The 60,526-nt window shown below is 39.2% G+C and overlaps 2 long non-coding RNA genes across 5 annotated transcripts; one reads left to right on the forward strand and one right to left on the reverse strand.

The window, feature by feature from the left end:
* Nucleotides 1-10,226: 10,226 nt before the first annotated feature.
* LOC138760023 (uncharacterized) lies at nt 10,227-27,312 on the reverse strand. 4 transcript variants are annotated; one of them, XR_011355339.1, is made up of 4 exons: nt 27,107-27,312; nt 14,986-15,062; nt 14,741-14,896; nt 10,227-10,951 (listed from the first exon to the last, which is right to left on the reverse strand). It is a non-coding gene; the product is annotated as an uncharacterized lncRNA (long non-coding RNA). The 4 variants fall into 4 exon arrangements; XR_011355337.1 differs by lacking the exon at nt 14,986-15,062 and having other exon boundaries at nt 27,107-27,300; XR_011355338.1 differs by lacking the exons at nt 14,986-15,062; nt 27,107-27,312 and adding an exon at nt 26,788-27,100 and having other exon boundaries at nt 10,227-10,923.
* On the forward strand, nt 27,229-42,195 carry LOC138760024 (uncharacterized). The gene is made up of 3 exons (XR_011355340.1): nt 27,229-27,449; nt 27,539-27,613; nt 42,015-42,195. It is a non-coding gene; the product is annotated as an uncharacterized lncRNA (long non-coding RNA).
* Nucleotides 42,196-60,526: the final 18,331 nt, after the last annotated feature.

A 60,526-nucleotide genomic window follows, 5' to 3' on the forward strand; every position in this document is an offset into this window, starting at 1 on the left:
CCTGGCAAATTGGCAGGAAGCCCAGAAGAAGAGATAACGCAGACAGATTGTGCAGAATACGACAGAAAAGAGAACGAAGACAGCCAGAAATACTCTTAATGGGGCCACAGAAGATATTAATTTGGTTGCAGTTTAAAGTTGAGCACATACCAATGATCATGATGTGATTTCATAAATTAATCAGGCAGCAGATAAAGTATCTAAAGTGTTATCAGGATTGTGACGCAAAAGATTTAGTTCAAAATGAGTCCTCCTCAACGAGCCTTATACCTTCCATCCAGGGGAATAGACTCCACCAGTGGGATGCCTCTGATAGAGAAATTGAGCGATGGAAATGTTTCAGTTGCTATTATGTTAATGAACTTGAGTTTTGGATAACCCCAACAGGCAGGTTGTTACATTTGTCAGAAAGTTGGACATTTCAAACAGGAATGTCCAGAATTAAAGAGGGAAAGGAATGCTATCCCTCTGATGACATTTAGGGAGGATTAAAGGTATCAGGGGTTTCTTCCAGGTGGGATCCAACAAAGATGATGCCGTTGTTCTGGTGGACACAGTGGCCACTATATCATCATTAAACATTATACCGGAGGGTGCTATATTCACTAGTCCACAATTAAATGTATCAGAAGTAGGGGAGAGTCATGAAGACCCCTCAAATCAAGGGGGTCTGTGTGAAGTATCAAGACAGGGAGGCAATTGAAGACCTTATTCTGGTTCCTCAAGCTGGGGTAAATCTGATGGGATGAGATCTGCAAAGTAGACTAGGAGTCGGTACCGCTGCATTGGAAGGACGTATAATGGTGAAATTGTACCCGTTGAGGGAAGAGAATATGCAGGTCAATGAGGACTGTGTCTCGGCCGAAGAGGGAAAAAGAGGAGACTGCAAATATCCCCACACAAAATATAATTAAAACCGGGGTTACAGCCCCAGTACGTTCCAGTACGTGTGAAACAGTATCCTATTTCGGATAGGATATTGCTGCGAGATGGAATACTAGAAATTTGCATGTCCCCTGATAACACGTCTACCCTCCCTGTAGCGAAAACGAAAGGGAATTTCCGCTTGTTCCAGGATCTACGAGAATTTAATAAGATTGTTCAGACACGGCATCCAGTAGTCCCAAGCCCCTATCACATATTGAATCGAATTCTAGAAAACAGCAGTATCGATGGAAAGACCTCCTCCAATGATTTACATAATCTCCCAATATATTTTGAAAAGTTTTAGAGCAAGTATTAGACGAAGACCCAGGCACGACATGAACACAGTTAATAAAGTATGTAGACAAGCCGTTGATTTCATGAACAAAGGAAAATGATGTTCGTAAGCCCACCACTGAGTCGCGAAACTTCTTGTGAGAGAAAGGGTTAAGTGTTTCCAAGAACAAATTGCAATTCTTGGAACAGGAAGTAAGGCAGGAATTTAATCGCTTGAAAAAGACTTGATTATTGCTCCGGTCCTGGCTTTGTCTGATAGTAATCAGCCTTTACACTTATTTGTAAATGTGGATAAAGGGATAGCTTTGGGAGTGCTTGCTCAGAAAAGAGGGGGCCAAAGGCAACCTGTGGCATTCCTCTCATAAATGTTGGACCCAGTATTACGAGGGTGGCCAGAATGCATTAAAGCAGTAGCAGCCACCCCAGTATTAGTGGAAGAAAGCTGAAAATTTACCTTTGGAGGGTGTCTGGTTGTATTCACTCCCCACACTATCAGAATCATTTTAACTCAGAAGCCTCACAGATGGTTGACAGACTCAAGAATTTTAAAGTATGAGGTAATCTTAATGGAAGAAGATGACTTAACTATTTGTACAGATAAAAGTCTGAACCCTTCACATTTCCTGTACTCGTCAGTACCAGATAAAGAACTAGAGGACTCAGGGCACAACCGCAGCGAGTTGGTCGAGCTGAAAACTAAAAGTCGACATGATTTAGAACAGGAGCCCCTCTCGATGGACAATGGTGGTTCATAGATGGATCATCAAGCTGTATAGATGGAAAGAGATACATTGGATATGCTTATCGTTGATGGAGTTACCGGAACCGAGGTGGAAACTGGCCATTTGCCCGGCAGCTGGTCCGCTCAATCCTCCGATTTGTATGCCCTAAGGAGAGCCCTGGAAGAGCAGAAAGGTACCATATATACAGATTCGAAATATGCATTTGGGAAAAATTGGAAAGAACTGGGGATGATAACAGCAAAGAACTAGTTCCTGAGCAAATAATTGAAAAGACTAATCAAACCAGAAGGAATTGCCATAGTACATGTACCAGGACATCAGAAGGGGAACTCACCAGAAGAACAAGGAAATCGGATGGCTGATGAACTGGCCAGACAAACACCACGATCAGGAACAGTGCACATGATGACTCTGATGCCTCTCAGAGAAGGCTAAAGAAGAACAAATGGAAAAGATGGGAGCAAAGAAGTCAGAAGATGGAACATGGTGGCTCTCCGATGGACAACAATTGTTAAATAAAGAAATCACCCGGCAGACACTAGGGAAACTGCACTCATGTACCCATTGGGGAGCGCAGGCACTCTGTGATGCATTCTTACGAACTTACGCCTGAAGAGGAGTCTATACCCTAGCAAGACAGACAGTGAAACGCCGCGTGATCTGCTTAAAGGTCAATAAGAAAGTTATGAAAGCTATGCCTGGAGGAGGACAACCTTTAGCAATCCGGCCGTTTCAACGGATACAAGTGGATTTCACCGAACTCCCTAAGTTTCAGCGATGGAATTTCTTCTAGTAATAGTGGACACTTCACGAGATGGATCGAAGCGTTCCCCACTGTCAATGCCAACATACAAGCAGTGGCAAATATAATTCTCGTACAAATTGTACCCCGATATGGAATAGCCGACTACATCGATTCAGATCGGGGAACAAACCTCGCTTCGAAAATTCACAGCCTGTGTCTGTGAAGCCTTCGGGATAGAATGGAAGCTGCATGCAGCATGACCTCCACAGAGTTTGGAATGATTGGAGTGAATTAATGTCACTTTTAAAAGGCAAATTACAAAACTAAAAGAAGAGACTAAATTACCCTGGACAAGTTGCATACTGATAGCTCTTCTCAGGATTCGGACAGCCCCATGACAAGACATTAGAATATCCGCTTATGAGATGTAATTGGGACTCCCATATTTGGGGCGAGTAGAAGGAATACCAACAGTTGTATCTAATTATGTGTTTTTACAGGAACTATTTACTGGCAGTCACTCGTTCTCTTGCAGATTTAAAAGCTAAGGGTCTGTTGGCACAGGGACCTCGTCTGGATTTCCTTATCCACTCTGTGAAGGCTGGTGACTGGGTCCTGATCAAATCTTGGAAAGAAGAAAAGCTTCGGCCCCGGTGGAACGGATCATTTCTGGTACTGTTGACCACAGGAACAGCGGTACGAACGAAGGAAAAGTGGTGGACACACGCTTCAAGAATAAAGGGACCAGTGGACACAACACCAGCGGCAGATGTAAAAAAAATGAGTAAAAAAGAACAGAAAAGAAAATTACAATAATGAAACTTTAACGCTTTGTGGTGAATGTCTGCCAAGCTTACTGTCTCTCCTCTGTTGAGCCTTGCTATATTAACTTTGCCTGTGCATCATCTCTACTGTTAAGGACACTTCCCTTGGCTATATCTGTATATGCATCTATTGTCTTTCATTATTGTCCCATGAGCTTCTGCTTATAAAAGCCATGATTATTGTTTGACAACATCGGCTTTGTCAACTTCATCAACTGGCATTTCAATTTTATTCACAGAAATGGATGAGGCAATCAAGCCAGACGGCTGATAATCGATCAGTCTGCCCCGAGGACCAGAGAAATTGTCAACCAATGGATTGCTTGTTTCAATTACTACATGACTCGAAATAACGTGGTCGATGAGGTGATATAGTGGGGCCACCTTAACTCTCTGTTGGGTGAGGTCCCTTCTGCCGTAACGCAAGAGGCTACCACTCTGGCTAAAGCCCGGGAACGTCTGACTGCTTATAATGCAGTGCCATGGAATGTGGTGCTTGCCCGACACCAGTTTCTGATTAGATGCAAGAAACCCGGGGAAAGTGCTGCTGCCTATGCACTGGCCCTCGACCCATTGGCAAATGAATGTGATGTCAGGCCAGTCAATATGAAAAAACACCTCAGAGCATTGAAGATGAGTGCTGTATTCAAAGGGATTGACTCCAGTTACATCCGACAGAGGCTGCTGGAGACGGAATTCTGAACCTACGACCGAGCAGTCACTCTAGACAAAACACTGAGAAGTGCCATGTGGTCCAGTGAAATGCTAGAAACCGAAACAGAAACATCCAGGAGTGCTGGAATCCCGAAGGAAAGAAAAAGGCGAACTCCTGAAAAACAATAATTCTGTGATAAGAGCTGCTTCCCCAGTCAGAAGTGCCTGGCTCGATTTGCTACCTGCAGCTATTGTGGGAAAGACGGTCACTTCACTGAAAAAAAGAAAAAGAGAAGCACGATGATATGCGTCCTGGAGATGGAGGATTGTAAGACAACAGTGAAAAGGGGTATCTTCAGTCGGGCAGGCTAAATCGACTTCAAGTGCCGGTGGGGTGAGATCCCCTGTGATAGCGCAATTGACTCCGATGCTTGGGGGATGTTACGGACTGGAACAGTCGACTATAAATGGGAAGGTGAATGGTAAGACTCTTGATTGTCAAATAGACTGGGTGAGTGCTGACAGATACATCCACGAGAGAGTTGCCACAGCCTTCAATTTGTGGAGATATCCAGCGAACCGAAAGAAACCGATGGCTTGCAGTGAACTTACAAAATCTGTGCGGGACAAGTGTAAAGTTACTTCAAATTTGCAGGGACATTGTCTGGCTGATTTGTGGCTCTTTATTATGCCGGAGCTCTGCGCCCCTATGGGATTAGATATTCAATCTCAGATTAACAGTGTATTGTTAAATTTCGGTGGGACACTTCCCACAATTACCATCCTCTGCACTAGTTTCTGCGGTCTCTCCACATTCATGATCAAAGCTCCCTCCCTTTTCAGTGATTCATCCCTCCATTTTCGGACGATTGCCACTAAGAGCCGTTCTTACAGCAAAGAGGATCGCGAGTTTATCAAAACGGAGACCCATAAATTGATTAAAGAGGGAGCAATTGAACCCATGGATTGTCCGTAGTGAGCCCAGGTAGTAGTTTTAGAAGGTCACACTGAGAAACGACTGGCTATTGACTACTGCCAGACAATCAGCCGTTACACTAACATGGATGCCTACCTCCTGCCACGCATCAATGAAATTATTAATCAGATAGACTAATCCAAAGTGTACTCCACTATCGACCTCATAGACGCTTACCACCAAATTCCCATTTCAAAAAGGGAACGACCCTATGCAGCCTTTGAGGCTGATGGGGGCTTATACCAGTTGAAAAGTGTACCTTTATGAGTCACTAATGGTGTGTCAGTGTTTAAGAGGGAAATGGAGAAGACTGTTAGGACGTATGAGTTACAGGGTACGTTCCCCTATCTGGATAATGTCACTAACTGTGGGAAAACACAGGCTGAGCACAACAATTTAAAGAATTTTTTAGCAACTGCTAAAGAATTCAACCTTAAATTTAACGAAGGCAAATGTGTCTTCAACCGACAGAGCTACGCATTCTGGGCCACATTGTCCGCAAGGGCGAAATCCGCCCCGACCCCGAAAGAATGCACCCCCTTAAGAAGTTACCACCCCAATACTCAGCAAAAGCCCCTAAAATGTGTATGGGTTTTTTTTTACTACTTGTGCAAATGGGTGCGGGACTATACCATGAAGGCACGCCCTCTACTTGACACTAAATCTTTCTCCTCATTCTCCAATGATCTTAAAGGTTTTTGAGAGAATTAAACCTGATATCGCCAAAGCTGCACTCTCGTCCAGAGACGAGGATGCCCCATTCCAAGTGGAAACTGATGCCTCAGATTGTGCCTTGGCAGGAACCATTAATTAAAAGGGCAGACCTGTGGCATTCTTCTCCAACACTGTACGTGGACCTGAACTTAAACATCCTGCCATTGAAATACTACCCCAGGCTATTATTGAAGCTGTTCGCCACTGGATACACTTTCTAGCCGGCAAAAAATTTACTCTTGTCACTGATCAGAAATCTGTAGTCTACATGTTCAGTACTGGCGAATAGAACTCTCAAATTATTATTATGATATCTAGTACAGACCTGCCAGGTTAAATGATCGATCTGACGCATTGTCACGATATGCTGCTGGTGCTCAGCTGGAGGGGATAAAGGAGATTCATAGCAGACTGTGCCACCAATGAGTCATGAGATTCGGCCAGTACAACCTTCCTTACACTCTGTAAGAAGTCAGGAAACTGACTAAAAGCTGTCCTGCTTGCGTGAAATGCTTCAAAGCTCCAGGGGCCTCTCTCATCAAAGCAACCCGACCTTTCCAGAGGATTAGCTCAGATTTCTAAAGAGCTATTACCTTCCAAATACAAAAATGTATATTTCCTTTCTGCATTTGACGAATATTCCAGGTTTCTCTTTGTGATACCCTGCCTTGACGTCTCATCATCATCTGTCATTAAGTCACTTGACAGAATGTTCAGCATTTTTGATTTTCCCAATTACATTCATACCGATAGAGGCTCAGTATTCTTGAGTGCAAGGGCTGCTACGAAAGGGGATTGCCACCAGCAGTACCACGAGCTACAACCCGCAGGGCAATGGACAGGTTGGAATGACTAATGCTAGTCAGGAAGACTGTTAATCTTTCTTTAAAAAACATATAGTTACCCTGCCTGAGGCACTATATTCATTGTGTACTGCAACATATCAAACACCTCATGTACGTATGTTTGCCTTTCCTAGGAAATCATGAACTGTGATGGACTGGCCAGGCTGTTTATCTGAGCCTGGAACCGTGCTGATGAAGACCCACGCTTGGGTGCGTAAAACAGACGCACTAGTCGAACCAGTTCAGCTACTGCATACTAACCCCAACTACGCTCATGTTAAATTCCCAGACTGGAGTACTGACTCTGTACCCCTAAGTGATATGGTCTCGCCTGGTTTGCCACTTCCTCATGGTCCTACTCAGAGTGAGCCTGAGAGGTTGGACGCACCCCCCCCCCTCCCATCCTGTGACACCTAGTAAGCTTTCAGATGGCCATGCTGGGGCTCCACTGCTTCACGCTGGTAATTCTGGAGCGGGTCCAGCTGCTAGTCTTTCCCACACTACAGAGCCAGGACCTGTACTAGTTCCCAAGTTTGCAAAGAAGCCACCTGTTTTGAGAAGAAGCACCTGAATTCGTAAAGAACCTGATAGGCTGACATAGACATGAACATCTAATTATATTTCGATTGCTGGCTAGATATAGGCGTATTCTGGCTGTTAGAGTATCTCAAGGCCAAACATGATATCCATGTATCGCTTGCTTCAGTCTTTCCTAGCAGCTGTCCTTTTGATTTTAACACTTCTTTCATTGGGGGCAGACTGTGGTGAATGTCTGCCAATCTTCCTGTCTCTCCTCTGGCGAGCCTTGAAGTAATAACATTGGCTGTGTATTATCTCTACTATTAAGGACATTCCCCTTGGATATAACTGTATATGCATCTATTATGTTTCATTATTGTATCATGAGTTTCTGCTAATAAAAGCCATGATTATTGTTTGACCACATGAGCTTTGTCAACTACATTGTCTTCCACTTCACGCTTACTATCTCAATTTGTACATACATATCATAGCTTTGCATGTTGAACCTAAAAATTCTTTCTTCTATTTGTTCTAATTATGCTATGAACCAAAATCGAACAGATTGTTGGGTATATGCGAAAATACCACACCATGGCAAATCAAGAGTCCCCTTAGTAGCAGTCCCTCTCTCCCTACACAAATTATTTGATATATATACCTTGCCCAGCAACAGTGATCCAACCACTGAAGATAAATACAAAGTGTGGTCTATATAACCAAAACCAATAAAGTCATAAACTATTCAATCTGGAGTATTGCTTCCTTTTGAGGATGGACTTAAGTATGCAACTTGCCTCTGTAATATAAATCGATCTCTCCCATACCAACTAGGAATTTCCAATTGCATGCAGAATTGGACCGTCACACGACTGTGAATTTGACAACCTGTAAATGGCACATATTGAATATGTGGGCATAAAGTTTATTCATGGTTAATCGGGGAAAGGGAATGTTGGAATCGGAAAAAAGGGTTTAAATTGACCCGTACACATAAAGGTTGGAGTGGTATTGTTACCTGGCTACTTAATTCCCCATGTCCGTGTTCTTAAGGAGCTTTAATTGGCTCTGAATGTTGCACATACATTCCGAAAGAATCAGCTAATATCTCGCATTTGGCGGTCATATTAAAAAGTACAGAGAGAAAATCCAGGAGACTGGAGGTAAATATCAAAAAGGTGGTGTTGGGGTGATTGGACATGAGGAGATTGGAATTTCGAAGGTTGGGGGCAATGGTTAATGCACCTTGCAAAATATGATTATCGTGGGTTTATTTTCTGGATTGGCCATCCTACGATGTGTTATTACCAGATTAATCTACTCAGCTACTGGAACGAAAGAAATAGTATTAAAATACACCATGGAAGATGTACAATGACAAATTCAACTCATGTTACAAAAATTGGAGGATACAAAAAGTGAACAATAATGCAGTTTAATCAAAAATACATGGTAAAGAGAAAAGGGCAGATCTGTGAAATATGGTTGAATTTTATTAAACTCCCAATAAACACGCAGCATTCTGTGAAACAGGATGGAATGCAAAGAATGTAGATGAGAGCTTGAAAACAGACAATACTAGCGAGTAAGCCTCTTCTTATCAGGAGCCCCAACGATGCAAGCATCTGGCTCAGGCTGGTACAGTGAACTAAAGTAGTCTATAGCTCATACTGCATTTGCTTAATAGAGACATGAATATTACCAGACGCCCCTAAGGAGGGAATGAAGTAATTAACATGACATACGCTGTATGAAGAGGGAGGAACAGAGTGATACCTGTATTGATGTAAGGGAAATGGAAAATGTTGTAATGTATTGGGATTCTGATTGGAAGAAGGTAAATGAAGGTGGGGGCGATGTTGAGCGCGGGGCTGTACAAAATAGTGATGATTCTGAACCACTGTTGTGTCTCCAGACCAGGGACACCTAAATCTGCAGACTTGAAAAAAAAGCTGAACCTTTTCTCCAAGATTTTGTCTCCAGATTAGTGATTGTAAACACTTTATATTTCACAATTAGTTGGATTGAGGCAATGTATAAGCAACCTAAGGTGAGAGTAGTGACTGATGGAGTATTATCAGAATCTTTGAGTTTTGAGAGATCTACTAGAAAGAAGTGTCCTCCGTCACCTGTTTTGTATGCACTAGTGATTGAACCTTAAGCATAATTAATAAGACAAGAAGATGACATAAAGAGGATTCCATCAGGTTTAATGGGTATAATGTGAGTGCTGCAGGATTGTGTTTCGATGTAACCAGCAACAAGGTTCACGTTTGCATTCAGTTTGGTCTTGTGAGAAATATTAAGAGGTTTTGGACTAGATTAAACGAGTGTTTGAAATATATATATATATTTTTTGTCAAGATCCAAAGATCTTTTTTAATTGGGGAAGTTCGTGAAATAGCGTTGATTTATAAATTAAATAAATTTCAAATTTCATTGTTGCAATTAGCTTTGGCAGTAGTAAGGAAATATATAACTGTTTCGTGGAAAGATCAAATGGAGCTTAATTTACAAAGATGACATTCAGAAATGAGGTATTGTACACCAATGGAGAAGATAACATATAGTTTACTGGATAAATATTAAGTATTTAAAAAGATTTGAAGCCCATATTTGAATTATTTTAATTTGGAAAGTTGATGTCGGTGTTGAATGCTGCTGGATCTCCTTACCAGATAGTAAATGAATATGTTGTCTGCCCTTCCTTCTATTTAGTGGGGTATATGGGTTAGAATTAAGTTAATAGGAGGGGTAAAGTTTGGGGGAGGGGAGATTAGAATTTTTTTCGGATTTCTTGTAGTTTCTTTCAGGTTTTTTCTATGTAACCACGAATGATTATGATTAATGCTTAATATTTTTATCATGCAATTGTGATTATTACATATTATTTTAATTAATAAAATATTTTTTTAAAGTTATATCAAACGAAAAGTGGCCAACTATCTCACTCGGGTCTCCTAAAATTGAAATCATGTGCACACACGAGAAGAATTGTTCAGCAATCCTCACTGCCCATTCTATTGTTTTTCTGCAGTGATTTTATTGGCGATTGTGATCATGTATCGGACAGTGTGCGAGCTTTCCACTTGCACCGTTCGCTATCTGCTGGCCATGGCCGCGGTGGTCACTGATGTAATTCTAAGTCGGATGAAATATCATTTCTTTCCTAAACGTCACTCCTGTCTGCAGTGCTGTCTTTGTGCTGCGAAGCGCCGCCGCCGACCTTTCTGTCTAGTTCACCGTCACGTTCAACTTTGATCGATTTGTTGTTATTTGTTGTCAGATTCTGAAAACCATATATTGCACTGGGAAAACTGCGGCTGTAGTTTTGGCCACATCTGGCGTTCTGCTCTGTATGAAAAACGTATTGCTGTACTCCATTTATGAGAAGGGAGAAATTATCGACAATGTTTCCTGGTGGTGCGTTGTCAAAACAAGTTATTTCACAGAAACAGGATGGGTGGGGTTTTATTCTTTCCATGTAGCTTTGACTCCTGCTTTCGCTTTCATTGTTATCCTGCTCTATAATGATCGAACAGTCAGACACATTTTAGTCGCTAGTCGAGAACGCCAGGGGCAGACAGGTCAGAGTAAAGGGGCACACCGCCGTGACCTGGAGATGGAGAGTAGGAGGACGTCTGTAATTTTAGTACTCGCTCTTTCTTGCAACCTGATACTCCTGTGGATACCAAATGTCGTGGAATCTTCTAATATCAGTCGACAGGAAACAGGTACGAATTCATTGATTTTTATATTAGACAATAGGAGCTGGAGTAGGCCCTTCGGCCCGTCGAGCCAGCACCGCCATTTTACAGATCATGGCTGATCACTACTATCAGTACCCCTTTCCAGCCTTATCCCCATAACCCTTAACTCCTTTGTCCACTAGAGTCTTATCTAACTCTATTTTGAACATAATCAGCGAATCTGCCTCTACCACCCTCTGTGGCAGAGCATTCCACAGATTCACACTTCTCCGGGTAAAAAAAATGTTTTCTCATCTCCGTCCTAAAGGGCCTATCCTGTATTCTTAAACTATGCCCTCTATTCCTCGTCTCCCCCATCATTGGGAACAAGTAATCCGACTTCACCTTGTCTATCCCCCTGATAATTTTGTATACTTCAATCATGTCCCCCCTCATCCTTCTAAACTCCATCGGATACAAGTCCACTTTTTCTAGCCTTTCAGCATATGTCAACCCTGCCATCCCTGGAACTAACCTTGTAAATCTGCGCTGCACACCCTCTATAGCTAGTATGTCCTTCCTCAAAATTGGAGACCAAAACTGGACGCAATACTCCAGGTGGGGTCTCACCAGGGCCCTGTACAACTGCAGAAGGGTGTCTCTGTTCCTATACTCCAATCCCCTCTTTATGAAAGCCAACATGCCATTTGCCTTCTTCACAGCTTTCTGAACCTGCATGTTAGCCTTCAGTGACCGGTGAACAAGTACACCCAGATCCATTTGCACCTCCCCACTCCCTAGCTTGTCTCCATTTAAATATTACTCAGCTTTCCTATTATTGCCCCCAAAATGGATAACCTCACATTTGCTCACATTGAACGTCATCTTCCATTCAGCAGCCCACTCCCCCAACCTGACCAAGTCCCTCTGCATTTTCCTGACATCCTCCTCACACCCCACACCGCCTCCCAATTTAGTGTCATCTGCACATTTGCTATTGTTATTAATAATCCCCTAATCCAAATCATTTACATAAATTACAAACAACTGAGGACCCAATACCGATCCCTGCGGCACTCCACTCGTCACATCCTGCCATCCTGAAAAAGACCCGCTTATTCCAACCCTTTGTTTCTTATTTCTTAACCAATTTCCTATCCATGTCAGCACCTTACCTCCAATACCATTCTGCCTGATCTTGCCCACTAGTCTCGCGTGCGTTACCTTATCAAAGGCCTTCTGGAAATCCAAATACACCACATCCACTGGCTCTCCCAAAACTACCCTCTTTGTCACATCCTCAAAAAATTCCAGAAGGTTAGTCAAGTATGACTTACCCTTAAGGAATCCATGCTGACTAGCCCTTATACTATTATTTCTGCCTAAGTGTTCTGCTATTACTCCTTTTATGATAGATTCCAATATCTTCCCCACCACTGATGTCAGGCTGACCGGTCTATAATTTCCCTTTTTCTCCCTCCCTCCCTTCTTAATAATCCGGAGCACATCAGCCACTCTCCAATCCTCAGGGACCTCCCCCGAATCTATGGAACTTTGGAAAATGTCGACCAGTGCCTTCACAATTTCCATAGCAACTTCTTTAAGCACCCTGGGATGCAGCCCATCAGGCCCTGGGGATTTATCAGCTCTCAGTCCCAACAATTTACTCACAACCTCTTCCTTCTGGATCCGGATATCCATTAGATCCCCTACTTCGCCAGGAAAGTTCCCCAAGTCTCTTGATACCGCATGACCACTACCCCTTAACTGAACATAACCTATATCCTCCTTGGTGAAGAGAGTTGCAAAGTATTTGTTAAATTCCTCAGCCATCTCCTTGTTTCCGGTAATAATTCCACCCTTTTCAAATCTTACTGGACCAATTTTGGACCGAACCAATTTCTTCCTCTTCACATATTTAAAAAAGCTTTTGCAATACTGCATTATATTATTTGCTCATTTCCTCTCGTACTTCATTTTCCCCTCTCTTATGACTTTCGTAGTTACCCTCTGATGCTCTTTGAAGGTTTCCCAATCCTCTAACTTCCCATTCTGATTCGCTATCTTATACTTACTCCCTTTGGATTTGATATTGAACTTGATTTCATTAGTTAGCCACGGCTGCCATTTGCATCTCCTAGAGCCTTTCCTCCACTTTGGAATAAATTTGTCCTGAATCCTGTGAAAAATGTCCCTGCCATTTTTCCCCAGTTGTCCTCCCAGCTAGTGTATCTTTCCATTTTATTTTGGCTAGCTCCTCCCTCATAGCTGCATAATCCCCTTTATTTAACTGCAGTACAGATGCTTCCGACTTCCTTTCTTTTCCCCTTTCTAATTGCAGCTCAAAAGTAACCATACCATGGTTACTATTCCCTAATGGCTCCCCTACATCGAGGTCACTTATTAACTCTGCATCGCTGCACAGTACCAAGTCCAGAATCGACTTCCCCCAGGTAGGTTCCTCCACTAGCTGCTCCAAGAAAGTATCTCGTAGACATTCAATAAACTCACTCTCTTGTGTTCCTTCCCCCGTCTGATTATCCCAGTCCACCTTCATGTTGAAGTCCCCCATAACTACCATATTGCTACCACTTTGACATGCCACTCTTAATTCCTGATTTATACTTCTACCGATATCTGAGCTACTTTTCGGAGGCCTGTAAATGACCCCCATTATGGTCCTCATGCCCTTGCAATTTCTTAATTCTATCGAAACAGACTCTACCCCACCTGGTTCAATGTCTTTCCTTTCAAACGCCTGAATTTCATTTCTTACCAACAGAGCTACCCCACCTCCTCTTCCTAACTTTCTGTCTTTTCTATAGGACGTGTACCCGGGAACATTTATTTCCCAATCCTGCCCTTCCCGCAGCCATGTCTCTGTTACTCCAACAATGTCATAACCTCCCATTGCCATTTGCACCTCAAGCTCATCCATTTTATTCCTTACACTCCGTGCATTCATACACAATACCTTGATACCATATCTCCTTTCTCCCTCCACCATTGTTCTCGATGCACTTGCCCCTACTCTCCTATCACTTATAGTTCCCTTTTTCCTTATTGTTTCACCGTCTAACGGAACCACCCCTATATTCACTCTCCTATCTGCTTCCCTATCAGTCGTGTTCCCTTCCCCCTGCCAAATTAGTTTAAATCAAATCCAACAATATTGGCCCCCGTTGCGTTCAGGTGTAAATCATCCCTCCTGTAGAGGTCTTGACTTCCCTAGAAGAGATCCCAATGGTCAATGAACCTGAATCCCTGCACTCTGCACCATTCCTTCAGCCACACATTTAACCTCCTGATTTTATTACTTTTTCCCCCACCCACGCTCAGCACAGGTAGCAGCCCCGAGATTACAATCCTGGAGGTCCTGCTTCTTAGCCTCCTTCAGGGCTCACGGTAGTCCCTCTTCAGGATCTCCTCCTTCGTCTTATCCACGTCATTTGTACCCACGTGTATCAGGACTTCTGGCCGTTCACCTTTCCCCCCCCCCCCCCGCCAGGATACTCTGAACCCTATCCAAGATATCTCGTACCCTGGCTCCTGGGAGGCAACACACCATACGGGAACACTTGTCAGGTTCGCAGAATCTTTTGTCTGTTCCCCTGATGATGTAGTCCCCAATGACCACCTTGTTCCCCTTCCTTCCTTTCTGCACCACCGGTTCCCTTGGTGCAACCTCTGGCAGGTTATCTTCCCCAACTACATCCAATGCACTATGTTTGTTGCTAAGAGCAGTAGCCACCGGGGTGCTCACCACAGAGCTAGCAACTTTCCCCCCTCCGCTGACAGTAGTCCACTTACCTGACCCCCCCAATCCAGGGGTAAGCACTTCCCTGAGCGTTGTATCTATAAATTCTTCACTCTCCCTGATAAGCCTCAGATCATCAAGCTGCAACTCCATTTCTTTAATTTTATTCTTTAATACTTGTGTCTCGTTACATCCCCTGCAGGTATGTCCTGTGGGAAGATTTAAGGTTTAAGGTATTTTCAACGACTTTGGATATTTTTTGAGAAATGTCATCTGTTGCACTAAAATCTTTATTTACATGGCGCCTCAGTCCAGGATCAGAGAGCAGATGAAAAGTGTGGAGAAATATCCGGTCTTTTCTTTGCTTCAGTTTATCTATAAAGGTAAATAGAGGTGTCCAAATTATCTGTACACGCTGGCTAACCATCAGAATCATAATTATCCTGGCATTATAAGGAATGCCAATCAGTGAGCCAAGGCGGGAGGTAAGTAGCATTTGGCACTCACACCTATGCGGGATCTGGGACATGCAACCAGTGACAGAATCTGCTTCTGCCGCACAGATACTATCAGCAACCACCCCGCAGAATATGTTCAGCAGCTTTTGGAACTCACTAATTGTCTTAAATATTTTATTTTATATGTTCAATGACACTTTCAGACAACAGTTCTACTTTTCAAAACTTGCATATAATGCAGAGAGGCAGTCTTTCCACTCATTACCCCCAACTCCACCCCCATTACCAAATATAATGTAAATAAAGTTATATAAATTATACCAATACACATCGCACAAAATACGGGTGACAGCAACAACCATTGCGATAAACGGAAGAAACACTGTAAAAACAGGTAAAATTAAAACGGTAAGGAACAGAAAAAGGAGATCGTCATCTGCGCCACTTCCCTTTTATTTTCTCTACTGGGAAACGGATTGTTTCATTTCCTTTGTTCCAAAATTAATTAGAAGTGATAAATAAATTAGGGGATATGAGATCAGGAATAAAGAGCATAAAATCAATTTGTTTGTGGATGATATTATAGTATATTTTAATGTCTAGAAATATCGTTTGATTATTTAAATATGAAATTAACAGAATATGGATTCGATTCGGGTTATAAAGCTAATATTGATAAAAGTGAGGTGAAGCCTATGGTTAATATGGAGTATTCACGATGGATGAGATTGACAGAATTGAAGTGGCAAAAACAAGCAATTAAATATTTCGGAATGAAAATTGATATAAATATAAATAAATTACTGAAGTTAAAGTGTTCATCGCTATTTAAGAGAAACATAGAAGAAGATCTGAGAAGATGGAAAGATTTGCCAATAACGTTAATAGAATGAGTGAATTTTATTAAGAAGAATATTTTTCTAAGAATTCAATATTTAATTCAATCATTACCCATTCATGTGCGAGAAACTATTTTATTCAGAGTTTGAACGAAATTATACGAGAATTTATTTGGAAAGATAAAATGTCAAGAATTGCTCTTGAAAGGTTAACATGGAAATTCGATCAGGGAGGTCAAAAATTACTGAATTAAAAAAATTATTATAAACCAACTCAATTAAGATTTTTTCTTCCTGTTATCAAATGGGTGAGAAAAGAGCTTGGATTCAGATTGAAATTAATAACATTGGAGAAACTATCCGAGAGCAAATTTTATATAAATGGAATTGTGAACTGCTTAAAGGAAATATGGATGTACAATTTTTTAAACATATTTTGAAAATAAAGGATGTGTTTCATATGGAAAATTGGATTGAAATCTATAAAGTTCCAAGAATGTTGTTAATAAATCAATATTTCTTTCACTTTGAATAATTCTTTATATTTTAATTTGTATGGTTAAGAATATAAATGATAAAATATAGTTCTTTTGGGAATTTTTTAACTTTTGATAATGTAAATATAAATATTACATTATACAATTTTTGCATATTATGAAATAAAATCATACTTGATTTTTTGATAGATGCTTCTCTTACTTACTTGAAAAAGGAATTAAGAGCAGATTTTTGACCCCGAGCACAAAGTCAATTTGAAGATATAATAACATTATCAATAAATGTATTGTATATAAAATTCCAAGAAACTAAACTAAAATATATTTATGTAGATCAAAAGTACGTTTGGAGAAAGATTTAAATATACAAATTCAGGAGGCAATATGGTGAAAATTGTCCTAAGAGTGTGTTGCTAACACAGTTAGTGCTAGATATTAAATGGTTCAAAATAAATTACTTCATCAATTATATCATACTCCTGATAAATTAAATGGTCCTAATTCTAACTATCCAGATAGGTGTTTTTGATGTAACAAGGAAATAGGAACCCTTTCATATCAATAATTAATTTCGTTACACTAACTGTACACATAGTCATATATTCCCCAGGAGATAGTAAAATTGATAGATGCTTCTCTCACTTACACTTCATTTTATATACGTCCAGTTTAATCATCTTCTCTTACAATAGACAATAGGTGCTGAAGTATGCCAATTGTCCCTTCGAGCCAGCACCACCATTTTTCGGATCATGGAGTTCTTTCCCTTTCGATAACCAATCCCAGCCTTATCCCCATAACCCTCAACTCCCCTGCCCACAATAGCCTTATCCAAGACTCTCGTAAATCTATCCAACGAATCCGCCCACTACCCTCTGTGGCAATGCATTGCACCGATGCACAACTGTCTGGGCGAAAACATTTCTCCTCATTTCTGTGTTAAATGGCATTCCCTGTATTCTTAAACGATGCCCTATAGTCCTACTCTCAACCATAATTGGGAACATGTACACCGATTTCACCCTGTCAAGTCCTTTGATAATCCTAAATACCTCAATCATGTCTCTGCTCAACCTTCTAAACACCATGGCATATAATCCAAGTCTTTCTAACCTATCAGCGATCCTGCCATCCCGGGAACAAACCTTCTAAACCTGCATTGCACACTTTCCATGTCCTTTCTTAAATATAGGGACCAAAAATGGATGCAATACTCCAGGTGATGTCTCAGCAGGGCCCTGTATAAATGCAGTAGGGCTTCCCTACTCCTATACTCCAATCCCCTCTTTATTAAAGCCAACATACCATTCTACTTCACCGCTTGCTGAACCTGCAAGCTAGGTTTCAATGACTGTTGTACAAGTATGCTCATATTCCTTTGCATTAAACCACTTCCTAGTTTAACAATATTCAAATAATATTCTGCTCTCTTGTTTCTGCCTCCAAAATTTACAACTTCGCATTTACTCACGTTAAATTTCATCTGCCATTTTTCCACCCACTCTGTTAAGCTGTCCAAGTCCCCTTGCAATTCCCTGACATCCTCCTCACTCTTTACACTACCACCCAGTTTAGTGTCATCTGCGAATTTGCATATGTTGTTATTAATCCCCTCATCCAAATCATTCACATACATGATAAACAACAGAGGGAATAACAACAACACCTGCAGGATCCCACTCATCACATTCTGCCATCCAGAAAACGAACCGTTTATCCCAACCCTTTGTTTCCTATTTCTCACCAAACTATCTATCCATGACAGCACCCTTCCTTGATACCATGCTCCTTGATTTTACAAACTAGCCTCCTGTGTGGGACGTTATCAAAGGCTTTCTGAAATTTGAAGTACCCAACATCCACTGGCTCTCCCGAGACCACTCTCCATCTTACATCCTCCAAAAATTCCATGTGATTAGTCAAGCAAATTTTTCATTTAAGACCAGCACCGATATTTTTATTCCTTCAGAAGTGTTCTTCTATTTCTCCTTTAATGATGGATTCAAATATCTTCCCCACAACCGATGTCAGGCAGATTGGTCAATAATTTACCATATTCTTTCTCCCTCCCTTCTTATAAAGTGGTAAAGCATGAGCCACTCTCCATTATGCAGGCATTTCCCCAAAATCTAAAGAACTTTAGAAAATGTCAACCAGTGCTTCCACAATTTCCAGAGCATCGCTCGAAGTACTCTGGGATGCAGCCCCTCAGGCCCAGGGGACTTAACAGGCCTCAGTTCCAACAATTTGATCACAACCACCTGCTTCTAGATCTGAATATCCATCAAGTTCTCTGTTTCTTTTGGTAATTTTACCAAGTACCTAGATGCTGCTTGACACCTACCTCTTATCTCATCATAATTTATATCCTTCTTGGTGAAAACAGATGCAAAGTAATTGTTAAATTCCTTAGCCATTTCCATCTTCCCATTGATTATTTCACCTTTCTTTCTTTTCAAGGGCCCAATTTTGGATATAACCAATTCTTCCTTTCAACATAACTGAAGAATCGTTTGCTATCCCACTTTATGTTACTTACAAATTTACTCTCGTACCTAATATTCCCCCCTCCCCAATGACTTTCTTAGCTTTCCTCTGTTCTTTTATATATGCATCCCAATCCTCTAACCTCCCATCCTGCTTTGCCATCTTATACTTATTCCTTTTCGACCCGATACTTCCCTAAATCTCCTTTGTCAGCCACGACTTCAATTTGCTCTTTGTAAAGCCTTCCCTCCTCTTTGAGATGAATATATTCGGAATCCTGTGAAAGATGTCTTGAAATATCTGCCATTTTTGCCGTGTTGTCCTCCGATCTAGAACGTGTTTCCATTTTATTTTGGCTAGCTCCTCCCCCATAGCTGTATAGTCACCCATATTTAGCTGTAGCAGTAACGTTTCTGACTTCCTTTTATTTTCCCTTTCAATTTTCAGATTTAAAGTAATCATATTATGGTCAATGTTGCCTAACGCCACCCCTACCTCAAGGTCCTTTATTAACTCCACATCAATGCACATTATTAAGTCCAGAATCAACTTCCCCTGGTAGATTCCGTCACAATCTGCTCCAATAATGTATCTCAGAGACGTTCAATTAACCAGTTCTCTAGCTTTCCCACACCTACTTGATTTTCCCTATCCACTTGCAAGTTGCAGTCACCCATAAGTACAGTATCACTACCACTATGACATGCCATTTTAAATTCTTTATTTATGCTGATTCCCACATCAGAGGCACTGTTCGGAGGTCTGTATATAACCCCTATTATGTTTATTTTGCCTTTGAAATTTCTCAACTCTATCCAAACAGACCCTATTCCACCTGATTCGAAGTTTTTCCTTTCCATTGCCTGAATTTTATTCTTCACCAACAGAGTCACTCCACCTCCTCGAGCTAATGTTCTGTCTTTTTGATAGGACATATATTCTGGAAAATTTATTTCCCAATCCTGTCCCTCTTGCAGCCATGTCTTTGTAACTGCACAACATCATAACCTCCAATGTCCATTTTCACCTCAAGCTCATCCATTTTATTCCTTATACTCCGTGCATTCATATACAATACCTTGAAACTGTACCACCCTGTTCTTTCTAATTTACTACCTGACACCCTCTCTGAAATTCTCCCATTCCTCTTTGCTCCCTCCAGCTTTGAGATTTCACAGTCTATTGGAATTACCCCAGGGGCGTGGCAAGATGGCGTAAGGATCAGACGTGCCTTCCAGTCCTCTCCTGACTCTATCTTATTGTTTTGTCTAGAAATGCCCGTTAAAATTCATTAAAAGTTTAGATAATTTCAGTGCTGTTAATTTAACTTATGATGGCACAATTGGTGGAAAAGAGCAAAACAAAAAACGACAACAGATCATCAAAAAACTACATTTTCCAAAAGTTAAAGTTTTGGAGCCTACCTACAGGAAAGACACCGGGACTCAGCGTGAAATGGATCCCAGGAGAGAGGTAAAGTGTTCAGATATAGAGCTCTATGTTACATCGGTAGAGCCCCCCTAAAGAGGGCGCCAAACAGCCTTTAGGACCAAGAGTTACTCAAAGGCATTTGTCAACTGTAGAGCTGGCGCTGCAAATTGCATCTCTTGAGATAAAAGAACCTATACAACTTGATGTCCTGGGAGAACTTAAAACATTATGAATTGGGGAAAACCCCGGCCAGCGTCCTCCAGTCATTGCTGGAGAGGCTGTGGCTGGGGTTTCCACACGCAGTCATACTGCAAGGAAGGCAAACAGAATGAAGGAAGGAACAGAAGATCTTGTGGTTATGCAGAAGAAGCAGGAATCTGTTGAGTCAAAATCTCTTCCAATTGAAAAGATTTTTGTGAATCTTGAATCTAAATTATCTTATACAATGCAGGGATTATCCAAGATTATGACTGAACTTGGTACTAGGTTTAATACTCTGGTGAAAATACATTCTCAACAGATGGCTGAGTTTGGAGCTTTTAAGCTTGAAGTGAGAGATAAATTTAATTCATGTGAAGAAGATATAGACGAAATACGGGATCAAGTTTTTGATGTGACCAAAATGGTCGAAGACTTACAAACTCAAAATAAAAATTTGGTGAAAAAGATTGATTATTTGGAAAACCAATCCAGATGGAACAATATAAAGATTATTGGTTTGCCGGAAGGTATGGAGGGACCAGACCCAAGAAAATTTTTTCCTGAATGGATTCTGCAGGTGCTGGGTCAAGAACATTTCCCGGAAGGCATAATACTGGAACGTGCTCACAGAGCCTTGCATAGAAGACCTATTTCAGGTCAAAGTCCAAGACCTGTTTTGGTTCGTTGCTTGAATTATTACAACAGAGAAATAATTTTACGAGTGGCTATTAGAAATGCACAACAGAGAAAATTACCCTTGATGATTCAAAATAATCGAGTTTCCTTCTATGCGGATTTGAGTCAAGAAGTTATGTTCCAACGACGGGAATTCAATCCTCCTAAAGAGTTGTTGTGAAAGAAAGGTTACAGGCAACCTTTAGATATCCAGCTGTTTTAAAGGTTTTCCGAGATGGTTGCCAACCAAAGTTCTTTGATTCTTCAAAGGAAGCTATAGCATTTGCTCAAGAGCTGCCAATTACTCAGTTTCAACAGAGACATAGTCCGCCACGATCTCTAAGGAGACAAGAGATGGAAGAAAAGAGCCGTGCTCCAAGAAGGAATGGTTGTAATGGTGACTCGGCAGTTGGAGCTGATTAAAAGAAGAGTTGTCCTTTTTTTTCTAATGTTTTTTTTTAAAAAGGGATATTAAATAATGATGATGTTAGTTTAAGATGAAATAAGAGTTGGGGGAGAGAACTGGATAGGCACTATTTCCTGAAAGTCATCTGCTACATGTGAGTTATCTCACACCCATTTTTTTTAGGAGGGGTATTTTTATCCTCCTACTCGTTTTTTTTCCTTTTTTTGTATTATTAGATTAAAGAGTGAAGGGTTTTTTTGTTTAAATATAAAAAAAGCATAAGAAAGTATTTTATTGTTTAAAAAACTAAAAATTTATGTGTTTTTTTTGTAAACTTTATTCTGTTGATAAGGAATATCTGAAATTTAAATGTGAATGGGATGGATGTTTTTTTAATATTTTTTCTTTAACTTTAAGGTGAAAGGAGTGGTAATTCTGGTGTATATAATTTTGCTATTTTAGTTATAGAACGAAGGGAATAATGGTGAAAGTTATAAATTGAATTGTACAATTCTTAATGAGGCTTGAATTTTGTTTGTGGTTTATGCTCCATTTGTTGAAGATATAGATTTCGTTGTAGATGTATTTTTATTATTTGGATATCTGAATTTTAACGTAATGATTGGGGAGATTTAAATGTGGTATTGGAGCTTTTATTGGATAACTATTCAAGAGTAAAAGGGAAAAATGGTGGAAGAGTACTAAAATTGAATTGTACAATGCTTAATGAGGTTTGACCTTTGTTTTAAGATGGTGGTTTATGCGTCTAATATGATGATAGATGTGAAGTTAGTTGATATTTGGTGAAGGTTTATCTCTATAGAGAAAGTTTTTTTTCATCTTTTTTTCCATGCTACAATTTTTTTAAGAATTGATTATTGTTTAAGAATTTTTGATAGATAATGTTACTAACTTTATTTTTTTTTATTCTCTTTGGCTTGGCTTCGCGGACGAAGATTTATGGAGGGGGTAAAAAGTCCACGTCAGCTGCAGGCTCGTTTGTGGCTCACAAGTCCGATGCGGGACAGGCAGACACGGTTGCAGCGGTTGCAGGGGAAAATTGGTTGGTTGGGGTTGGGTGTTGGGTTTTTCCTCCTTTGCCTTTTGTCAGTGAGGTGGGCTCTGCGGTCTTCTTCAAAGGAGGTTGCTGCCCGCCAAACTGTGAGGTGCCAAGATGCACGGTTTGAGGCGTTATCAGCCCACTGGCGGTCGTCAATGTGGAAGGCACCAAGAGATTTCTTTAGGCAGTCCTTGTACCTTTTCTTTGGTGCACCTCTGTCACGGTGGCCAGTGGAGAGCTCGCCATATAACACGATCTTGGGAAGGCGATGGTCATCCATTCTGGAGACGTGACCCATCCAGCGCAGCTGGATCTTCAGCAGCGTGGACTCGATGCTGTCAACCTCTGCCATCTCGAGTACTTCGACGTTAGGGATGAAAGCGCTCCAATGGATGTTGAGGATGGAGTGGAGAAAACGCTGGTACTAACTTTATTTTTTTATATTACGTTTGCGTTAAATATATGTTTCATCTTAACTCCGTTTGTTAAATATATGCATTTAAGTTTGATTTAAATATGTTTTTTAAGTCTGATATCTTAGTATTAATTACTTTTCTTTTTGTTAGTATTTTAATCGGTTATGTTTTTGTTTTTTTTGTAAGTGGGTTTTTTTCTCACATATATTATTAACTTTATTAATTCTTCACTCTTTATTTTGGGGGGAAAGGGGGGGTTGGACTCATTTGAGTTGGGTTATTAATGTGTAATAATTATTGGGGAGGGTATAGTTTATTTAGATTACTGACACTGTATTGTAATTTTATTATTTTATTCTTAATTTTTTAATGTAATCCTATATGTTATTCATGTTATAAAATCTTAAGTAAAGTTTAAAAAAAAAAGGAATTACACCGATGTTCTTCTTCCTAACCATTTTCCTATAGTTCTGGTTCCCCTCCCCATGCCAATTCAGTTTAAAACATATCCAACACCAATATTAAACATTGTTGCAAGTATATTATCCCCCTTTGGATTTAGGTGCCACCCATCCTTCCTGTGGAGGTCAATTCTCTCCAGAAGAGATCCCAATGATTCATGAACCCGAAAACTTGCACGCACCACCAATCCTCCAGCATATTTTTTTTGTTCCTTCCCTCAGGCTATACAGGTAGCAACATTTAGTTTATTACCCCGGATGCCCTGCATTTGAAACTCCGTCCTAGCTCACGATACTTCCAGTTCAGGATCTCCTCTCAATTTGTCAATGTCATTGGTACCTACATAGACTGTAGACTGGTTCCTGGAAGGCAACAACCCATGCAGGAATAGTGGTTTGGTGCGCAGAACCTTATGTCTTTTCCCCTGATGTTGGAGTCCCCAATGATGACCTTGTCCATCCTCCTTTCATTCAGCACCCCTGGCTCTCTTGATCCAACATCGTACTGGCTATCTTCCCCAACATCATCCAAAACAATATATTTGTTGCTAAAAGGAGTGGCCAATGGTGTGCTGTGGTGAATGTCTGCCAAGCTGCCCTTCTCCCCTCTGGCGTCCCTTGCTGTATTAACGTTGGCTGTGCATTATATCTCCTGTTAAGGACACTCCCCTTGGGTATAACTGTAAAAAACATGATTATTGTTTGACCACATCGTCTTTTTCTACTTCATTAACAGGCACTTCAATTTTATTAGCAGAAATGGATGCAGCACTCAAGCCAGAGCAGCTGTTAATCGACCAGTCTGCCCCGAGGTCCAGAGAAATTGTCAACCAATGGATTGCTTGTTTCAATTACTACATGACTTGAAACCACGTGGTCTATGAGGCGATACAGTGGGGCCACCTGAACTCTCTGCTGGGTGAGGTCCCTTTTGCCGTAACGCAAGGAGCTACTACTCTGGATATAGCCCGAGAACATCTGACTGCTTACGAAATGTGGTGCTTTCTCGACACCAGTTGCTGATTAGACGCCAGAAACCCGGGAAAGTGATGGTGCCTATGCACTGGCCCTCAACTCCCTGGCAAACGAATATGATGTCAGTGCAGTCAATGTGCAGCAACGCAATGCCTTGAAGCTGGATGCTTTAGTCAAGGGGATTAACTCAAATTACATCGGAAAGAAGCTGCTGGAGACGGAGTCCTTAACCTATGAACGGGCAGTCACTCTAGCCAAAACACCGAAAAGTGTCATGCGGTCCAGGGAAATGGTAGAAACCAAACAGGAAACATCCAGGAGTTCTGGAACCCCCGAAGGAATGAAAAGAGTGAACTCCTGAAATATGCCACTTCTGAGATAAGAGCTGGCACCCCAGAGAGAGGTGCCTGGCTCTATTTGCTACCTGCAGCTGTTGTAGGAACTTGGCCATTCGATAAACCGTGAGAGGCAAAAAGTACTACCACTGATAAGAAGAAGAGATGCATCAAGAAAATGCGACCCGGAGCTGCAGAAATGGAAGACAACTGTGAAAAGAGGGTATTTTCAGACGAGAAGGCTGAATTGACTTCAAGTGATGACGAGATCAGATCCCTTCTCATAGCTCAATGGACTCTAAAGCTTGGTGGATGCTATAGACTCAAATTGTCGACTAGGAAGAGGGAGGTGAATGGTGAGTCTCTTGATTGTCTAATAGATTTGGAGAGTCCTGACAGCTACATCGACGAGAAAGTTTCCAGAGCCTTATATTTGCAGAGATATCCAGCGAACCGAAAGATATCGATGGTTTGTAGTGAACTTACAAAAACTGAAAAGTGAAAAGTTGCTTTAAATTTGCAGGGACATTGCCTTGCTGATGTTTGGCTTTATGTAATGCCTGATCACTGTATTACTGGGGTGAGATATTCGATCGCAGATGAACAGTGTAGTATTAAATTTTGGTGGGCCACTACCCACAACAGTTACTGCGGTCTGTCCTCATTGAAGATCAAATCTCCTTCCATTTTCAGTGATTTATCACCTGAGTTTCAGCCAATTGCCACTAAGACACATTCTTAGAGCAAAGAGGATCGTTTGTTTATTAAAGCAGAGACCCAGTGACTGCTTAAAGAGGGAGTAATTGAACCCAGTAAGAGTCCGTGGAGAGCCCAGGTGGTTGTTCTAAAAACTCACATTAAGAAACGACTGGCTATTGACTACAGCCAGCCAATCAACCATTTCACTAACCTGGATACCTACCACTTCCCAGGCATCAATGAAATGATTAATCAGATAGCGCAATACATAATGTACTCCACTATCAACCTCAAAGCAGCTAATCACCAAATCAACATTAAGAAAAGGGAACATCCTATATGGCTTTTGAGGCTGCTGGGGGTGATACCAGATTAAAAGGGTACCCTTTTGGGTCTCTAATGGTGGGTTAGTGTTTCAGAGGGAAATGGATATAATTGTTAGGATGTATGAGTTACAGGGTACGTTTCCCTATCTGAATAATGTCACTATCTGTGGGAAAAGACAGGCTGAGGACGTCAACAAGTTAAAGATTTTTTTTATCAACAGCTAAATAACTCACCATACATTTACAGAGGGCAAATGTGTGCTCAACACGATAGAGCTACGCATTCTAGGCTACATTTTCCGCAAGGACAAAATCCGCCCGGACCCGGATGTTATCACCCCAAGACTTAACAAAAGCCCTTAGAATGTGTATGGGATTCTTTTCCTACTTCTCCAAATGGGTTCGGGATTATACCATGAAGGCACACCATCTGCTTGACACTAAATCTTTTTTCTCATGCTCCAATGGTCTTGAAGGCTGTCGAGAGAATTAAAGCTGAAATTGCCAAAGCTGCACTCTCGTCCAGAGTCGAAGATGTCCCATTCCAAGTGGGAACTAATGCCTTAGAAAGTGCCTTGGCAGGAACCATTAATCAAAAGGGCATATCTGTGGCATTTTTCTCCCGCACGTTACACGGACCTGAACTTAAACAACCTGCCATTGAAAATGAAGCCCAAGCTATTATTGAAGCTGTTCGCTACTGGCGACACTTTGTGGCTGGAAGAAAATTTACTCTTTTCACTGATCAGAAATCAGCAGCTGACCTGTTCAGTACTGAACACAAAATTAAACTCAAGAACGATAAGATGGCACGCTAAAGAATAGAACTCTCACCTTATAATTATAAGATTCAGTAGACATCGGGCAGGTTAAATTATCCCGCTGATGCATTGTCCCGATCTGCTGCTGGTGCTCAGCTGGAGGGGCTTAAAGAGATCCATAGCAGACTGTGCCACTCGGGAGTCACGTGGTTCTTCCACTACATATGGGCTAACAAATTTACTAACTCTCTGGAAGAACTCGGGAAACTGACTAAAATCTGCCCCATTTGTGCAGATTGCAAACCAAAATACTTCAAAAGCCCCATCGGACACTCTCATCGAAGGCACCCGACATTTTGAGAAGATTATCTTAGATTTTAAAGGACCATTACCTTTCAAGAACAAAAATGTATATTTCCATACTGTAATTTATGAAGTTTCCATGTTTCCCTTTGTGATACGCTGCTATGACGTCTCGTCAGCGTCTGTCATTAAATCATTTAACAGAATTTTCAACATTTGTGCTTTTTCCAATTAGATTCATACCGATAGGGGCTCAGCATTGATGAGTGCTGAACTGCGGCGAGCCACACTATGGAAGGGGATTGCCACCAGCCATACCACTAGCTACAACCCACAGGGCAATGGGCAGTTCGAAAGGCCAAATCTACAGTCTGGAAAACTGTTAAGCTTGCTTTAAAAACACATTGCTACGCAGTTACCTGGTGGCAGGAGGTGCGGCCGGAGGTGCTACATTCTATTCGGTCATTATTGTGTACTGTAACAAATCAAACACCTCATGAATGTCTGTTTGCCTTTCCTAGGAAATCGGGAACTGTGATGGATTGCCAGCCTGATTATCTAAGCCTGGAACCGTGCTGCTGACGAGCCAAGCTCGGGTGCGTAAAACAGACCCCCTAGTTGAACTAGTTCTGCTACTGCATACCAACCCCAACTACGCTCATGTTAAATTTTGAGAGGGGAGTACTGACACTGTACCTTTAAGAGATCTGGCCTCGCCTGGTTCGCCCCGTAGTCACACCCCTACTCAGTGAGCCTGAGTGATTGGGCATTCCTCGCAGCCTGTGAACCCTAGTAAGCATTCAGATGGCCATGCTGAAACTCCACTGCCACATGCTGGCGATTCTGGAGTGGATCCAGAAGTCAGCACTTCCAACACTAGAGACCCAGGAAATGTACCAGTTCCCAAGGTTGCAAAGGGGTCACCTGTTTTGAGAAGAAGCACCAGAATTCGGAAACAAACTGATAGGCTGACATATTCTTAAAACTTCTCATTATAGTTCGATAGCATACTGGCATATTTTGGCCGTTAGACTATTCTCAATGCCAAATATAGTATCCATGAATCGTTTGCTTCATTCTTTACAAACAGCTGTCCTTTTGATATTAACCCTTCTTCTGCCGATGTGAGACTGTGGTGAATGTCTGCCAAGCTGCCTGTTTCCCCTCTGGCCAGCCTTGCTGTACTAATATTAGCTGTTAAGGACACTCCCTTGGGTATGACTGTTTAGGCACCAATTGTCTTTCAGTATTGTACCATCAGTTTCTGCTAATAAAAAGCCATGATTATTGTTTGCCCACATCATCAACTCCACTTACTGATCATCCTTCCTCCCACCTTTATCAGTGGACAACTTAACTTACTCCCCCAATCTGCGGTAAACCACCTGCTTGAAAGTCATGTCAATAACCTCCTCACTTTCCCTAATAAGGCTCAGATTGTCACGTTGTAACTCCAGATCCTTACTTGTATCCATTAACAGTTGCACCCTGGTACACACCTTGCATGCATAATGGTCCTCACACTTGCCTCCTCAATTTCCCAAATGATCAAATTGTCCTCAAGCTGGAGATCCAGATCACAAACCTGGTTTCTAAGGAACTTCACCTCTTTGCACTTGGCACAGACATGGCCACTTGGGAGGGAGGAACTCCTCCATGGTTCCCACATCTAGCATCATGAACAATGTACTAACCCCGTAGGCATATTTCAGCTATTTAATGGAAAACTGACCTACGAAGGTTAAATAAGAAAGCCCACCTTTCTTCTCACCTGCTTTCGATGAAACCTGATGAGCCAAAGCCTGGAAATACTACTTCTTCGCTTCACCACTCAGTTGGCTGGGCTGCTCTAGCTGGCAGCTCCCTGTGCCTCTACTCTTATTTGTTGGCCCACTAACCAAATTACCTATTAACCAATTAATTAATTAATTAAACCTGGCCCAGTAAATGCCTCTTCCTTCTTCTGCTCCCTTGTGTTTTTGAACAGGCCCCGTTCAGAGCTATTTTATAGGCCTTACCTTCCAGACAGCCTCTCCGTTTCGCTCCACTAAAGGACGCCTTTGACTCCATCCTGACTCAATCAGCAAGTCCCTACATAAGTGCCCTATAAAATACACCTTACCTTGCCTCCTCTTTACACTTTACTCCCTTCCTTCTCCCAACTTTACTTTAGGCTCAGTAAATAACCATATAATAATACATCTTACCTGTTCACATCTTCCTTACTCTTCTCCCGTGACAGTTTGAACAGAGCCCCGTCAGAGCCTCCATGCATCTCAGAAATAAACCCTTTTTCACACTACCAACAATTAAATCCTTAAACTTAGTTTAGTTAGCCCAGTTAATACCACATCCTGTACAATGTTTTCCATTATTAACGCATGTACTTCATAATAGGCAAATAAAGAATTTGGTAATATCCCAATTTTTTCTCATCTAGCAAATTAAAGAAACACACCTGCCTCAAATAAAACCTCTACCAATTTAATGTGTTTCAATTGCCAAGCTTTCATATAAGGATTATTCACTGAGTATTATTTCATTCTGATATAACGGAGTCTTAGCCGAATATTTATCTTTAGATTTTATATTTTGAACTCCTTTATACCATATCTCCATCAAATATCTCAGCACTGCCAACTTATACTTCTGTACATAATCTGGATTCCAATTGATGTACATTAAATTCAGAAATCTGTGCTAATTCAATTTTAGCCTCTATTGGATGAAGATCACTATCAAACACCATTTTAATGAATTTTAATTGTGCTGTTTCATATTAATTCTGACAATTTGGTAAATGAAGTCCTCCTAAATCATTTCTCCATGTCAATGTGTGTAAAGAGACTCTAGATAATTTGCCTATTTCATAAGAATAATCGTAATGCCACATTTAACTCCTTGAAAGGTATATGTGGTATTGAACAAGGAAGAGATTGGTAAAGATATTGTATATTCATTTTAATGTAATTTACTCTTCCTATTTAAGTTAAAGGCAAGATCTTCCATCTATTCAAATCAAACATATTCTTATTCAATAGAGGTACGTAATTTAATTTATATAAATGTTGATTGTCAATATTCACCATTACACTTAAATATATAATTTTATTAGATCCCCTAAAATTCATAAACTGTTTACAATCTGAATAATCCTCATCAGAAATTGGTAATATCTCACTTTTATCCTAGTTAAATTTAAAACCAGACATTCCTCCATATTAATTCAAAAGATTCTGAAGTTGCCGAAGGGAGTTTCTAAGATGTACTAAATATATTAACATTTCATCAGCAAACAAGTTAATTTTATACACTTCCTCACCAATATCATGTCTAATAATGTGCGCCAATGGTTTTAAAACTGATGCAAATTAGGCCGGTGACAATGGACAGCCCTGTCTAGTTGATCTAGCCAAGTAATTGCAGAAGACAACTCTCCATTTGTCACCACACAATGAGAAGAATTTTGGTATAAAGCCTTCACCTAAAAAGTAAATAGTGGTCCAAATGTAAAAGTTTCTAACACTTTAAATAAACAATTCCCCTCAACATGATTAAAAGCCTTTTCAGCATCCAATACTGCTACCATTGTTTGGTTGAGTTGATTTCTTGATGCATTAATTATTGTAATCAATTTAACAATATTATCGGTTTAATGTTTATTCTAATAAAACCAGTTTGATCTACATATAGCAATTGTGGTAAATATTTCACAAGTCTATTAGCTAATACATCAGCTACAATGTGTAGTTAAGAAATTGGTCTATATGAGGACACTTTCAGATGATCTCTGTCTTTCTTTATAATAACTGTAATTAACAGCTAGAGAACGACTGCGGGAACAAAGAGTAGTTTGCTTCAACATATTTGTAAACTCAGGAAGTAATAAATCAAACAATTCTTTATAAAGCTCTATAGTATGTCCATCTTCTCCTGGAGATTTACCACTAGTTTAGTTTGTAATACCTCCTTATGCTCTAGGTCAGTAAAAAAAATCTATAAAATTCATTCACATCTTTATAAGAAGTTAAATCTAAATTAGCCAAAGAATATTCAATTCAATCATTATGCTGAATCTCCACAGAAGTAAATAAACGAAATTCATCATTAATCTACTGGGGTTTATACGTAACCATCTAATTATTCCTTACTGCATTTATTGTCCTGGGGCTTTGTTCAGTATTTAACAGCCTGGCCATTATTTCCTGGGCTCTTTCGCCTAACTCATAATAATGTTGTTGAAATCTCTGTATAATTTCCTCATTTTTATAAGTATGCAAAGTGTTAAAAAGTTATTTTAATCTAGATAAATATATCTTCTTATCTTCTTTCGAATTGCTTTGCAACTTCTCTAAAACCTCTGTTTCCTCTTCCAAATTTTGACTCCCTGCCAAATATTGCTTCTTGACTTTGGAAGAATAACTAATAGTCTGACCCCTTAAATATGTTTTCAGAGCATCCCATAAAATAAACATGCTTTGTACTGAATCCTCATTTGATTGCAAAAATAATTTAATATTATCCCTAACATAATCAATAAACTCAGGCTTGATTTTAGTAGCATCTCATTGAATCTACAACGATGAGCAGTTTCCGCCACCTCTGAACCCGTACAAGAAATAAATAATTATTTATCGGACAAACTCCTGCTCTTATATTCAGCATGCATACTTCTACCTTGTAATTGTTTTGTATTAGAAATAAATCAATTAAAGAAAAGGAACCATGTCCTGCAGAATGAAATGTAAAGTCTTTCACTGTTGGATTCAATTATCGCCAACTTTCAACCAGATTCAAATCTTTCAATAATACAGCCAATCACTTAGCCATTTTTTCTAAGTTTTAAGGAGATTTATCTAATAAAGGATCCAAACAACAATTGAAGGCACCACATACTAAATATTCTCATTCGCATGATTCAAATTCAAAAATGTTTCAGTTACCAATTTTACATCATCTACACTCAGAGCATAAATATTCATCAATGTCCAAGTTTCTGAAAATATTTTACAATTAACCATCAACACTCTACCATCTTTAGCAGAGAATGATTCCAACATAAAAGCTGTCATTTTACGTACTAAAATCGCTACACCTATAGCCTTAGAATTGAAAGACAATCTAATAACCTGTGCTACACAATCTCTTTTCAACTTTGAATGTTCTTTCTCAGTCAAATAGATCTCTTGTAAGAGAACAATGTCAACCTTAATCTTTATATTGTAATACAATACTCATTTCCTTTTAATGGGGTGGTTAAGTCCTTTAACATTATAAGTTGCAAAGTTCATATTAATAATTTTATCCCCCAAGAATTGTATCTCCCACTGTGAACTCTAATACAAATAAAAAGGCTTCTTTAAAAAATTAAAAACTAACAATGAAATGAACAACAAAAAACATTAATTAAAATTATTAAGAAGTCTTAAAGGCTTGTAAAGGAATAGGTTTGAATGTTTGAGGCCTACCTTCCATAATTATAGCTGCTTCTTTTTTTTAAACTTTATTAAAAATTTTATGACATGAATAAAATAAAAATTACATTTAAAGAAATAATAAAAAATAAGATAATAAAAATTAGAATACTACATCATTAAACTACACAAATTAACCCCCCCCCCAATAATTATAACACAGCATTAATCATCTCATTTAAAATTAGTCCAACCCTCCCCCCCAAAATAGTGAAGAATTAATTAACAATATTGTAAATAAAATAGAAAAAACCCCACTTACAAAAAAAGGATAAAATTTAACAACAAAAAAATTACTAACAACAAAAAAATATCAATACTAAAATAATACCCTTAAACATATATTTAAATCAAACATAATACATGTATTTAACAAATGAAATCCACTTTAAAACTAAGTTCAAATATTAAAATCATATATCAACCACATATCTGTTATTCAAAAAAATCATAATTAATAATACATAAATACAGAATTTCCATTAATACCAAGTTTCCTTTATAATTCATCGAGAGAACAAAAACATCCCTTAGAAAAATAATCAGATAAACTTTTTATTCCCTTCCCCTCCCCTTATATAAAAAAGAAAAAAAATAAAAAAGTTCAAACTCTTATAAAATTCTCCATATTCTTCATTTATAACATCTTCAAAATTCTCTATCGAAATTAACTTAATTTTATTAAACTCTTCTCCCTCAATGTATTTGTACTTAATTTTCTTCTTTTTCTTCTTATCACCTTTCCCCTCATCTTCCTCTTTGTCTAATTCAACATCCTCGATTTTTGACTTATTATCTTCTGTGACATCATCCTCTTAAAAAAGAAAGAAAAAAGAGAAAAAAAACCCAAAAGAAGAGAAAAAAAAGGAGAGAAAAAAGAACCTCATAATTCCCTCTCAATTACAATCAGAAAACAAAAAGAGTTTTAAAAAAATTATTTATTTTTAAAAAATAATAATAAAAAAAACCTTCACTTCTTAACCCAAAAATTAAAAAGAAAAAACAGGTCGGAGGTCACAACTACCTCCTCCTGTTTAAACCGCCCAAAGCAGTAACTCCCCCAAAATATTGGGTGTAATTCTAGCTGCTTCCATTAGGATTTCCTCTTCTTCTTTTTCTTCCAACATTCTTCATTCTTCTGCCTCTTCACCTGCAAATATCTCTGCCCGGGCGACTTGGCTGCAAATCTGGATGCCCCCCACATCGGGCCGACCTTGCCGGCTCAGTGGAGGCCAATCCCTCCCGCAGTCCCGACACGGTCGAGAATAGTGCGCATGCTCGAGTCTGTGCACATGCCCAGCTCTCCAGATACATAGAAGGGAGTGTCCTCCAAAACTTCGCTGCTCACAGCTAAGCCACCGATCACGCACAAGTGATCGTGTTACCCTCTGGGCAGAGTGCTATTGCACTATTTGGCCGCTTCAGGCATGCACGGACCTTACACTCATGTCTATCCACTCCACTGAGGGACTGAAATTGCCGGCAAAATCTTGCGTCCTCGAACACAGGGAAGGTGACGGCATCCTACTCAACTTGCTCTGTACAATTCTCTGCTGTCTAGGAACAGCTGCAATTGACTTCTAGAAGTTATGTCAATTCCTGTGCACTTCCTGCGCGTTTAAAAGTGAATTTCTTCACTAGTTGACCTTTTCCTTTCTTCATTAATGCTGTCGTCAAGAATTAATCCACTTCATACAAGGTTCAACAAGTTCTAAACGTCTTTATAATTCGGGCAATAATCATTCAGTTGGGGAGAAGTGATTCCACACGTCTGCTTCCTACGCCATCTTGCCACGCGCCCCATGACAGTGTCAATCTTGATAATTTTATTTACACACCATTTGACACCAGACGTGCATTCTCCTTGTCTCTGAAATGTTATTGCTCTCTCAACCTTGCCTCTCCGCCGAGTTTCAATATTAGATTGACATTTAATCATTGTCAGACTGAGTGCAAACAGACCCATCGATCCACAGTTTCTACCCAGACCAAAATAGTACCTCTGCAAATGATCAAATGCTTAGCCTATATACCTCTAATTACATCAGCAATTTGTTTCGTACACTCACCACCCTCGGCATAAAAGGTAATCAATTCCTCTTGAAACTGTCCTTTTACCTTGAACCGAGATCCACTTTTTTGCGATTCCCCTTGACTTCCAAAGATTTTGTACATTACCCGGTATATTATTCTCCGTATATTATACAATTCTATGAGATCGCGCCTCATTCTCTTGAGTTCCACGAAGTGAGACCCAGTCTGCTGAAACTCTTCTTATTGCACAGGTTGCCACGTCCTTGCTACATCTTTAAAATCTCATGTGCACTCTCGCCGCCTTAACGTTATTTTGTCCTGAGGTATGTTGACCAAACCCGAAAACAGTCCGGCATATAGATCCGAGATAAGGTCTTGAAGATTTGCCAAATTACACTTCAATCTCTGTGTTCAATATTATGTTGACGAGAGGCCATATTCCCAAAAACATATTACCCGCCCTATCGACCTATGATAATGCGTTCTACCTTACACTTAACCCGCGTTATTTGATTTGTCTGGTCCGCGAATTCCCCAGATATCTGCCTTTCACTGTGTAGAACTGCAGATTTTAGACCATCAAAAACTCAATACCTCACATACCTAGCAGTACATTCCACCAAACATTTTTTTCTGTACACTGCCTCAACCGATCAAGATCCTGCTTCACTGAGAGGAGGGTTGTATTTAGAGGAACGTAATGCAAAAGAGGAAATTACATAGTGATTTCCTGCAGATACTGGTAAAGTTCAGTCAACGCCGAGCACCAGCCAACAGGCATTAGAATTCCTGTTCTATGCATGCCTTGGATTGGCAGTTTGCAACTCCTAACATTACCCTTGAAATAGCTGGAAGGCATAAGCACGACAACCTCTCACACCATGTCAGTAAATTCAAAGCTGGTGTTTCACAATCCAGTGATAAATTGGGTTCAGATGTGGAGAGGGAAAGAGAATTTAAATTCACAGGAGTCAATATCTTCCACGATCTCTCCGCGGGTTATCATACCAATGCCACCATGAAGGAAATTTGACACGAACATGACAACCTCAGTAGTTTGCAGAGTTTCGTATGTCTTGTAAAACCTTGGAAAAACTCTAGAGATATGTAATGAACCATTTGCTGATTGGCTTCAAAACTGCCAGGTATAGGAGCACCAATACCTCAGTGGAATCCCTGCAAATGTAGTGGGCACTACTTAGTACAACGCAGGCAAATTTTTCCCAACGGAGCGACTCCCTCAAAGTACATTGCCTTTGGACATCAGCTGCATCAATCATCAGGGATAAACGCCACGGAGGACATTTTGTTCTCTCGCCGCTGCCATTAGGAGTCATAGATGCTATAAAACACATGAGGGTCAGGAACAGCTGATAACTTTCTAACACCTAAACAACAACCACCATCAGAAACTTTAAGGGTTTCTAACTTGCCACATTAGTGTTAGTGAAAATTCGTATATATTTTTCTCTATTTTCACTGTCTGCTTGCATGTTTTTCTAAGTTTATATTTCCCTCTTTTGTATGCACATCTTTCTTATTGAGTGAAATTAACAGTTGCCTTTAAGTAGAACTACTGCCTGGCTCGCACACAATTCAATTGATGTGAGAATGAATGTGGAATGTGAAATTTGAACTTCATCAAAATAGTGACAATAAACCAACAGGAGGGATTAATTCATCCATGGGGAATATTTATCCAGAGTAAAACGTCACATGTGTTCAATATGTTTGTATATCATAAATGCGATATACTGCACACTTTTTAAAGCAAGATATCAATGAGGGGAATCAGATGCCTGGAATAACGGTGAAGGAAGAGACAGGAGAATACTTGAAGAGCCTTTTGGATGGGAATAGGAATATCCCGGGACAGGAGGGAGACGTGCCATGCCATGAAGGAAGATTATACTCGAAATTGGCGCAGTTATGTGGATGAATCGCCTGATCATATGTTACGCTGTTGATGTCACATGTTCTCTGTAAAAAGAACAGTTATTTGGCTTAGAACCCATTGTTAATTAAATGGAGACACGATAAATATGTTCCTTGACAATTAGTACACGGTATGTTAATTGAGTAAGAACGAATGTGGACAGCATGAAACGAAGATGTTGCATTTATCACTCAGGTGATTTTGGTAATGGATCATGCCTTCATGGCGGAGCGTCAAGATACAAGATTGTGTTCTGATGGCAACAACAATTTACATGCTCTCCGTTAGTAATAATATTTCTTTCATGCATTGAGTCTTTTTACTTCAGCACTTCAATCTCCATGCATTCTACATAGAGCAGCAGTGTATCCGGAGAATACTTCCGATATGCGCAGTGGCATTGTGATATTATGGTTGAGGAATATCAAGCAAAAGTTATGAAATGTTAGGCCTTTGTAGAATAGATCCCCACAACTGAGAGAATCCCGCTCCCGAATTTTACCCTTGAGTGCGATAAACCATTCCATCTTCACAACTAAATCGCTGAAGAAAACACAGAAGGGATTGGCTCTGCTGTCGTCAACGATGCGTCAGTAGTATTAAGGGATTGCATTCAAAATATTGAATCGCTAAATTCCATGAGTAGCTCCCAAGCCATATAAAAGCTTAAGGAATACTCTGATTTATATTCTATTTTGGAGATTTAACGACAACACATGGTGGCACTGGCTTCGAAGAGAACATGTGGGAAATCTACCGCAAAGTTGTCTAAATTTTATACGCTTTCATTGCTGCCTTTGGAATTCCTGGTAACGCGAGATTCAAGTTGTGTAAATTCGTGTGAACATTTTACAACTGGTTTTTAGACATGACGGAACATTGAAATATTCACACTTTCCAGTTAATTAAGGCTAGAGCTCAATAGATTTAATGAGCAATGCAGAGGGCATTACAGAATTGACAGGGATGAGTGATCAGATGAGGCAGCCTTTTTGATGGCATACACTCACTGGGCCGAATGGCCTGTCTACATGCTGAACAATTCTTTGATATCTGTATTATATCAAAGGTCTCATGAAATTAATGTGCAAGTACAAATTATGAAAATTTCTTCGAAGGGAGGACCTGAAAATGGAAGATGACAGACGGCTGGGCAGAGAATCAAAACTGAAAATGTATTTCATCATTTCAAAATGATGTGAAACGAGGTGGCTTCGAGAAACAAAACAATGGAATCATGTCAGTTGATATTGATTTTGTGCAGGGGAACGAAAATTCCAAATTTGTGTGTGTGTGTGTGTGTGTGTGTGTGTGTGTGTGTGTGTGTGTGTGTGTGTGTGTGTGTGTGTGTGTGTGTGTGTGTGTGTGTGTGTGTGTGTCTGTCTGTCTGTCTGTCTGTCTGTATGACTGTGCGAGTACCTGACTGTGCTGTCTGTGTGTGGGGGGGGGGGTGGTGTGGGTGGGAGGGTCTGCATGGAAAGGTGCATGCCACAGAATGTAAGTGAAATATTTAATGAATTAAGATGCTTGTTTTGATATTGATGTAGGTTAATGACCTGCTGCGTTTTGTGGTTGATAATATATCCTCCCGAAATTCTCCATCACTGCAGAATTGGATTTTTTGTTACTTTGCCACAAATTTGATTGTTTTGTGATAAAGATATACTTACTTTAAAAATTAATATCACTGGTTTTCACGCCACACTCGGTTGAGGTATTAATTCTAAATCCAAAGTTATACATCTTGTGATAGTATATTTGCTAATTGTTAGCATTAAAATTTGTTTAATGCTTATATCTTATTTCTTAATGTTGTGGATTAATAATAGACGTAAAGAGAACCTTTACACATTGGATTTCATATATCAACGTTTTAAATTTAGGAGTTGGGATGGTTGTACAAAACAATGATGCAGCCAAATTAGGGGCTTTATGTGCCTTCATACCCCGATGAAGGGCTCAAGCCCGAATCGGTTATGTATCTTTATCTTTTCTATTTAAATTACATTGTTGGACCTGATGAGTTTCTTCAGAATTGTGTTTGTACAGTGTGCAGTTTTGGTCAGTGTGCAGAAATAAATCAATAAGATTGAAAGAGCACAGATATTTACTAACTGTTGCCAAGTATTGAGGAACTAAGATATAGGGAATGGTTAAACAGGTTAGGACATCACGCCCAGGAGCAGATAACAATGAGGGGTGATTTGATAGCTCTATTAAATATTATGCTGGTAATAGATACAGTAAATAAAAGGAGGTATTTGCCACTGAGGTAACATCAGGTAAAAACCAGAGGACATGGGTTGAGAATGAAAGGGGAGAGTTTAATTGTGATATTCTGAGGAATTTCTTCACACGGGGATTGGTGGGAGGATAGGATGAGTTGGAAGCTGAAGTGGTGATGACGGGCTCGATCCAATATTTTTGAAAGTTTGGAAAAATACATGGGCGAGAAAGATATGTAGGGATACATAATGTGCCCAGATGAGTGGGACGAGGTAGAATAATGGACGAGAGGTGCTGAATGACCTGTTTACTGTGTTGTAATGGTCTAAATGTGGTTGTAGATGTGCGGTTAGGTATGAATCGATACATACACATAACGATTTATAATAAACATACATAAAGAGACAGTGTGTGTCAGTGTCTGAATGAGAGAGAGCGAGCGAGTGAGACAGAGAGAGAGAGTGAGTGAGAGAGAGAGAGAGAGAGAGAGAGAAAGAAAGAGAGAGAGATGTGGTGGGGCGGGGAATGAAATGCCTTGAATCTAAACCTATTTTTCCATCTTTAGTTATCTCAGATACGCAGTTCACTGCTTATTAGAAGATGTCATGCTGCCCTAACATTCACCAAAATAAATGATAGATTGTTGAATAATATTAGGAGGGAAATGTGACTATCCTAAGTGCACATGGTATTTAAATAAAATTGTGTCAACCGATCATTGTAAAAGTACATTTGTATAACCCAGAAAAGTCTAAGCAATGACACAGTACACTGTGCACAGGAGCTCAAGGATGGAAGTTTTGTTTGAAGTATCTCAGGAAGGGTTTTCCACCCAATAAACCTTTCGGTTCTGAATTACAGTCGAAGGATCATCACATTGCGCAGTTAGTGAAAAAAATTATCACTCTTTGTCTCGCATCTTGTGTTAAATGCAGAGAGGAGAGAGTCAGTTTTAATTTTCTCAGTGTGGATTTGTGAAGAATCATGTTAGTAGATGACATGCCAATCATCATGGGGTACGAGGAGCTTGTGACAGTGGGATTGTACAAACCCTGGATGAAATTTGATGAATAAGATGAACATACCACTTCTGGAGTTACGCAGGAAAAAAATATTAAAGAATGAATTTATTTAACCCTGCTTTTATATTCCACCTGTAATACTCTTCCTTGTAAATGTGCCAATGCTAAAAATATATATATTCTAGAAAATGAATCACGTCGAGATGAATAAAAAGAGAAATTCTTCTCTCTCAGATTGACGCTTCTCCAAATATCCAACAACTTTAAATCGTTCATCGAGGCCCCAATTTGGGTCGTCATTTTTGATTTCATTATACCTTTTGGAGATCTATCCAGCAAAGGACCCAAGACACAATTAATATATCCCCAACTAAGATATTTTCATTAGCTTGATTTAACAACAAGAAAGCACCCAAAAGAAAACGCTCATTATCCATGTTAGGTGCGTAAACATTAAACAATGTCCAAGATTCAGCAACCATTTTACAATTCACCATCAAAACACTTCCAGCATTTCCTTCCATAGTTTGCAATTCAAAAGGCAAATTCTTCTGAATTAAAATTGCTACACCACTTGTCCTAGAATTAAATGAAGAAAAAAACATATGTCCAAACCAATCTCTCTTCAATTTCAAATTTTCTTTTTTCAGTTAAATGCATTTCTTGTAAAAAGGCAATAACAATTTTCATTTTCTTGATATAAGCCAAAATTCGCTTTTGCATAATCGGATTATTTAACCCCTGTGGATTAAAAGTTGCAAATTTCAAATGAGACATCCTTATAAGCTACCAAATAGTCACTTACTACAAAATATCGCTCCCCTTATATTAATTTAAGACCACTATCCTTCCCCTAAATATTTTTAGAAAAGAATGTAACATAATTTTGATTATCCCAAAAATAACTCCCCGAAGGTAGTAACGTCCGAAAAAAAACTGGGTGTGATAACCCCCCACAAGTGGTGGATGACTATCTAAGATTTCAATGCTATCCACCCTCCCCAGCTAGAAATAAATTATTCACATCAACACAATCCAATACTGTAAATATATTGAACCCAATGACTCCATTCCAATTATTGTTCCTGATCTTCAATGTCAATAAGACATTGTGTTAAAATTTCTTTCTTTCCATTCTTTCATTTTTTCCCGTTCTTCCCATTCCCATACGCATTTGCCTTCTTTGTAGGTGACAGTGCCAATCATCTATCAATTTCTCACAAATGCGGTAATGAATTTGCAAAAAATTATGCATTATGGTGATTCTCAAAAAATTGAGATTGAAATTTACCATAAAAGACTTTCAACACAGCAAGGTATAAAAAAACAAATTTGTAACCCTTCCACCACAGTACTTCTTTAGCTGAATTAAATTCCCACTGTGGCGTAATAATATCCTGACTCAGATCTGCACAAATAAATATTCTCATATTGTGAATCATAGTTGGAGTTTAACTTTGTCATGCCTTCTGTACTGCCAACTGTAATATCATTTCCCTGTCCTGGTAGTTCAGACAATGAATTAAAACCGCCCATGGCGGTTGTCCTGGTAACAGTTTCTTTCATAACGCTCCATGGGCCCTCTCCACTACTAAGCCTTCCAAAAAAAACTTATTGCCCAACACCTCGGGAATACAATTCTTAAAAACATTCATTAAATCAGACACTTCAATGTCTTCTGTGAGACCCACAATTTTCACATTATTTCTCCAACATTGATTTTCCAATGAATCATTTTTTTCAGTAATTCTGTCTTCTAGATTCCCCAATCCATAAAAGAATCTTCCACTTCCTCCATTTTTATCTATTACATTCAACTTGATTTTTACATTCAAGAAAACCTGTTCCTTTTTTTTTAATTCTTGCACTCTATCCACTGATTTAATACATTTATTAACATCACTCTTAACTGTAGATATATTTTGAGACATGTTGTATATTTTAGTTGTCACCTCCAAAAATTCTTGAGTAATTTGTTTAAACATATTGTCCAGTTGATAAGCAATCCCTTCCAGGACTGTACAGACTCCATTCAAGATTCTACTTTCACATTTTGAGACCTACCTTCTCTAATCCCCACCTCCAATTGTAGAGTCCTCTTCTTCCAGCATTATCGATCTCCTTCTGGTGTGGCTGCCGGTTTGTACACCCGACGGCTGCAGCCTCCACTGCTCTGCCCCCCCCCCCCCCACTCCACAGTCCACACACGATCCTGTAATGTTCGGACCCTTGGAGCGCCACGCATGCCCAGTATGGTCATGGACAACACAGAGGTGACATCCAATGCCATTTTGCACATCCCCAGCCCACCCAACTGCAGCCCGGGATCAAGAGCTCTTCTTTCAGCCTGGTCACCCATGGAGATGCGCAGTTCCACACAGGCCGTACCATCTTGTGGAGGCAAAATCGGTGCCGGCGCAATACTCAGCCTGGCAGGAGTTCTTTGTGCCTTGGAGATTCCAAACATCGAGTCCGTGGCTTCAGTTGAATAGGTAGGCCTCAATATTTCAGCACGTTTAAAAGGCAAATTCTTCTGTAGTTGTGTTTTCGTTTATTTTTACATTAGCAGCCATTATTACCCACTAATGGTCCCAACAGTAAAAATACAATTATAAATCAATTTTAAAAATTTTAAAGATGGGTGCTTAAAAACCTGGCTTCACAAAGGTGGGATCACATGATCGCCCTCTACGCCATAGTGATAGAGATCCATTGAAAGTGTCTTCATACAGATCTATTTCTTTATTGAAGGTAGATTATAAAATTATAGCAAACATGTTAGTAAACCAACTTGCCAAGTGTTTGCCTAAATTGATACATTGATCAAACAGGTTTTATTAAAAGTAGAAATGCATCAAATAATATTCTTATATTGATTAGTTGGTCAATGCATATCGACAGCAGCCCAACCACCTTGCGCTTGATGTGGAAAAAGCCTTTGATAGTGTCGAATGGGATTTTTTTATTTAAGGAAAAGGAAAAGTTTAAATTTGGCCCTTTTGTATTGGTTTCGTTAAAGCTTTATTTTCAAACCCAATTGCAAGGATGATGACAAATGGTCAATATCGTTTAAATTGATGTGTTCAACCCGATATGGTTGTTCATTGTCACCAGCCCTGTATGCATTTGCTATTGAACCATTAGCTCAAACAAGACAGAATGAACAGATAAGAGAGATGAGAGTTATGAATGAAGAGTAAAATGTTAATTTGTTTGTAGATGATGCTTTGATATATTTAATAAACCCAGATAAATAATTTCTGCATTTGAGGGAATGTTTATTACCATATGGAATATTGTCTGGATTTAAAGTTCATTGGGACAAGTGTGAGATCTTGACAGTTGGAGAAAGAGACTATTGAGAATATAAAAATATTATAAAATTTAAATGATCTAATAAAATTAAACATTTAGGAATAATTGTAAATGCTGAGTATCAATCTTTATACAAGTTAAATTATGTTCTTTTATTTAAAAAGATTAAAGCAGATTTAATTAAGTGGAAAGAACTTCTGTAAACTTTAATTGGTCGAGTTAATTGTATTAAGATGGATATTTTTCCCCGTATTCCATATTTATTTCAATCAATATCGTGCTCTCTTTCAAAGGGATTTTTCAGTATCTAAATAAGGCTGTGAGAGAATTTTTATAGAAAGGAAAATTACCACGGGTAGCTTTATATAACTTTACCTGGAAGTATGTGTTAGATTGGCTTCAATTACTCCATTTTCAAAATTATTATGCCGCCTCCCTTCTGACGTTCATTAGTAGATTGATGGATTTGGACCAAACCCCAAGTTGGGCTAAGGTTGAGATAGCCTGAATTTCTTAAGGCGAAGTGCATCAATTTATATTTTGATGGAACGTAAATTTGTTGCTGGAAAATAATATGCCGATATTAAAACATTTATTAAAGATATGGACAAAGGAAAATAAGATTTTAGGATCAAAAGATAAATTGTCATTCTTAACCCCTTAAATAATAATCAGCTTGTTCCTTTTTCAATGTTTAATTATCATTTAAAGAGTTTGGGATTCTAATGGTATAAAGACGTTACATTATTGTGTTTTCGAAGAACAGATTCTTTCATTTAATCAATTGAAAGAGCGTTTTTATATTGCTAAAAATTATTTGTTTGTTTATTATCAACTTCGAGCTTTGGTGAAAGATATGAAGGGTACAGTGATGATTTTACCTGTATTGACAGAATTCGAATCTTTTATTTCTTCTATACCATAAGAGGGGTTATATTTCAGTTACGTACCAAGTATTACAAGATAATATGGATAGACCAGACTGGGACAAGTCTAAATTTAAATGGGAAAATTATTTTGCTTTTGTTTTTCCAGAAGATTATTGGACGGATATGTGTTATGGTAGTGTGAGTAAACTGACAAATTTGCGGTATAGAATGGTTAACTATAATGTTTTTACATCAGCAGTATTGAAAAATATGGTTTGAGTAATTCGGACCCTTGTTTTAGATGTGTGTGTATTGGTACTTTTTTTTAACATGCTGTTTGGTCTTGTGTTCATGTACAAACATTTTGGAAGAAAGTAGGATAATTTTGGAAAAATTTTATGATATTGAGTTACCATTAGATCCATCTATTTTATTAATGGCTTATATGGTTCCTTTTAAGGGTTTAGGGTTGGATAAATTTCATATTGCATTTGTACACTTAGCATTGTCTGTTGCTCAAAAATGTATTGCACGTACATGCAAAGATAAAATAGCGATCAACATAATGCAATGGCATAATGAACTGAAAGCTTGTATTGTTATGGAAAAAAAAATACATATAATTTGCATGAGCATTATTATTTTTTTTCGTTAATAAGTGTTTACCATATTTGGAATATGTGCATTTAGATGTACTTTGATTTATTATATATTCTTAGTTTCTGTTTATATGTTTTTGGCTTTCCATAAGAGAGCTGCCTGATGGGTGCAAAGGTGGGTGGGGATTTAAATGTATTTTATTTTTCTTTTTTCTCTTACTTCTTTGTTTTTTCTTACTGTTCTTTTAAATATATATTTATATAAAATTTTCTTTATGGAATGTATGCTGTATTGTTACTAATGATTTGTCAAATAAATAAAGTTTAAGGAAAAAGGAGGGAGATTGAAAAACTTGGCTGAATGGTGCACCAACAACAACCTCACACTCAATGTCATCAAAAGCAAGGAACTGATTGTGGACTTTAGGAAGGGAAAACTTTAGATGACCATTGTGGCATCAAAGGTAGAAAGGGTGAGCAACTCTAAATTCATTGGAGTTCCTATCTCCAAGGCCCTTGCCAGGACCCAATGTATGCATTTCAACGTGGAAATAACACGTCAGTGTCTCTACTTCCTCAGAGGTTTGTCAAGTCATCGAAAACCTTGGCACATGGATCCTTTACATCATTGATAGCCAGGCGTTCAACTTTGATTAAATGGAATGCTAATACTCCACCTACACTTACACAATAGTTAAGCGAAATTATGTTGTTTAATTTTAGAAAAAAATAGATATTTCAATAAAGAATCAAATATTGTCTACCAAAAGAATGGGGCCAATTAATAAATGGACTATTGTCATAACCTTAAGAATGGGGATGTTGTGAAATGTTGGTGCTGTGCTGTCCATCTCCAAGTAGTTGTCACTTACTTCCTCTACGTTAACTTTTAACCTTGCTTAATGGTAGGGCATTTGATTAATTTTTTTGTGTCTGGTTAATTATATTCTACAATATGATTTTGCACTGGCTTATTTTTAAAATCACGGAAAACATTTTGTAATGATTTCCCTTTTTTGAATCTTATAGAACAATATATCACTGAACTATATAAGTCTTTATAGCGTATAGTATAAATTCCAATAAAAATGTTTCAAAAAGAAAATTGATAGAAATATAAATAAATTATTGAAGTTTAATTGTTCACCACCATTAAAAACATAGAAAATCTGACAAGAATGAAATATTTACTATTTATTATTAGGACTTGTGAATTTATTTAAGAAGAATATATTTCCATGAATTCAATAATTATTTCAATCTTTACACCTTCATTTGCCTGAATTTTTTTTCAGAGTTTGAATAAAATTATACGACAATTTATTTGGAAAGGTAAAATGTCAAGAATTGTTCTTGAAAGGTTAACATGCAAATTTGATCTTGGAGGGCAAAAATTACCGAATTTTAAAAATTATTATTAAGAAACTCAATTAACATTTTTGTCCTCCTGTTATCAAATGGGTGAGAAAACAGCTTGTGTTCAGATTGAAATAAATAAAATTGTAGAAACTATACTGGAACAAGTTTTGTATAAATGTAATAGTGAACCATTTAATGGAAAAATGAAAGTACCAATTTTAAAACATATATTGAAAATTTAGACTGAGATTCATATGGATAGAAGGATAAAAAAAAACTATTCACTACCAGGAATGTTGTTAAACAAAATCAACATTCCTTTCACTTTGAAAAGTTATTTATATTTTAATAGGTATAGTTAAGGAATATAGAGGATAAAATATTGTGTTTTTTTGCGTTTTTCTTACTTTTGAGAAATTAAAAGATAAATATAATATACAAAATGATACAATTTTTGCATATCTCCAATTAAAATAATATTTAAAAAAGAAATTAGGAACAGATTTGTGACTCGCACAACAAAGTCAATTTGGAGGTATAATAACAGATATATTTATTACCAATAAACGTATTACCAATATGTATATAACATTGCAAGAATCTAAAAGAAAAAAAAAGATGTATATGCATCCAAATTACGATGGGAGAAAGATTTAAATATACAGATTCAGGAGGAAATATGTTCAGAATTTGCCAGGAGAGTAAATTCATTAAATGGGAGATATTAAATGGTTCAATACATTTTTGTTCATCAATCATATTACACTCCACATAAATTGAATGGACCTAATTTTAATTATCCAGATAGGTGTTTTCAATGTAACAAGGAAATAGGCACCATTTTATATCTTAGCTAAATTAATTTCATTACACTATCTGAACACAGTCATCCATTCCTCTTGAGATAGTAAAATTTATAAATCATTCTCTCACTTAGTCTTTGTTTTATATGTTTATTTTAATCATTCCTTAGAAGAATGCATACATCTCAGAAATAAACCATTTTTCTCACTACCAATCATCAAAATCAGAAATTTAGTTTCGATTGCCCGGGTAATATCAAATCCTGTCCAAGGTTTTCTATTAAAAATGGATGTACTTGATAATATACAAATAAAGAACTTGGTAACAACATAATTTTTTTTCTAAGTCCAGCAAAAGAAAAGAAACACACCGGCCTCAAAAGAATCTTCCACCAATTTATTGCCCATAAATTCCCAAGCTTTAAAATAAGGATTATTCACCAAGAAAGGAATTATTTTATTCTGACATAACGGAGTCTTAGCTGAAAATGTACCTGTAGTTCCTATATTATGATCTCTTTTATACCAGATCTCCATAAAATGCCTCAGTACTGCCAACTTATAATTTTGTAAATAATAAGGATTCCAAATGATGTACGTTAAATTCAGAAATCTGTGCTAATTCAGCTTTAGCCCATATTGGATGATGATCAATATCAAACATCCTATTAATGAATTTTAATTGTGCTGCTTCATAAAAGTTCTGAAAATTGGTAATTGAAGACCTCTTAAATCATATCTTCATGTCAATTATTGTAAAGAGTCTCATTATCATTTGCCTATTCTATAAGAGTAATTGTGCAGCTGCATTTAATTCCTTGAACAGAATATGTGGCATTGAACAAGGAATAGATTAGAAAAGATATTGAATATGAGGAAATATATTCATTTTAATGTAATTTACTCTTCCTATTAAAGTTAAAGGCAAGTACCTCCTTCTATTTAAATCAAACCTAATCTTATTTAATAGAGGTATGGAATTAATTTTTTTATAAATAAATATAGATAGATAGATAGATAGATAGATAGATAGATAGATAGATAGATAGATAGATAGATAGATAGATAGATAGATAGTCAGTATTCACCATTACACCTAAATATTTAATTTTATTAGACCACATAAATTTGATAATCTGTTTCAAAACTGAATAATCCTCATCAGAAATTGGTAACATGAGGGGCGTGGCAAGATGGCATAGAAAAAAAAGCTTGTTCCACCTTTACCCTGCTGGATTACTAAATAACCGATTTTAAATGTATAAAAGTAGTTAAAAATAATATTTACTTTTTTAAATAACAGCGATTCATCATGGTTGCCAATGTGAAGAAATCTAAAACTCAACTTCAGAAGAAATTAGTTTATAAAAGTGTAGATGATCTGAGGCCTATGTGTTATGCTAAATCATTGGAGTCGTTGATGGGAGCCTCCAAGCATCAGAGGAGTCCTGCCCATTCAAGATTGACCTCTGCGCTGATCCTGCAATTACAAGATGGCACTGGCATTCTGTTGAGTTCAGTCATAGCCGAACCGCGTGCATGCTGAGTGGCCTGAGTGGCCTGGGGATGCGCAGTGTAGCATCGGAGGATGCCCCTGTGGGTTCAGTGGTTCTGCCGGGCATGCGTGGAGCATCCTGAGTATGGGACATTTTGGAAAAAGTGTGGGCTGTGGGGAGCTCAAGCCTCGGCACACTGTCGAGACCGGGATGCCGGCGTCAGGTGTCCAGACCCACAGCTGAACAGTGGTGACTGAAGTAGAAGAGTTACTTACCTTTTTTGAATATACCCAGGAGGAGGATCCTGCAGTTAAAGAAGGTAGACTTTAGAAAGTGGCTTTGGAATTTGGATTGCACTCAGTATTCACTGTTATGGAAGGGATTACTTCCCAAATGGATAATATGTCAAAGCAAATGTCAACTTAAATGACTCGAGGATTTGTGGAGGTGAAAACGAAAATGAATATTTTGTGTGACGAAATTTCAACTCTGAAACAAGAAATGACTGAAGTTAAGAGTGATATTAACAGATGTATAAAAACTGTTGATATTGTACCAGATAATTTTTGAAAAATTGAAACAGCCTTTTCTGAATGTCAAAATCAGATGGAACGCAATGAACAATAAATGGGAAAAGTGGAAGGTTCTTTTGTCGATAGGGGATTCAAAAAAGGGATTTACTGAAAAAGATTGATCCATTAGAAAATCAAAGCCAGAGAAATAATGTGAAAATAGTTGGTCTTCCAGAGGACTTTGAAGGTTCTGATCCAAAATAAAATATTTTAAGCAATGGTTCCCAGAGGTACTGGGTCAAGAACTTTTTCCTGAAGGTTTGGAACTGGATCAGGCCCATAGAGTGTTGAGGAAAAAACACTTCCAGGACAAACACTGAGGGAAGTCTTGATTTGTTGACTAAAATATCAAGATAGAGAAATTATTTTATGAATGGCATTTCAGAAAGCGTAGCAGAGTCAATCCCCATTAATGATTCAAAATAATAGTGTTTTTATGCCGATTTGAGTCAAAAATTTATTAGAAGATAATGGAAATTTAATTCGGCAAAAGATGTTGTCTTGGGTAAACTTATACCTCTCATTTTGTTCATTTTAGATTGGTCACAGTGTTTGAGCTAACGAAAGAAAATAGACACACACACCGAGAGCAGTTCAGTTTATACAAATGTTTATTACTAATTCAAAAGCTGATTTCACACTACAATATGCAAGCCCTTCCCAACTATACTTATCAACGCTTGGACTGGTCCCAACTGCCGAAGCGAGGCAACGACTGCACACTTGTAGTAGGTTGTCAGGGCGCTGGTAGCAGCTTCTCCACCTCCCCCGACCGGGACATTGTTAAGACTCTGGCTGTTCTTCCTTCTTGACAAGGGGTGCTCCCACCCCTCAGAGAGTCTAAACTTCAGCAGCAGGACCATAGGCTTATATACCCCAAAAACAATTAATCATGCACCTACTCCTTCTAACATTTGTCAGTCAAAATCAAAACTGAACATTATATTCTACAATTTAGAAGATTAATTATTATGGAACCCGGATTTTATGATTTCCTGGTTTATCTCGTAGATACAAAGACTTATTAAAACTTCTCGAGCAAGACAGGTTGTGAGCAATTCGTCAATTTCAAAGTGTTGCATTTGACAACTGCTTTCCCTGGGCCTCACAGTGGAATTCCATTTCAAAGTGTATCTTCAGATAAATCCCCATGGTTGAGTTTAATTACATCTGCTAGTTCTGAAATTAAGGTGACCTGCGTGTGGACCCAGTGTCGTCAGTTCCACATAAGCAAAAACATCTGGGCACATGGTTTTAATCCTCCATGACATTCCACCCCTTGGTCACAATCTGTCATTTGCGAGGCCTAACCAGTATTTGAATACAGAGGGTGCGAAAAAAGAAAAATCAAAACAACAATTACAAAGATAAGCAATGACACGAGCAACCAACAGAGGATAGTGTGGCCCACGCCCCCAAATGTAGCAGTTATCCATGAGAAAGGATTCCAACCAAGGCTCAAATTATCCTTGTTGGCCACAATATCCAGATACTGGAGCTCACGAACAGATTTTGAAACATGCTGAACAATTACATTTATATAAGCTGCTCTTGAGGCAGGTGACCAAGGACTTCCTTGGTGTAATGCATCGCACCATGTTTCCCACGGGGAACTCCCTCAGAATGGCTTCGACATTACAAATCAAATTGCTGGCATCAAAGCAGCTGTTAAGCCGGATCACAAGGAGTGTAAAATGGAGAACCTGGAACAAAGAAGCCTGACACATGTCACTCACAATACCATAAGCGTTCAGTGTTTAAACAGACTAAATCATCCTGTCCCTCAATAGCTACCCACCGAGTGTTACCCTGGGCAGGTGTCACTATTCCCCTTTTACAGGAGGGCCACCACCTGGTGGTGCCACCCATACCTTTTGTCCAACATTCTCTAGTTGGGGAATGGGGGACAATGACTGTTATTCCTCTGGAATAGGCTGTAATTCAGGAGCGTGAAGAAGTCGGTGGAAAGGTGTACCTCCTTTTAAAGGGCGATGATTCAAATTGTCGACTGCCTGCTGCACCACATGGCACAACCCCTTCTGGGTCCCCAGTGATGTTATCAAACGAATTTGTTCCTTTAGTAAGCCGTTCATTCGTTCAACTATCTCGGCAGCCTGCGGGTAATAAGGAATATGGTGAACCCATAAAATACCATTGTCATTTGCCCAATCACAGATTGCTTTCCCGGAGAAGTGCGAGCCATTATCAGAGTGAATCTCCTCTAGAACATCATAACGAGAAATCAAATGGTTTAGTCCTTAGATAGTGCTAGCTTGGTCAGCCGTATTGGTGCGAAAAGCAAAAACCAGGCCCGAAAAGGTGTCAACCATTACTAGGACGTAACGTTTACCCATTGAGTCTAGCATGGGGCCTGTGTAATCAATTTGCCAGACCGCAGCTGAGTGAGCACCCCATTTTATTCGGCCATGCGGACCTGGTGGAACGATATGGAACTTCACAAGCTGACATTCTGGTCATGTACGTATGACCATGCGGACATCATCCTGATGGATGGGTAAAGCATCTGTATGGGCCCACATACCTGTTCCCTTCTCCCCCAAATGACCACTCTGTTCATGTGCCTATCGAGCCAGAGGGACGGTATCAGCACGGCTGATAGTGGCAAGCTGATCTGCTACTGCATTATGTTGTGCCATGTTAGTCGCCATATTGGTATGGGCATCAACGTGATAAACGGTTATCTCACGGTGGTGGGAAGCATCCCACAACAGCTGCCACAACTCTTTTCCCCATACTGGGCGGTCATGTATCATCCAGTTGTTCTTTTGCAAATCAGGCATCCATACCACGTCCATTAGCCACAGCCCAGGAATCAATAAACAGGCGAAGAGGATGATCATGGGGATCTAGTGGTAAAGTGACTGTCTTCAACTCAGCATACTGACTGGAGCCACCATCCCCCTCCTCCGATAAGTGAGTTCCTGACTTGGGATGGTAAGCCACCTGTTCATGTATGCGGCCCACCCCTTCAGGCCCTCTGGTCGCACGACTCTGAATATACCACTTCCATTTAACAATAGAAGACTGCTGAGCCCTCCCGATCTTTAGCTTAGCATCATTAGCCAGGACCCAATTCATTATAAGAAGTGCAGGTCGCAATTGAACATCTGCATCGCCTGTCATTCTTTCAGTCTCTAGCAGGGCCCAGTAACAGGCTAGTAACTGTTGTTCAAAAACAGAATAATGAGTGGCAGCCTAGGGCATGGTACGTGACCAGAATCCTAGTGGGACTCGGCGACCCTCTTGTTTCTGCGAGAGGATCCAGGAGGCCACATCATCAATATAATGGTGAATTGAGAGGGAAGGTGATACTGGAACTGTCTCCAAATCACGGGCAATTAGGCTATGGCAAATAGTGGGAGAGTGTACATAACCCTGAGGAAGGTGGGTGAAGGTATACTGGCGCCCCTTCCAGGTAAAGGCGAACTGATCCTGTGAGTCCTCAGCTACAAGAATACTGAAGAAAGCATTAGCAAGATCAGTGACAGCATACCATGTTCCTGAGTTCCCAGTAGCAATGTTTTCAATAAGGGTGACAATGTCCGGAAAAGCTGAAGCAAGCGGTGGGTCATGTTTATTCAAAAAACGATAATCAACTGTCATTCTCCAGGAGCCGTCCGGCTTCTGGACCGGCCAAACAGGGCTATTAAAGGGCGACGTTGCGGGCCTCACTACCCCTTCTTCTTGCAGAGCATCGATGGTGGCAGTAATCTATTCCTGCCCCCCAGGGAGACGATATTGTGGAATGTACACTGGTTTCATGGGGGCTGGCACCATCACAGGATCCCATTTAGCCTGACCCACTACTAGTTTTTTTGTAATAGTTCAAATTCCAAATTCAAATCCCCCTTGGCTAGTATTAAGGTCCATACCGGCCAACATATTAATACCCAGGATACACTCATCAGTAGCAGCCACCAGGGCATGTAACCAGACAGAGGAAGGGCACAGACTTTTATTTCCTTTGCCAGGGTGACCGCTCCTCCCAACCCCTCTATTCGAAAGGCCGGTCCAGTCCCGAGGTCGGGATTACCAGAAATCACCAAGTGCTCTGCACGGGTGTCGACCAAAGCCAAGTATTGGAGATCATTACCCCAACCCCAGTGGATTGTTAATGGTATGTAGGGCCGCGGATCCCAGTGTGTGCGCCGTGTCTCGATGGAGTAGACACGGGAATCCTATCCACACCTTCAGGCTTCAAAAGGGCTTGGGGGCTTCCAGGACCACATGCTATTGTTATCCTTAAGAGCCTGTTTAACCCATTGTTTTACCTCATCACGAGTAACTGGAGCAGGAGAAGCCAGCTCGATAGAAGTGGCAGTGGGAGCAGAAGGCACAGCTGGGCCAGGAGTACTCAGCAGGTGGGAATGATGTTCCCCTGGTTTTCTCTTATAAAGGGCATAAAGGACCGCAGTAGGTTTCCCATCAATATCACTTTTAGGTACACCTAACTTTAACAAGGTTAGAAAAAGGTCCTTTCTTGTCGGTCCATTATTAGCAGCAGCCCCTCACTTTTTATCCTCCTTGTCTGATTTAACATGGGTTGTACGTGAGTGGATTTTACCTCCCAATTCTAATTCTCGAAGCCCAGATAAGGTGTGCATCGCCTCAGACACAAGGTTCCCAATTAGCGGACTAGTTACGGCCAGAGCCAATCCCCGTGTGGTGGGTTGGGCAGAAGGAACAAATCTGGTATGCATTCCGGCAGTGAATATCGCTTCATCAGGGCTCCCCTCATGTACCCACAGTCTCAAATGCCATGCATACAAGGCAGAGGCCAGGGCCTGCTGACGAATTACTGCTATACCTTCCTCTGGGGTTCTCCAATTCTTTTGCAAATGTAAATCCCAATCTATTGGTGAGGGTTATACTCGTAGCAGGACATCCCCTAGAGTAGTGAGTAAGTGATCCATCACTCTCCCTCTACCCCGCAGCTCAGCAATGACCCTGATATCAGTAAATAATGTTCCTAATCCCAACAATTCCTCAGGGGTTAAAAATACATTACGCCCCCCCCCCACTTTTACCCAGACACGCAGGAGCCAGGCTGCTAGAGTTTCTTGCGCCTTTTAACGAAATCGATCTCCAATGGCAGCCAGCTCTTTTACAGAGAAGCCACATATCATTGACTGCTTCCGACCCCTGTTCCCACTTTGGCCAACAGGGCCCTCCACCCAGTCTAGGGGAGGAGGTCGAGGCCATCCGGTAGAGGGAGTAGGCCATAGAGCATCAGCAGGTGTTTGGGTATTTTCCCATGGGTCCACTTGGGAGACCGGGGTATCTATCCCTTCAATCTCTACCCTTACATCATCCCCCCTTCCGTCTGTTTGGGAAGTCTGCTGCCTTATGGGGCGGGCATGAACAGCAGGTGGAGAGAGTAGTATGTTAGACACATGCTGAGGTGTATCTTCATTCTTACCATTGTCATTCCAGATATTCCCATCCCAATCCTCAATTACATCAGGATCGTCACCAATCCTTATCATGCCATGAATACGATATGGATCAGGTTCTACTCCATGCCTTTCCTTATCTGCAGAGAGCTGCTGCCAGAGTTTAATGTTACGGCAAATCATTTGGACATGCTTATCTTCCCATTCTTTGGCTCTGTCCTGACTGGTGCGAACAATGTCACTCATCATGTAACAGCATTGTCACATAGCTTCTAGATCCTCCTCTAATAGCTTTCTTTTGCACTGAGATTATACTTCTCTTTGAATTGATTCTGCTTCACGCTGAATGGAGTGGCGTAATGCTGTGGCCAGCAACCAAAAACCATTCATCAGCGTCCCCTTTTTATCAGGAAATTTATTTTCTCCAAGGAGAGTGGCAACCCGCTCTCACAGAGGTGCACTTGATTGGTCAAACTTCTCATCCCAACTAATGGGTGGTCCCAACAAAGACAGGGTATTGGCCAACATGCCAAACACATCGTCTTTTGAAGTCCATCCAGGAATCAAGAACTGCTCAGAGCTCACCTCTTTCTTCCAGCAAAACATCTTGAGACCAACCCTGCTCGCAGCGCCGATTGTCTTGGGTAAACTTATACCTCTCATTTTGTTCATTTTAGATTGGTCACAGTGTTTGAGCTACCGAGAGCAGTTCAGTTTATATAAATGTTTATTACTAATTCAAAAGCTGATTTCACACTACAATATGCAAGCCCTTCCCAACTAAGCTTATCAATGCTTGGACTGCTCCCAACTGCCGAAGCGAGGCAATGACTGCACACTTGTAGTAGGTTGTCAGGGCTCTGGTAGCAGCTTCTCCACCTCCCCCGACCGGGATGTTGCTCGGACTCTGGCTCTTCTTCCTTCTTGACAAGGGGTGCTCCCACCCCTCAGAGAGTATAAACTTCAGCTGCAGGACCACAGGCTTATATACCCCAAAAACAATTAATCATGCGCCTACTCCTTCTAACATTTGTCAGTCAAAATCAAAACTGAACATTATATTCTACAATTTAGAAGATTAATTATTATGGAACCAGGATGTTATGATTTCCTGGTTTATCTCGTAGATACAAAGACTTATTAAAACTTCTCGAGCAAGACAGGTTGTGAGCAATTCGTCAATTTCAGAGTGTTGCATTTGACAACTGCTTTCCCTGGGCCTCACAGTGGAATTCCATTTCAAAGTGTATCTTCAGATAAATCCCCATGGCTGAGTTTAATTGCATCTGCTAGTTCTGAAAGTAAGGTGACCTGCGTGTGGACCCAGTGCCATCAGTTCCACATAAGCAAACATCATCTGGGTACATGGTTTTAATCCTCCATTACAGATGTCTTTTGGCGAAAGGGCTACAAGTTTGCTTTTCATTATCCTGCAATTTTGAAGGTTTTATATGGAAAAATTGAATCTCTATTTTTTGAGACGATCGTGATGCCTTGCGTTTTGCTAATTCATTGCCGGAATTGTGAAGAAATGGGCGGTCTTCACCAGTCTCCTAAGGCTAGGGGAAATGGAAATGTAAATGGAAATGGGAATGGAATAAGTAGGTAAGAATGGAAGTAAAGAAGAGCTGACATGATGTCTTCTTGACATTGAAGACCCAGAACAGTCATTGGCCTTGGGATCGTTAGGTTGAATATATTTACTATGTTTGATTGTTCTTAAATACATAATGAAAATGTATCTAGCTGGCGAGGTGGATGACACTGAAATCTTTGATTTTCATCTACCACTAGTGTGCTTAACAGACCCAGTGTTATGCGTATAACTACCTTTGGGTGTTTGTATTAATATTTTTTGGATTTTTAATTTTTTTTTTTGTTTATTGAGGTGTGGGTATTTTTGGTTTTGAAGAATTATAAAGGGGAGCATTATTTTATAGAGTGTAAATATATTACTAGTTTGTAAAAATGTCTACTTTGAATTTTGCAACTTTTAATGTTCAGGAATTAAATAGTCCAATTTAGCAAAAGAGGGTATTGGCTTATATAAAAAATGAAGATTGATACTGTCTTTTTACAAGAAACAAATTTGATCGAAAAGCCATATTTAAAATTGAAAAGAGATTGCATTATACTTGTGTTTTATTTTTCTTCTTTTAATTCTATGTCAAGAGGGGTGGCGATTTTGATTCATTAAAGAATATCATTGGAATTGGAATCTTTAGAGGGAAATGTAGCTAGAGTTTTACGGGTCAATTGTAAAATCTTTGGTGAATATTGAACTTTGCTTAATCTTTATGTGCCTAATATAGATGATGAGCGGTTTATTTCAGAAGCCTTTTCATTGTTAACTCAATCTAATGAAACCGAAATTATTTTAGTTGGTGGATATTTTAATTGTGTTTTGGAAACTTCATTAGACAGAAACCGAAGAGTATAAGGAAATCAAAATGGCAATACATATCAAAGCATTGATGAAAGATTTAAATTTGGTAGATGTTTGGAGGAAGGTTAATCCGACAGAGAAAGGTTTTCATTTTTATTCATCATGACATGATTCATTTTCTATAATTGATTTTTTAATATTAGCAAAATATTTTTTGTAAAATTAATATTTGACGATTATTGGCCTGTATGTTATGTATTTTTCTATCTTTAAATAAAGTTAAAAAAAGAAATTGGTAATATCTCACTCTTATCCCAATTAATGTCATAACCTGACATTTCTCCATATTGTTTCCAAAAATTCTGAAGTTGCCCCAGGGAATTTCTAGGATGTGTTAAATATATTAACACATCATCAGCAAACAAGTTAATTTTACACACTTACTCATCAACTTTAATTCCCTAAATATTAACATCCTGTCTAATAAATTTAAATTAACAATTGCACTCAACACGATCAAAAGTCTTTTTAGCATCCAATGCCAGTATCATTGGTTGGTTGAATTGCTTTCTTGATGAATTAATTATTGTTAATCAATTTAACAGTATTTGTGGCTGAATATCTACATGAACCAATTGTGGTAATTATTTGGCATGTCTATTAGCTAATACCTTAGCTACAATTTTGTAGTAAGTAAATCGGTCAATGTGAGGACAATTTCAGAGTATCTCTGACTTTCTTTAGAATAACCTTGAGTACCGCCCTAAAAAATGTCTCAGGGAACAACCCCATTTCAGTAGCTTGGTTCAACATATCCATAAACCCTAAAGGTAATAAATCATAGAATCATTTATAAAATTCTATTGTAAATCTATCTTCCCCTGGAGATTTCCCAATAGGCATAGTTTGTAATACCTCCTTAAGCTCTACATCAGAAAAAAATATATATCAAATTTATTCACATCTTTACCGTTCAAAGAAGGTAAATCAAAATATGGTTAAGCCATTTAACATTAAAATTTGCAAAGTTCAGTTTATTCATTTTATCCCCTAAGAGTGGCATCTCGCACTGTAAAAACTAACATAAATAAAAAGGCTCCTTCAAAAAAACTAAAAAGTAAAATAAATAACAACAAAAAATAAATTTAAAAATATTAATAAGAACAAATTAAAGATAAAAAATCTCTTCAATAATACACTACCACCTTACTTTTACCCCCCCCCACCTCAATTAACCAGTTCTGTTCAATACTACTGTGGCAGATGACTTTAGAAGTTTCAGAGTCATCCACCTCCCCTCCCCCAACCGTTCTGCATAAAAATATATACAATTTTGTTACATTTAGCCCACTGATTCCAGTCTACGATCAGCTTTGTCATCTCCTTCTATGTAAATTAATCGTTGAGTTTCCGGGATCTTCTTCCCATTCCCAATCCTCTTCTGAGAAATCTTCACCATCGACTGGTTCTGCAAATCATGGCTTGACTGATTATCCATCAGAGAGTTGGCAAACGTTAAAGCATCATAATCATTCTCAAAGAATTGAGCCTGAAAATTCCTGTCGAACAATTTCAATATTGGCAGGTATCTGAAAGCAAATCTATAGCCATTCTTCGACTGTACTGCTTTTGCAGGATTACATTCTTTACACCTCCTAATAATATCTTGACTCAAATCACCATATAAAAACCTATTGCCCTGAATCATCAGAGGACTCCGATTTTCATGCAATTCTTGTACGGCAAGACACAAAATGATTTCTTTATCCAGATACTGTAAACAATGAGCACGAATTGCCCGTGGAGGTTGATATCAGCTGCAATAATCAGAGAAAATCACCACGGAAGACATTTCTTTTTCTCGCCATTTCCTTTGGGAGACATAAGTGCTCCAGAACTCATACCATGAGGTTCAGGAACAGTTGATAACTTTCTAATTCCTAAACGACAACCACCATCAGAAACTTACAGTGTCTCGTACTTGGTCCAATTGTATAAGTTGATGTTCGTTTACATTTTTCTATATTTGCACTGATTGTTTACATTTTTGTCTGAGCTTACAATTCCCTCATTTGTATACATTTCTTTCTTATTGAGCACGGTTAACAGCTGTGTTTAATGATAAATTCTGTCTGGCACGCACACAATTTTAGTGATGTGAGAATGAATGTGAAATGTGAAATTAGAACTTCATCAAAATGAGGACCATAAATCGATAGGAGTGATTAAGTCATCCAGGCAGAATATTTATCCAGAGTGAAACGTCGCATGTGTTCAATATGTTCGAATAGCATAAATGTGATGCACAGCACACTTTTTATAGAAAGTTACCGGTGAGGGAAATTGGATGCCTGGAGTAACGGTGAAGGAAAATATAGGAGAAGCCTTGAAAAGGCTTCAGAATGGGGATAGGAATATTCAGGGACTAGTGGGAGAAGTGACATGTGCCCGACGGAAATTTATATTCTAAATTGGTGAGGTCATGTGGTCGAATTCTCTGTTCATATGTTGTACTGTTGATGTCACGTGTTCACTGTTAGAAAAACAGTTATTAGGCTGGGATCCCGCTGTTAATTAAATGGTGACATGATAATATGTTCCTTGACCTTTGCACACGGTAAGTTTAATTGAATAAATGCGAATAAGGACGACATAGTAAGGAGGTATCACCTTTATCACTTAAGTAATTTTGGTAATGGATCATATCTGCACGGTGGAGCGACAAGATACAGTTTCGCTTGCTCTCCGTTAGTAATGATATTCCTTTCTTGCATTGAGTCTTTTTACATCAGCTCTTCAATCTCCATACTTTCTACATAGAGCAGCTGTGTATCCCGAGAATACCCCAGATATGCGCAGTGGCATTATGGTATGATGGTTGAAGAATATCAAGCACAAGTTATGAGATGTTGAGGCGTTTGTACAATATATCCCCACAACTGAGACAATGCCGCTCCAGAATTTTACCCTTGAGTGCGATAATATATTCCATCTTCACAATTAAATATCTGAAGAAAACACAGAATGGAACTGCCTCAACTGTCGTCACAGATGCGTCAGTATTATTAAAGGATAAATTTCAAAATTCTTGAAATGCTAAATTCCCCGAGGAGCTGACAAGCATATAAAAGCTCAAGGAAAACACTGATTTAAATTCCAGTTGGAGAATTAAACGCAACACATGGTGGTACTGGGTTCGAAGAGAAAATGTGGGAAATATACCGAAAAGTTGATAAAAAAAAGGTACATGCTGTCATTGCTGCCTTTGGAATTCATGGTAGTTCACGCGAAATACAATTTGGGTAAATATTTTACAATTGTTTTTTAGTCATGACAGAACTTTGGAATATTCATGCTTTCGACTTATTGAAGGCGAGAGCTCCGTAGATTGAATGAGCAAGGCAGAGTGCACTATGCAATTGACACGGTTAAGTGTTAACAGAATAGGTAGCGGTTTTGATGGCATACATCCGCTGGGCCGAATGGCTCGTCTACATCCTGCACAATTCTTTTATATCTCTATCATATCAAAAGTCTCACGAAATCTATGAAAAAGAAAAAATTATGATAATATCTACGAAAGAGGGAGCTGAAAATCGATGATCACATACGGCTAGGCATAAAATCGGAACAGAAAATGTAATGTAACATTTCAAAACTATGTGAAACAAGGTAACTTCGAGAAAAAAAAGAATGATGTCAGTTGATATTGATTTTATGCATGGGAACGAAAATTGAAAACAGTTATGTGTGCGCGCGTGTGCGCGTCTGTCTGCATGTGTGGGTGTGTACCTGAGTGTGCTCTGTGTGTGACTGCGTGTGTGTTTAAGTGTCTGTGTGTGTGAGTGTGTGTGTGTCTCTCTGTGTGTTTGATTGAGTGTGTGTGTGTGTGTGTGTGTGTGTGTGTGTGTGTGTGGTTGTGTGTGTGTGTGTGGTTGTGTGTGTGTGAGAGAGAGAGAGAGAGAGAGAGAGAGAGCATGGGAGAGCGTATATACGAGGGTGCA

Source organism: Narcine bancroftii, chromosome 4 (assembly GCF_036971445.1).
Source record: "Narcine bancroftii isolate sNarBan1 chromosome 4, sNarBan1.hap1, whole genome shotgun sequence".
Taxonomy (NCBI): Eukaryota; Metazoa; Chordata; class Chondrichthyes; order Torpediniformes; family Narcinidae; genus Narcine; species Narcine bancroftii.